At 39.5% G+C, this 71,152-nt stretch overlaps 6 protein-coding genes across 6 annotated transcripts in view; 4 read left to right on the top strand and 2 right to left on the bottom strand.

The window, feature by feature from the left end:
• Positions 1-9,304, bottom strand: part of LOC143851057 (class V chitinase CHIT5-like) — a 9,388-nt gene extending 84 nt beyond the window's left edge. Inside the window, exons 1-3 of the mRNA XM_077360378.1 lie at positions 9,217-9,304; positions 487-1,503; positions 1-120 (exon numbers count right to left, since the gene is read on the bottom strand). The exon at positions 1-120 is cut by the window's left edge and continues 84 nt beyond it. Of these exons, the coding sequence (XP_077216493.1) occupies positions 83-120; positions 487-1,503; positions 9,217-9,253 (1,092 nt within the window). The 5' untranslated portion in view covers positions 9,254-9,304 and the 3' untranslated portion in view covers positions 1-82. The remainder of the gene's footprint in view (positions 121-486; positions 1,504-9,216) is intronic.
• Positions 9,305-11,947: 2,643 nt separating this feature from the next.
• GOS11 (golgi snare 11) lies at positions 11,948-17,293 on the top strand. The gene is made up of 5 exons (XM_077360130.1): positions 11,948-12,068; positions 14,636-14,863; positions 15,025-15,192; positions 16,674-16,787; positions 16,887-17,293. Exons 1-5 carry the CDS (start codon positions 12,030-12,032, stop codon positions 16,998-17,000), a joined length of 663 nt encoding a protein of 220 aa, XP_077216245.1. The 5' UTR covers positions 11,948-12,029; the 3' UTR covers positions 17,001-17,293.
• Positions 17,294-27,581: 10,288 nt separating this feature from the next.
• On the bottom strand, positions 27,582-28,487 carry LOC143849505 (F-box protein SKIP23-like). Its single transcript, XM_077358551.1, has one exon. The coding sequence runs from the start codon at positions 28,485-28,487 to the stop codon at positions 27,582-27,584; it is 906 nt and encodes a 301-aa protein (XP_077214666.1).
• A 4,165-nt stretch (positions 28,488-32,652) lies between these two features.
• LOC143849504 (uncharacterized) lies at positions 32,653-34,056 on the top strand. The gene is made up of 3 exons (XM_077358550.1): positions 32,653-33,011; positions 33,097-33,577; positions 33,814-34,056. Exons 1-3 carry the CDS (start codon positions 32,653-32,655, stop codon positions 34,054-34,056), a joined length of 1,083 nt encoding a protein of 360 aa, XP_077214665.1.
• A 6,230-nt stretch (positions 34,057-40,286) lies between these two features.
• On the top strand, positions 40,287-41,166 carry LOC143851657 (zinc finger protein 3-like). The gene has a single exon (XM_077361137.1). The coding sequence runs from the start codon at positions 40,349-40,351 to the stop codon at positions 41,057-41,059; it is 711 nt and encodes a 236-aa protein (XP_077217252.1). The 5' UTR covers positions 40,287-40,348; the 3' UTR covers positions 41,060-41,166.
• Positions 41,167-44,176: 3,010 nt separating this feature from the next.
• On the top strand, positions 44,177-70,907 carry LOC143849503 (MATH domain and coiled-coil domain-containing protein At3g58370-like). Its single transcript, XM_077358548.1, has 4 exons — positions 44,177-44,374; positions 51,160-51,283; positions 51,401-51,589; positions 70,308-70,907. Exons 1-4 carry the CDS (start codon positions 44,177-44,179, stop codon positions 70,805-70,807), a joined length of 1,011 nt encoding a protein of 336 aa, XP_077214663.1. The 3' UTR covers positions 70,808-70,907.
• Positions 70,908-71,152: the final 245 nt, after the last annotated feature.

Raw genomic sequence — 71,152 nt, 5'->3', positions numbered from 1 at the left:
CAATGCAATATTTATTACAAAATCAGGATACAGGGAGATTCCCAGAGTTCCCAGGCAATGGAAGCTGCCGATAAACGAGAGATTAGTGACTGTTTCCCCAAAGTTCCCAGGCAATCGCAGCTGCCAATAAAAGAAACAAAGCCAAAGTTAGATGGAAATTTTCGACAAGAAAACGTATAGACTCAAAGCAGCAAATAATATAGGAAGGAAAGTTACAATAACAATAAGATGAATAACCAAATTTTGTTTCTCTATTTTCCTTCGTCAGCTAATTATCTATGGAGAGGTTGATGAAAATTGTAGGTGGGAAGAAGAGAAGTTCAAAATAAAGAATGGGATGGTAATATCAAAATAAGAGAGCCTAATTCCCACCCGATAATATGTAAACGAGCTTTGTTCTAGCTTCTCCCTCTTAATTTTTTTTAAATGACCATTTTTCTACCCTGATTTCCCACTCAATTATATGCATCATGTGATTTTTGTTACCTTGTTTAGAGACCGTCCAATTCTTGTCGAATCCAACGGCCCAGAAAAAATACCCACCAATACGCTTATCTCGGGCATACTTCATTTTGTAATAGACGGACATGGGGTCATCGTACCCGATCCACGCAGTCCCAGCATAAGAATACGTAGAAACGGTGTCCTTATCATAATAGACCGTGGCATTATTGGCCAAATTGAAATCCACCACGTCCGAGTAGATCATCACCCCATTGTCACCGGGCCCCACACTAACAGCGGGAGCACCAATCCCGTGGACCCCAGGATCCTCAAGCTGCCACGTCCGTCCGTATAGAGGTAGGCCCATGACAATCTTATGACGTGGCACTCCCAATTTAATCCACGATTGGATCCCATAGCTAGTGCTAATATTGCTGTTCGGGTCGAACAGCGCAGCGTGGGCCCCGGTTTGACTTGGGTCCCACGACCCATGATAGTCATAGCACATGGCGTTCACCCAGCTAAGTTTTTTCCACATGGCTACGCCCGGGTAAGAAAGGTTGCCGGAAAGGAAAAACTCGGCTGAGAAATAGACGGCGGCAGTGAGGAGGAGCTGAGGTTTTCCGGCGAATCGAGCCTCCTTTTTTATGGTAATGTGCCACTCGGCTAAGAGGAGAACAAGGTTGTCCATGTCTTGTTGAGTTGTGGGGAATTCCCAGTCGATATCGAATCCGTCTAAGTTGTATTTTCGTGCGGCGTAGATGGTTGAATTGATAAAGACACGACGCGTGGAGGCGGTTCTGACCATGTTGGAGAAGATGGTGGCGCCGGCGCCGGCTCCGCCGATGGATAGGAGAGCCTTAGCTGGTGGGTTTTTGGCGTGAAGGGTCGTGGTGAAGTTGGGGAGCATGGTTTCGTCGGGCTGAGTAATGGCTAGGGTGTATGTGGTGGGGTCGAGTGTGACAAAGGCGTAGTAGATGTGTGTGAAGTAAGACGTGTCTATGGCGGATGCTGGGAAGATCCATGAACTTGATGAAGGCCAATAACCGGCTTTGATACCTGTTAAAAAGTATAAAAGATTAAATAATGCCATCTTCAAAAGCTAAAGCTGAAGCTTTGGGAGTAACAGGCTGTTTGACATTAGGGGTGCAACATGTTAGTGATTTTGCATTTTCAAAATCAAGTATATTACATGTTTTAGTGTTTTGGAAAATGTTTTATCAAAAGCGTTTGGGAAAAAGAAAATGTTTTCTTGGAAATATTTGCTTTTCAAAAGGATGTAGAAGTGTAGTTGAAAAAGATAGTTCCACATCGGATGAGAGAAAAGAAAGAGAAGGGCTTATAAAGCACTACCTTTTCTAACTCTTGTTGATTGCACATTGGGTTGAACCCGTGGTTGGACCCGCGGGACGGTGCAACGCACCGTTCGCACACGCGCACGCGCACGCGCGCGCGCGGCGTGGGCAATGGGCTATAGGGCGCATAGTGGCGCTTTATTGGCGCTTTTTTAGGCGCACTTTGCACTTCGCACGTACGCAACGTCGCGAGGAGCGATTGGAGCCTTTAATTTTTCCAGATTTGATCTGCACCGTTGGATCAAGATGAAGATGGACCGGTCGGATGGGTGGGTCAAATGGTTCGCAGGCCCATCAAGCCGAATGGTTCAGTTGGGTTGGGCTTCGGTTCGGGCCTAACGGTGGGCCCGTTTCGGTTCGGGCCTAACGGTCGGCCCAACGGGCCCATGACTCCAACGGTCAAAGGGTGTGATCAAATGGGTTGTGTCCCTTTCCCCAACGGTCATGTGCCAAGGGGGTGCGATCCACACCATATATGATTGATCTAACGATGACTGGGTTGGAAAGAGGATTTTACTCAAGCCAACAGTCACATCTAGGATCGATCAGGACCGTTCAATATCAATGGGTGCGATCTAACGGTCAGATTTCAAACATTCTGGAAAGGTGCCATGTAGAGGTGTTTTTCACACTGAAAAGACACCATATGGTCTATAAAAAAAAAATGTGCAAACTTCAGTCATTTCAGAGAGAAATCGAATTGGCAATTCTGACTGACTTTACACTCTCTTCTACACTCCTACAAAAATCCCCAAGTATTTCTACATACTGTTTTTCTTTTATTTACTGTTCTAGATACTGTTTTTCTGCAGAAACAGAATCTAGAGATTTCTCTAAGGCTTGAAATTTCGGAAGGGCATTTCGGGTTTGATTCCGCTAGTGCTACGCGTCATCAAACATTAGTAGGGCTTCCCTACTAGGCTTCATTGTATCTTGGAGGCAATTCGCGGATCCCCTTTGCACACTACTAGTGGGGGCGAATCTTGTCTTAAGGAAAGTGATATCACGCCTTGAAGCAACAAGTTTCTGTTTTCTATCATCAACAGTACCCTCAACAAATTTTCCAACAATCTTAAGACAAGATTTTCTACTGTTGTTTCAATGGCACTTTATTCAGTTCGTCAAATGACCCAAGACTTTGTCAAACTCGAACGTTTCGACAAAGGAAATTTCAAGCGCTGGCAGAAGAAGCTGCACTTCATTTTGACATCACTCAAAGTGGTCCATGTTCTCACAACTCTAAAGCCGTCAGCAAATGAAAATGAAACTTTGGCGGAGGCTCGTGCAAGGATGAAGTGGGAACAGGATGACTACATTTGCAAAGGGCATATCCTTAATGCTATGTCAGATACACTATTTGACATATATCAAGGCATGGGATCAGCAAGTGAAATCTGGAATGCACTTGAAGCCAAATACTTGGCGGAAGATGCCAGTAGCAAGAAATTCACTGTGAGTCAATTTTTAAATTTTAAAATGGTAGATGATAAGTCTGTTATTGATCAATTACATGAAATACAACATGTAATTAATCAAATTCATTTGCAAGGCATCCTTCTTGATGATTCCTTCATTGTCCCGTCAATTATTGACAAACTTCCACCAAATTGGAAAGACTTTAGAAAAAGTCTAAAACACAAGAAAGAGGAAATGTCTATTGAAGACTTGGCTCAATGCCTCAGGATTGAGGAAGAGTCAAGAATCAGAGACAAGAAAGAAAATGAAACTGTATCCTCTAAGATCCATTTGGTGGAAAATGTCAAGAATTCGAACCAACAAAGAAAAGGCAATTGGAAGAGAAACAAACACCCTGAAAAGAATACTAATAAGAATAAGAAAAGAAAGGGTGCTTGTTTCAACTGTGGCAAACCAGGCCATTACAAGAGTGAGTGCCGACTTCTTAAGGATAAGAAGTCGGGTGCACCAACAGACAAAGAAAAGTTTGTCGCCATGATTTCAGAGGCAAATATGCTTGAAGATGGCAATGATTGGTGGATTGACTCTGGTGCGACGATGCATGTCTGTAAAGACAGGAACCTGTTTTCAACTTATGAAACAGTTGAAGATGGAAGCGTGTTATACATGGGAAATTCGTCGACAGCAGAAGTCAAAGGGAAGGGCAAGGTGGAACTTGAGTTCACATCCGGCAAGCGACTCACTCTAACCAGTGTCTACCATGTACCAGAAGTTAGAAAGAACTTAGTGTCTGGAAGCATTCTCAACAAGAATGGCTTCAAACTTGTATTTGAATCTGACAAGTTCATTCTTTCTAAGGGGGGTACTTTTGTTGGGAAGGGATATATGTATGAAGGGATGTTCAAACTTAATATCAATAAAGTGAATGTCTTTGCTTATGTTTTGGATTCTTCTTTATCTTTATGGCATAATCGTTTAGGACATGTAAATACTAGGAAAATGAATGATATGGTTAAGTTAACCTTAATTCCTAAATATGAAAATGACTTAGTAGATAGATGTAAAACATGCATGCAAACCAAGATAATCACTAAGTCATTTCCTAAAGTAGATAGAACTTCTAACTTGTTAGATTTAATTCATAGTGATGTATGTGACATACATAGTGTTCCCACAAAGGGAGGTAAAAAGTACTTTGTTACATTTATTGATGATTATTCTAAGTACTGTTATGTTTATCTACTTAGTCATAAAGATGAGGTTTTAGAAAAATTTAAGATTTATAAAACTGAAGTAGAAAACCAATGTATAACAAGCATTAAATGTCTCAGATCAGATAGAGGTGGTGAATATCACTTTCCTCATTTCTGTGAATCAGTAGGCATAGTCCATGAAACTTCTGCCCCTTATACACCACAACAAAATGGTGTAGCAGAAAGGAAGAATAGGACACTTACTGAAATGATTAATGCTATGCTTGTTAATTCTGGTTTAAATAAAAGTTTTTGGGGTGAAGCCTTACTTACAGCTTGTCACATTTTGAATAGGGTACCAAGTAAGAAATCTAATATAACCCCTTATGAATTGTGGAAGAAAAGGAAACCAAACTTAAGTTACCTTAAAGTTTGGGGTTGTAGATCTATAGTTAAAGTCCCTAAACCTAAGTTAAGAAAATTAGGTGAAAGGGGTATTGAGTGTATCTTTTTGGGATATGCTAGTCACAGTAAGGCCTATAGGTTCTTAGTTATAGAACCCAATGATTTTATAGATGTCAATACCATAATTGAATCTAGAGATGCCTTTTTCTATGAAAATAGGTTCACTTCAATTCCTAAAGAAATTGAACCTACAACTTCTGTAGATCATCATTTAGAATCACAAACAGAAGTTGGTGAACCTAGTGTACAACCTAGTAAAATAAGAAGAAGTTCAAGAGATAGAAGGGATAGGAGTTTTGGCCCTGACTTTGTAACCTACCTGGTAGAAGGGACAAGGGAAAAACTCCAAGGTTCTGTCTTGTTAAACTTAAGCATAGAAAGTGACCCTCAAACCTATGGAGAAGCCATAAAGTCACAAGATGTTGCTTTTTGGAAAGAAGCAATTAATGACGAAATGGATTCTATCATGGGTAATAAAACTTGGATTTTGGTTGATCTACCACCTGGGTCTAAACCTATAGGATGTAAATGGATCTTCAAGAAGAAGATCAATGTAGATGGGACCATAGAAAAGTTTAAGGCAAGGTTAGTTGCCAAAGGGTTTACTCAAAAACCCGGTATTGATTACTTTGATACATATGCACCTGTTGCTAGGATTTCTACCATTAGAGTGTTGATTGCCCTTGCTTCCATATACAAACTTCACATTCACCAGATGGATGTTAAAACCGCATTCTTAAATGGTGAACTTGATGAAGAAGTGTATATGGAACAACCTGAGGGATTTATTCTGCCAGGCCAAGAGCATAAAGTATGTAAGCTTATCAAATCATTGTATGGGCTTAAGCAAGCCCCTAAACAATGGCATGAAAGATTTGATAAAGTCTTAGTGTCAAATGGTTATAAGATACATGAATCAGATAAATGTATATACAGTAAATTTAAGGGCAGCAAAGGTGTTGTTATTTGTTTATATGTTGATGACATGTTAATTTTTGGTACTGATATTGCAAGCATTCAAAGTACTAAATCATATCTTTCTCAAAACTTTGATATGAAAGATATGGGTGAAGCTGATGTGATTTTGGGTATTAGAATCATAAGACAGGACAATGGTCTTATTCTAACACAATCACATTATATTGAGAAAGTTCTTAAAAAGTTTAACCATTTTGAATGTTCACCCATTTCAACACCTTTTGACCCAAATATAAAGTTGTATCTTAATACTGGCAGGACTATCTCTCAACTAGGGTATGCTAGTGTAATTGGTAGTCTTATGTATGCTATGACTTGTACTAGGCCAGACATAGCATATGCTGTAGGTAAACTTAGTAGGTTTACCAGTAATCCTAGTTTTTCTCATTGGAATGCAGTCTATAGAGTTTTAAAATATTTAAAGAAAACTATAGACTATGGTTTATGTTATAGTGGGTATCCAACTGTAATAGAAGGATACTCTGATGCTAGTTGGATAACTGAGCGTATAGACCATTTATCAACCAGTGGGTGGATTTTCACCCTTGGTGGGGGAGCAGTCTCCTGGGCCTCTAAGAAACAGACATGCATAACAACTTCAACTATGGAAGCAGAGTTTATAGCTCTGGCAGCATGCTGTAAAGAGGCGGAATGGCTTCGGAATTTGTTATTGGAAATTCCGTTATGGTCTAAACCAATGCCATCGATTTATGTCCATTGTGATAGTCAGGCCACACTATCAAGGGCATATAATCATGTTTATAATGGTAAGTCCAGACATATAGGACTTAGACATAGTGCTATAAGAGAGTTACTTACTAATGGAGTAGTAACTATTGATTTTGTGAGATCGAGCCAAAACTTGGCCGATCCATTCACTAAAGCTCTTGCAAGAGATCTGGTGTGTAAAACATCATTAGGGATGGGGTTAAAGCCATTAACCAATAGTCACCAATGATGGAACATCAACTCAACACTTGAATAAATATCAAGTCTTGAGTTCAATGAGTCCAAGTACATCATATGGAGTGATTGCAAGCACTATAATCTGTATTATTTGCCATCCCAAGGTAAAGTGCTTGGTACCTGTAATGTTTAAAAGGAGAAGGCTGAGTATTTAAACTCTTAATAGGCTTATAACATAGTGTTGGAGTGTTTTAGTTACAGGGGCACTCTTGATAAGCCTACCTATGTGAGTGTGGAAGTGGTGCCGCTTCCTATGAGACCTGGCTAGTCTCTAGAGCGCTCATGAAACCAAGATATAGACACAAGGCCAGTACATGTGTCGGTTTTAGAAATTGCCCAAAGAGGTGAAATCTTGTGTGTGAGACGTATCCGGTTAACCAAATAGAATAGCTAGTTCAAAGATACGTCTACTATGCAATTCTGGTTAACTTTGATATGTCCTCACTAAGTGAAGGTTCAAATCGAGAGATACCTTCATCTATGCATAAGATTTCCAAGCCTGATGAGAAAATTTTCTTTGATTTTGAAAATGGTGGGGGATTGTTAGTGATTTTGCATTTTCAAAATCAAGTATATTACATGTTTTAGTGTTTTGGAAAATGTTTTATCAAAAGCGTTTGGGAAAAAGAAAATGTTTTCTTGGAAATATTTGCTTTTCAAAAGGATGTAGAAGTGTAGTTGAAAAAGATAGTTCCACATCGGATGAGAGAAAAGAAAGAGAAGGGCTTATAAAGCACTACCTTTTCTAACTCTTGTTGATTGCACATTGGGTTGAACCCGTGGTTGGACCCGCGGGACGGTGCAACGCACCGTTCGCACACGCGCACGCGCACGCGCGCGCGCGGCGTGGGCAATGGGCTATAGGGCGCATAGTGGCGCTTTATTGGCGCTTTTTTAGGCGCACTTTGCACTTCGCACGTACGCAACGTCGCGAGGAGCGATTGGAGCCTTTAATTTTTCCAGATTTGATCTGCACCGTTGGATCAAGATGAAGATGGACCGGTCGGATGGGTGGGTCAAATGGTTCGCAGGCCCATCAAGCCGAATGGTTCAGTTGGGTTGGGCTTCGGTTCGGGCCTAACGGTGGGCCCGTTTCGGTTCGGGCCTAACGGTCGGCCCAACGGGCCCATGACTCCAACGGTCAAAGGGTGTGATCAAATGGGTTGTGTCCCTTTCCCCAACGGTCATGTGCCAAGGGGGTGCGATCCACACCATATATGATTGATCTAACGATGACTGGGTTGGAAAGAGGATTTTACTCAAGCCAACAGTCACATCTAGGATCGATCAGGACCGTTCAATATCAATGGGTGCGATCTAACGGTCAGATTTCAAACATTCTGGAAAGGTGCCATGTAGAGGTGTTTTTCACACTGAAAAGACACCATATGGTCTATAAAAAAAAAATGTGCAAACTTCAGTCATTTCAGAGAGAAATCGAATTGGCAATTCTGACTGACTTTACACTCTCTTCTACACTCCTACAAAAATCCCCAAGTATTTCTACATACTGTTTTTCTTTTATTTACTGTTCTAGATACTGTTTTTCTGCAGAAACAGAATCTAGAGATTTCTCTAAGGCTTGAAATTTCGGAAGGGCATTTCGGGTTTGATTCCGCTAGTGCTACGCGTCATCAAACATTAGTAGGGCTTCCCTACTAGGCTTCATTGTATCTTGGAGGCAATTCGCGGATCCCCTTTGCACACTACTAGTGGGGGCGAATCTTGTCTTAAGGAAAGTGATATCACGCCTTGAAGCAACAAGTTTCTGTTTTCTATCATCAACAGTACCCTCAACAAATTTTCCAACAATGGGTTGGGCTCAACCCGAACTCGTCTGCCTTGGGTTTGGTTGGCATTTCCTAAGGTGGGATTGCCCGATTTAATTTCTGGTTCATTTAGGTTGAAGCCTCGGCAATCAGAACCCGTCCTCTAATTTTATCTTAATTTTCTTTTTTGTTGTATTTTACTGTTTGGGCCTAGGTGAACCCGAACCCAACCCAACACCTGACCCGATTTCGGGTTTATTAGATGGATTGGGTTAGGGTTAGGGTTGAAAGATTTAGAGGTGGGATAAGTTAGGGTTGACCATCCTCAACCCGAGGCTCGGGTCGGGTGAGGGAATACTATCTTGGGTTGGGCTAGGGTTGGTCTAACCTCAACCCAACCTAATCCAACTCAACCCGCACCCCTATTTCACATGGTATCACAGTACTCGATATTAAAAATAAAATCAACATGTAATGGCGAAACCGAAAAAGAGGAGCCACATGTGTCACTTGTAGGCCAACCCCTAAAAAAGGGGCCACAGAGTGAGGGGGAGTGTTAAAGTATAAATGATTAAATAACACCAACTCTAACAGCTTAAACTTATGGAGTAATTGGTTGTTTCACAACACCTGTCGATTTAGAAGAAGCTGGTGAGGGTGAGATCATTGGAGCTGGCTCTGCTGGATATGGACCCGGTGTAGGATAATATTCAGGCTCCTTTGTGGGAGAGGAGGAAACCGGCGCGTAAGACATCGGAGCGGGCATGGGTAAGTTGGAATACGGCGGGTAAGACACCGGAGCCGGCATGGGTGGGGAAGAAACCGGCGTGTAAGGCATCGGAGCCGGCATGGGTGGGGAAGAAACTGGCGGGGGTGAGGAACCCGGCGGAGAAGGATAATATGAATTTGGAATTTCACGCATGGCGATGGTGGAAGAGCAAAAGAGGGCGATTAGAAGAAGTGGAACCATTTTGAGGGAGGCCATAGTTGGGGCCTAGAGCTTTGGATGAGGCCATAGTAGGTTAGTTTAAATAGTAACATAGATGAGGGAAAATTGAGAGGGAATTGGCTTTGGTTTTATCGGATTTCGATGTTTGCATTGGTGTGGTTTTTGGAAGGTTGTGTTTTTATTTCACATAAAGGATTTGGAGACTTCGACAAATTTTAAGTGATTGTTCGGCGTACTTTGTTGTTTTAACTTAAATGTTGTCAATTTTGTCAGTGTTGTCTTTACTCGTATGGACGATTGCCAAGTAATAAGAGTCAAACAAATGGGAGAGAGAAAAGCCACTTCAGCACAGAATATCTCATCTTTCTAAGCCTTATTTCCAAATCCACGACTTCTTTCCTTTTCTATTCTCCGTAGGAGATGGAAAGAGAGTATATTCGCACGTATTACTGTCTTTGCACCATTCACCCAAGAGAAGCACGAACGAAAATCCTGTTGGCAGTGGGACCCGGTAGAAAAAATATATTACAGTCTTAATTAGTGGGAGACTGCCGGGTACTAGACTAGATGGACCCAGCCTAGTATGAGACAAGGCTTAATCTAGTGCATTCCATATGGGGCTTTCGGTTGTATATTGGTTGGGTACCTAACAAGATCTAGGACGTTCTATTGTAAATCATAAATATCAGCAACTACATATATATCCACTACTCATCCTCTTTCTTCCTAGATCAGTCTGACATGGTATTTTTAGTTTCTACAGAAAAATTAGGCATATTGGAAAGATTAGTTTACTTGTTTCTCAATGAATAGAAGAGGGATATGGTACAAAATCACTGGTAAAGAGTTGAGAGAGGGGTTGCTATTATAACCAACACAAATGCACTAGATCACACATTAGAACTCCAGAGTTAAGCGTGCATGCTTGGCTAACCTCCTCGGAAGCCCTCATGTTGCACTGCACTGCTCTCTCCATTAGCTAAATGGTTAAATTATGAGACTAACTTATGGAGAGAAATGAAAAGGGACGGGCTAGCTAATGGTGATGAAGAATGAAATTCCCATCTATAAATTATGAACTATAATCAAACAAGAGGAATATAATTCTTTATATTACTGAACTAGCACAATGTTTAGACGGACCTTTTAACCCTAGTTAATTAAAATCAACTACTTAAGAAAGTAAGAAATACTATTTCTAATATAATAAGTAAAATTTAACTATAAGAAATATAGATTAACGGTTAAAATGAATGTGAATGTGGACAGTTGAGGAAGAGCTCCTCAGATTTCTCGGGCGAGGGACCGAACGCAACGACTCAACGGCCGTTGGGCCAACGTCCGTACGAGGGAGGCTTTGCCGACCGATCTTTTAACAACTAATGTAACTTAAACCTGCAAAAGGTTAGTGAAGTGAGGTCCTTCTAACATTTAACCTAAAATCTATTTTTTCTCGAGCTAAATCCAAACATTCATTTTGATAGATTTTTAGAGTTTTCTCTAGAAGACTAGGGAAAGTTTGTTATGTGCTCCATGATCCTTATTTATAGAAAAAAATTCACAGGAAAACCCATCGAATAAAAATGATCTGAGTAAAGATTTAAAATAAATTTAAATATATTCTGTTTAAATTCACACAAATGAAATGTGTCAATGCAAAGTTAATTATTTTTTTCTGGACTAACTGGATTTAAATGGGAGATTATTTTTCCGCCCTGCCCCCTGTGGGATCACCCCCTTTTAACGTGAATGGAGGGAACTCACTAGAGTTGCACTTGGTCTGAAAAATGATCTCGCAAGGGCATGTTTGGCAACTGTGAGAATATATTCCATGAAATATTAGTGGGGCCAGTTGTGAGCGATAGGCAGAGAGAGAGAGAGAGAGAGAGAGAGAGTTTGAGGGTAGGAGTCCGAAGAGCATGAAACAGCCTCGAGAGAGAAAAAAAGGGAAAAAAAAATCAATTTGAAGTAGGGTATCAAATCCAAGAATTTGATCCAGATCCAAATGACAACGCAAAATGGGCTGCAAATGTGAGAAATCAAAATCAAAATCTTCTCGGCATCCAAACGGCCTAAGAGAAGTTTGAAAACATTTTAATCCTCATGTTAAATCATATAAAAAAGATGATCAACGAACTTATACACACATTATTACTAGAGTTTTGAGGAGGGCCAATTCAAAATTTGCAATCCAATGTAGGGCCACCAAAATGGATGAACCAGATCAATTATCAAAGAGTTTTTACGGCCCAAATGATATGTGGTCTAACTGTCCAAGTGATCTCAATCAATACGCACCCTGCGCATTTTAAGAAGACCCAAACTCAATAAGCAACCTACCAACTTCCGTGCGTAAAAAGTGAAACCTCTTCGTTCCTTCATCACACCGCAACAAACAATCTTTGATTTCTCTCTCTCTTCAGAAATTCTCTTCATTTTTCTACTTTTTTCTCTTTGTAGATCTGAAAGATAAAGAAAAAGGAGAGAAAAATCAATGGATTTACCGAGCTCGTGGGACGCTCTTCGCAAACAGGTAACCCTGCAATCTCATCATCTGTATTTGGATTTGCCGATCCACGATTCGGATCTTTTTGTTTAATCTGTGTATTTCTTCTTCTTTTTCCGATTCATCTATGAACAGTTTGGGCGAAGAAAATATTAAAACAGAAAACCCTAATTCCGATCCCTTCTCTGAACAATTTTCAAAGGAAAACATCTGATTCCATTCATTGTCTTGGGAATTCCTTTGATTTCATCCATTAAGAAAATTGTACTTGATTCTGCTGAGCTGATTTCTAGTCCTAGGTTTTTTTTTTTTTTTTTTTTTAACAAACCTAAGATTAATAGGAGCGCGCTGCCCCGCCCCTAGTTCTTGAATCACTTTGATTTGAATTCTTGTACATACTATTTTTATTCTCTTCTGCTCAAAACTTCATTTCATCCAGATCATTTGATTGTGCCATTCATCGGTTTCGTAGTGCAATCAGTACGAGCTTTCTTCCCTTGGCTTTCCTAAGCTTAGTCCCTACATGCATTAGTATCTGTTTGACTGTTTCAGCGAGGAATTATGTACTACTAATAGGATACCACCGCATAGGTAATGGAATGGGATTTAAGAGGGCATCCTGTACTAATAGTGTTCTTGTGGGCAAAATAGATACATTGAGAAACAACTCTCACTATTTCGTTTAATAACATTCTCCAGAGTTTATAAACCATCCCTTTTCTACCCATATCTTTCCCCTTTCACAGCTCTTTAAATGCTAAAAGACGAGATGTGTTGGTGAAAATATCAAAACAGGGTTGTGCTTATATCATTTCTCCAAAAATATCATGGTCTAGATTTTTATCTGGACTATTTCATGTGTGTGCCAGAATTTTACAGATACATTGATCTTCTGTTTTATCACACCCGCACATAAAAGTTTGTTTTGTAATGATCATGATAAGATGTTTTATGTGGAATCGATGAGTCTGTGTTCTTTAGTTGTGAGTGCCGTTCCATTGCCTGGAGGAGTAGGTGATCCTATAGGATTCAAGAGTTTGATGTTTTGGGAATTATATTCGATGAGTGGGGGGATAGGAAATGGAATTCTAGTTTATATTTGTGGGACGCATAGTGATATTCTGATGCTGGAAAGTAAGAGTTTGATGACTTTACTACAAGCACTTATAGGCATAGTTGGCGTACGAAGCTTAATGCATGTTCAAACTGGTTCTGCTGATAGAGTAGGAAATAAGGCTTTTCAGGATTCAAATTGGTCCTCTGTCTACTAGACAGGCTTTTCAGGATTTAAATTGCTATGACGTAGAGCAATCTTTGCATCAATTGAGTTTTTGAACTCCTCAAGATGAGCAGTAGTTTCCTGTAACAGAATGATCAGAATGTTAAAAAGCCACTTATTATACATGAAACCTATAAACCTGAAGAAGGTTCTATGAGATAAATAATTAAATTCTCGCAGTGTAAATGATCTACATGAAACAGCTTAACATCCACGATCATCCAACAATGTAAATGAGACAAATACACTAAAAACAGGACAAATAATAAAAAAAGTGCCGCGCCATCTGCTGCAATCCTCACAGAAGGAAGAGCTTATTGTTTAAATCTCCAAAAAAGAAGAATGACGAAGAAAAGGAGCAGGGGGAGTGTCGTTTTAGGGAATCAAGAAATCTCTTTCTTGAAGCAGAAGAAATCCTTGTTTCAGCCGAAGCAGCGTGGAGGAGAGATAAGTTCAGTGGGTTAGTCGAGGGTCATTGGAGAAATCGGAGATCTTCAGAAAAATACCAAAGGAGTGCATCGAGAGAAAATTCGTTGGCAAGAAGAGGGAGAGGGGGAGAGAGAACCAGGTAAGGAGATAAGACAAGGAGAGTAGAAGGAAATAAAGGATCGGGGAAGAAGGGGGAGATAAGGTCGGGAGTGAAGGGGTAGTCAGAAGGGGTAATCGAATTGAAACTTGTTTTTTTAGCCCCCCCTCCCCCACCCCTAAACTTATGGTCTGACTTACACTTTAAAATTATTCTGTCCACAGGGACATGCGACGTCCCCTATTATGGGGTAAATGACGGGAGTGACTTCCAACATTCTAAAGGGTGATTTCCCCTACTAACGGCCATAGGAACAGCCACCATTTTTTTGTAGCGTGTAAACAAATGTTTTACCCCATATTTACCCTTACTGGAACAGACCCCTAAAGAAATCAGTCTGTACCTGTAGGTTTTACTTCTCAAGTTTGCCCCCAATGGCAAAGATCCCATAAAAGTGGAAATATACATTACCATGGTTGCTGTCTAGGGATAACCCCTACATTGTTAATTGGTGAATGAAAATAAATAATACACACAGGGGCAGAGCCAAGAATTTACACTTGGAGACGCGGGAGAGGGGGGGTGGTGGTCATGGCCGCCCTCATGTTATATGTGCCTCTGCAACACCATGAGATTTTTGTTCATGACTGTTTTCTTTACTTACCGATCTTAAAGTGGATAATCGATGAATATTGAGGAGTATGATGATTAGCACACCCATAGTTTTTCTTTGTTCTATTGGTAGTTTTCTATCTGGTTATGAACTGAAATCCTTATTTTCACATGCAGGCAATGAATCTTGAAGCACAATTGGATGAGCAAATGAATTCATATCGTAGATTGGTTGCTACCAAAGTTGATGGTTCAGAGAATGAACTTGAATCTGGTATTGATCGACTACTCAAACAACTTCAACAAGTAATTTCACAGATGCAAGCTTGGGTATCATCTGCCGGCTCAGATTTTTTTTCTCATACTTTGACTCGTCATCAAGAGATTTTACAAGATCTTACTCAGGTAATATATTTCTTTCAATCACTATATGAACCTTTAAAATTTAAATTCCTATGCACCATGAGTGCTTCCAAAATATTGTATCTGTCAAAGAGTGACTGAGTGTTTGTCGTTCAAAAAAAAAAAAAAAGAGTAACCCAATGTTTGACATGATTGAAGTGCAGGAGTTTTATCGGCTCCGATCCAGCCTTAGAGCTAAGCAAGAGCATGCATCACTGCTTGAAGATTTTAGGCATTTCGATCGGACAAGAGCAGATTTAGAAGACAATGGTGGTTTTGAAGGACAGGGTCTACTCAGAGAACAAGCAGCTATCAGCCGAAATACAGGACAGGTGACTTCCCTCATTAATTTACTTTTATATTGGGAATTCTGATGATTTAGATTTGATGTTCTATTCGTGAATGTTGTTGAAAAATGGCATGATTGTATGTGGCTTATCAACAAATTTTTTGTAGTTAAACTCTAGATTGGAGAAGCAATCATTAAAAGATTGCTTTCATGTAAATCTTCATGTCATCATCAATCAGCTTCTGTGGTGAAAGGTGTTGACTTAGGTGGGTTTATAATAATTTTAGCTTAATTTTCCTCATGTGACAATTGTTTAAGGGTTTTGATAGCACTTGCTTTGGCCTTCCCACCCACAAAATTAAACAGTCTTTCACAAAATTCCTTTTATTTAAGAATACAAAGCTGAAATCCCTCACACCCGAACTTATGTCTCTCTTCCACAATTAACAATAGTATATACTAGGGCTGAAATCCCTTGCATTCGAACTTATGGTGATTGTCTCTTCCACAGTTAACAATGGTACATACTAGGATCCGATAGTGTCAATGTGACATATTTTAACACTTCCAGCTTTGCTTCAATTTGTAAGTGTATAAATTTGTTGATCTTACCCGAGTCTGCTGGTAGCGAGAGAGGCTGCTAGAATTAGAAATAGGTCATTTCTTTTAATTTCTACAGCATCATTGTTTTGGGACATTTCAAAGTGCAGGTACCATCCTAATAAAAACTAGTAGTTTTTTAATGTTCATTATTTGCTTTCCCTTCTCAACTGTTCATATATCATATATGCCTCTGAAGGATTTCCTAAATTCACCTTAATCATAATTATCAGGAAAAAAATTCGCTTATCATTTAGAGATTTTAGTTTTATCTCTTTCTAATATTGATTCTTCCAGGACTTGCTATAGTCAGTCTCATAATAGTATTTGAGTGTTGAAAGTTGCATTTTATGCCCTTCATCATTTTCCATTTTCATAATATGTTGCTCTTCATTCACCACCCAGAGTGTTTGCTTCCACATATATTTATTATTCTTCGTGTTATAGTGGCATCACTACTGTTCAGTCTGCATATATTTCTATCTGCTTCTTTGGTTTGTGAGGATGAGGATTATTCCAAAATTTCCTACGTCATTCTTAGAACTGCTGAGATTTTTCGCCAATGTGTATTTCTTTTTATGTGTAAAGATGAATTCACTGATCACTCTTCATTATGCCAACAAGAGTACATGTATTTGCTTCATTTTTTCACCCTTTATTTGCTAAACTTCCTGTATCAAGTCCCTTTTCACACCCTTTCTTTTTTCTCAAGTCATATTGTTTATTCCCTATGTATGTATGTCAATGTTGCTTATGGTTTAACTCATAGGGTGATGGATGGTCTATTGTGAGTCTACTATGATCTGTATGAGTATATAAAATAGTTTCACTGACAAGTTTCATTGTGGGTTTTCTTGAAGAAACCATACGCCCATCTTAGCGATTTCTGTCAAAGTTGTCTGACATAGCATTTGTAATTCGCAGATTGATACTGTGATCTCCCAAGCCCAAGCTACTTTAGGGGCTCTTGTTATTCAGCGCTCGACATTCAGTGGTATCGGTTCAAAGCTAACCAATGTTAGCAGCCGGCTTCCTTCGGTATGAAAACTAGTTTCCTGCAATGTTTCTTTAATTCAAATGCTGGATATGTGTGTTTGTCATTGCCAAGTATAAAATACTTTCGATGTAATTGGGCAGGTTAACCAAATTCTGTCGTCAATCAAGAGGAAGAAGTCAATGGACACCATCATCCTTTCGCTTGTTGCATCCGTGTGTACATTTCTAATTCTAATTTACTGGTTGACCAAGTAAGGTATGGTTTAGATGGAACCTTTGTATAATTCTTCTCTGTATTGTAATTTGCGAGTACATAGGCTGGTGTTCCTCATATACTCCTATTGTCAATGAAGTTTTGGAATCAGTGTTATCAATGCCTAACCCTGACAGGAGCTGTATTTTGTTTGTCATGTTTTGCGTCTCCCAACATTATAGCTATTACACTATTTTGACCGTGTAATCATCTCGAAGATTTATTTGTACGTGCTCAGCCATCAAAATTTTCACACTCCTCTCCCCAGGACAGAAATTTATATGTATTTGCAATGCATGTCTCTGAAAATTGTTGGGACATATCTTATCATTTGGTGTCTGAAAATTGTTGGGACATATTCCTCATCGTTCTGGTACCTATTAGCCATAGCTTTGAGGTACCCTCCACTGTTTTGAGCTCTAGCACGTAACCGGTGTGTTATACTCTGTTACTTTAGTTTTTCGCACAGTGAATTCACAAGCTGGAAGAACAATGCACTTTCTGGTGAAGACGGGCAGTCAATGAGTATGGAAACCATTTGTTTTTCACAAATTGCCTTGTCTAGCATATATAATGGTTCAAAACCACAGTTTCAAAAAAGAAACAAAAGGTTCAAAACCAATTTCTGAATATAGCATTAAATCAGACCCTGTAGACTTGTTTCCAAGAGCTATCATTGAAGCCATGGCTTTCCTTGTGTTGCCGTTTGAAATTCCTATCACTCTTTCCAAGTTCTAATGTGTTCCCTTTTCCGTGATGTGAAAGGTTTGGAATAGATCTTTATTTGCATTGTGGCCCAACAAATGGACGGTTTGGATCATCATGGAGGTGGCCGTACTTTCTAAAAATCATGTGTTTGCATGGGCCCTCATCGTATAATTTCTCTGCCTCTTACTTTTTTCAGTTTAGAGGTCCTACTTATTTTGTTCACAGTTAGGGCCTAGAGTCACAAGAGAATTAGTTGGGCTTCATGTCTGGACGATCGACTATGGAAACTATCTTCTTAATTAGGCGTTTAATGGAGAGATTTAGAGAAAATAAAAGGAACCTTCATATGGTTTTTATTGTTTTGGAGAAAGCGTATGATAATGTTCCCAGGAGTGTTATATGGTGGGTCCTTGAAAGGAAAAAAGTGCCTACTAAATATGTTGATGTGATTAAGGATATGTATGATGGAGCCTTAACTAGTGTCAGAACCACGGATGGCACGTCTAGTGAGTTTCCAATTACAATAAGACTGCACTAAGGATCAGCTCTAAGTCCTTATCTTTTTACGTTAGATATGGATGAGCTTACAGAGGGTATCCAAATTCCAAGATGAGGTATTTTCTTAGTCTAGGCTCAATTACCCTCTCCCAAAGCTTCATGGTGTGACTCATCAGCTTAATTCTCTGGTAATTGGTGCAGCTCTAAATATCACATTTATTCTTATAAATAAGTACTAATGTACTCTTCCTCCACTCATTAGGCATATTCTTTGTCTTAAAAATATTATTAAATAATCTAGTTAACCAAACCAAACCTACAGCACCCAAGCATCTCCAAGTCTCAATAAGAATATTGTCAGGCCCCATTAGCCTTACCTAATTTCATATTTTTCATAGCTACTCTTACCTCTGATGTTCGAATTCTACGAACAAACCTCTAGTCTGTAAAATCAAAAGCGTTACCAAGTTCTCCCAAATTCGCTACAGTTTCTCCATTATACAACTTAACGAAGTAACTTCTCCATCTCTCTTTAACCTTGTTTTCTCTTACTAACAATCTTTGATTCTCATCTTTGATGCATTTTATATGACTTAAGTCCCTTCTCTTCCTCTCTCTTATCTTAGCAAGCTTATAGACAATTTATAAAATGCTCTTCCTTCCTTACTCAAGTCCCTGCTCTTCTTTTTCCCTTACTGCTTTCTTAGCTTTTTTTCTAGCCAATTTATACTTCTCAATGTTCTCCTCATTTCTACACTTACACAGACATTTATGATACTCCCTTTTAGACCTAATCGCCTTTTGGACCTCCTCATTCCACCACCACGTGTTTTTAGACCATGGTTTTAAATTTCGGCCGAAATTTCGGATTTCGGTGGGGACCGAAACCGAAATTTGCAGAAATTTCGAATTTCGGCCTTTACCTAATTTCTGCCAAAATTTCGGAATTCAATTTCAGTCCGAAATTTCGAGAAAATGTATTTTAAAAAGAAAAGAAAAGAAGAAGTGTTACAAAATTTCGGAATTTCGGTCGAATTAAATAAGCTCTTTCAATTATTACAAAATTTCGACTGAAATTTTGAAATTTCGTGGGTCCGGAACCAGTATTGAAACTGAAATTTTAAACCATGCTTTAGAGGGCGGCCCAATTCCTCTAGATAGTGAAGTGTGTTACTAGATAGGAAATTGAGTCGAAGTAGTTAGCAAGTTAGAGTCTATGCAAGTTAGCACAAGTTAGAGTGCAAGTAATTGAGGTTGAGTTGAAATTAGAAAGGTTTTTAAATGATTTTATTATAAATAAAAGGATGTGCAAGGTTTGTTTGAACAATATCTAGTTTTTTAAAATAAAAATTTTCTATCTTTTTAGGAGTGTTTTTATCTCTCTCATTGCCGATCTGGCGAATAACCTTCGTGGATTGCGCTTCTGGCAATGTATCCAAAATTGAAATAGAGATGAATTTGGGGAGAGAAGGGACTATAGTGGGTCTCCTCGCACCCTTAAGGATCTCTACTAAAATGTTAAAAAGAAAAAGAAAATAGCAAATAACTCAACCAAAATAGGGCTTCTTTCATCTATTTTGATTTGAAGTTTACATCAAGTACTTAAGTTACATGAAGAACACTAGGTATTTGTTACAATGCTCCAAACAAAATTGAACTTACAAATACTTCAAGTCTTTGGTCAGCATGAGTTGAGAGGGCCACTTCTTCAAGCTGCAGCCAATTTTCCTGTATGGAATCCATGGCCACGTTTTGTATAGGACAAAAGGAAGAGATTCTTAAATAACTTTCCTAAATATTTCGAGGAATGTTATACAATATTCAGTATTATGATGCAGCCTTCCAAATGTCTTTGTAAATAGGGTGAGTGTCCTATTTATAAACCATGGAAAGATTTTCAAAGGGTAAACTGGGAAGTTTCAAGTGTTAGCCCCTAAATCAGATGATTAAATCACAATTATTGTTTATAAAACTTCATCAAAGGTTGCTATTCAATATAGAATTCAAAAGCCCATCCAATTGGGTAAGCACATGCTTACATTTTAAATGATCAAGCCATGAATATTGAGAGGATCTTTGGAAATTCATGCATTTGTATGCAATCGGTTCATTATTATAATCCAACTCGGGTTCGAAAACCCCGTTATTCTATTCCAACTCAGGTTTATCCTCTGTGTTCTACAGTTTTATTATCATCCAACTCGGGGGAATCATGTGTGTTCTATATTTTTATTTCAACCTTCCGCTCCTCAGTTTTTAGTTCAAGTCTCTGTAAAGTCTTGTTTAAGCTTCTTTCATTTTCAAGTTTCGACCCATATTGCAATCTATGCACTCCCAAACATGAACATGGTATGTCAAAAATATGTGCAGTCATATCCATCTCAATCTCAATTAAGAGTTTTATAGGTTATACAAAAAGTTTAAAGTTGGTAAGAAACTTGTCTAGAACAAAGTATTAAATATTAATGAATGAAAAATTGAGAAGCCAGATAAAATGGATGTGATCCATGCAGTTGTGGAACTGGATTACTCATAGGATGTGATCCATGCATGAAAGAACACCTATCACCCTTTAAACAGAGCCCCTTCTGGAAATAAAAGCAAGGGGTTGCTTGTTTACTTGAATTATAAGCAGGAGGAGCATGTGCTGCCACAGGCATTTGCATTGATGCCGGAGCTTGCAAGGGAGGCAATGATGATCCAGCAGAGGCCCGTGGAGTTCCTAACAAGGCATCGAGTGGCTGAAAACAAAATATTGGATTAAAGAAACCAATGAAAATATATATTTGATGAGAACATGAAAAATCGAAATGATAACGAGGAGGGTGAGATAAGAGGGCCACACCGGGTGCCGGAATGAACATTTTGGATTCAAGCAGTTACCATTTAACCAGAAATAGCAATCCCTGGGGTTAACCCTTGCACCTTCGCTATGCCGATATTCACATTCATTTCCCTGAAGAAGAAAAAGCTAACTTAGATACAGTCTTAGTGCTTCTCGTGCCAAAAACAATCAGCAAGTATATCTATAATTGCACAATTCTATGTAACCTCATCAAATCTACATAGCATGCATGGTATGCATTCATATGAGTAAACCAGAAAAAATATAACTGCATGGTACGTATTCATATAATTTGATCCATTTCATGCATGGTATTCATATAATTGCACAATTTCCGTACTAATAAACTTGATCCATTTTAAAAAATGTACCCACATAACATTTTTTTAATTTAGCCATCCGATTCGGCATGCACTCTTGTGGGGATGGCATAACTAAAGATTGCACTAATCAAATTATACCAAATGACCATTGTTGTCTTGCAAATGGACAAAAAAAAGTTATAGACTAGCTTACCTTAGTGAGGCCCTGAAATGAGGAAAAATGGAGAAGGTGGGCGGATGAAGAAAAATGGAGAAGCAGGTCGGCGAGGCGGGACCAGTGGTGGGGAGGGGGTCGGCACTCGGGACAGAAACCAGAGGCGGAGGAGTGGTGGGTCGCTGGGCGAGAGGCGGAGGGTATGGAAGGCTTATCAAGGGCAAAGGAGGCGGGGGATTTGGGTTTTGTAGGGGCGAGGGGTCACTGGGCGAGAGGCGTGGATGAATGGCTTAGTTTTGCAGTGACGGGGGGAGCTGGGTGGCGACAGCGTGGGGATGAAGGGCAGGGAGGAGCTGGGTGGCGGGGAGAAGAAGAGGCTGGGAAGAAGAGGGTTGGGTCAAGGTTAGGGTTAAGGAGGAGAAGGAGGAGGAGGTGGGGAACGATGGTGGTCCCTAGGGGTCACAACCCTAGGGCTCTGATAACATGTGCCCACATTGAATAGTTTTAAAGTGCTGTTTAGTGACTTTCATGTCTTCTGCTACTTTATTTAGGAAGATTAAGACAGAGGAAAAAGAGGAATAGATAGTTAGAGAATGAGTGAGTTAGGGAATGCTCCCCCTCACTTATTATGCATTTATATAAAGAGAGAACAATACAAAATGACTACTATGCCCTTAGGCATCTACATAGACATAAACATACATCTAACAGAGATATTTTTATTTTTTTCTTTCTAATAAAGATTTTCCATTAAAAAAATAAACCAAAAGCAAATACAATGAACAATCCCTCTTTATCCAGTAGAATCAAAGACCTTGATTATTCCAGTGAAAACAAAATAGTAAAAGAATTTGCCACAACCAACATAATAATACTAAACTAGAGGTCCAACAAATACCTTCCTAAACACAACTAGGATCATGACTTAATTGAGCATCTCAGATTTATTCTAATATTAACACTTAAATAAACAAACCCTTGATGTTCTACGCTCACTAGAATCGAGAATCTGCATCCACTCATTGTCCAGAGCTGAATGACTCTGCGCCCATATGGCTAACTCAGTTCCCACATTGATGGGTGGTTTCCAGTCAATAATCTGCAAATTTATAAGAGAAACGAAAACAAAAGGATAACAGTCAGTGTGAAATAAGACATTTCTGATATGTGAATGGATGTCAGATTAATCCAAGAGAAGCATCAAAATCATAAGTGACTAATTTCGTCTTGAAACGAAAAACAAAAGGATAACAGTGAGTGTGAAATAAGACATTTCTGATAGGTGAATGGATGACAGATTAATCCAAGAGAATGCATCAAAATCATAAGCGACTAATTCCATTTTGAAATGAAAACAAAACGATAACAGTCGGTGTGAAATAAGCTATGATTTCGCCGACACTTTGAATTTATTGTAGACACACAGACACGACACCTGTGTCGACACTCCTTTAGACACTTTTAAGTGTACTGCTAGAAGTGTCAATAACTTTATATGTATATACGTCTATGAGTGTGTCGCCATTTCTAGATTTTTAGGGGTTTCCATGTCAGATACCTCGTATCTGTGTTGAAAATTGGCACAAGAATCTGTGTCCACAAATTATGATTATATGTACTTTCTATTTTAGCCGAGTCCCCGTTTCTAAATGTTGGAAGTTTGTCGTCTGACACTTCGTGTCCGTGTCCACAAATCATAGGAAATAAGACATAACTGATAGGTAAATGGATGACAGATTAATCCAAGAGAATGCATCAAAATCATAAGCAACTAATGTTTCATCTGAAACGAAAACAAAAGGATAACAGTAGGTGTGAAATAAGACATTTATGATAGGTAGACGGATGACAGATTAATCCAAGAGAATGCATCAAAATCATAAGCAATTCATTTTTCATCTTCAAACTTTCGAATGAACGTGGCTATAAAAAATATGAAATTAGGTAAGGTTATGGAGCTGACAGTATTCCTATTGAGACTTAGAGATGCTTGGGTGATGTGGGTTTGGTTTGGTTAACTAGATTATTTAATAATATTTTGAAGACTAAGGAGATGCCTGATGAGTGGAGGCAGAGTGCATTAATACCTATTTATAAGAATAAAGGGGATATTCAAAGTTGCACCAATTATCAGGGAATTAAGCTAATGAGTCATACCATGAAACTTTGGGACAGGGTAATTGAGCATTGATTAAGAAAAGAGACTAAGGTGTCAGAGTATCAGTTTGGCTTTATGCCCCGACAATTGACTATGGAAGCTATCTTCTTGATTAGGCGGTTAATGGAGAGATTTAGAGAAAATAAAAATGACCTTTATATGGTTTTCATTGATTTGGAGAAAGCGTATGATAGGATTCCTAGGTGTGTTATGTGGTGGGTCCTTGAAAGGAAAAAAGTGCCAACTAAGTATGTTAGCAGTAACTAGTGTGAGAACTGCGGATGGCACATCAAGTGGATTTCCAATTACAATAGGACATCACCAAGGATTAGCTCTAAGCCCTTATCTTTTTATGCTAGTTGTGGATGAGCTTACGAAGGGTATTCAGGATGAGGTGTCGTGGTATATGTTATTTGCAGATAATATAGTATTAATCGACGAGACCAAAGTAGGAGTTAATGCTAAGTTAGAGTTACAGAGAAGTACTTGGAATCCAAAGGTTTTAGACTAAGTACGACTAAGACAGAATATATGGAGTGCAACTTTAGTAATATAAGGAAGCGGGGCGATGCTGTAGTAAATATGACTGTATAAGAGATACCTAAGAGGGATATGTTTCGCTATCTTGGTTCAATTCTACACAAGGAGAAATTGAAGAGGACGTTAAACATAGAATAAGAGCAGGTTGGTTGAAGTGGAAGCTTGCCTCAGGAGTTCTGTGCGACCGTAAAATTCCTACCAAGTTGAAGGGAAAGTTTTATAAGACAGTTTTGAGGCCAGCCATGTTGTACGGCTCAGAAGGTTGGGCCACCAAGAAGCAGCATGTGCATAAGATGAGTGTAGCGGAAATGCGAATGCTTCGATGGATGTGTGGCCACACAAGGTTAGATAGGATTAAAAACTCAAAACTACCTCTCATATTTCACAAAATTTAAAAATGAATAACAAGATTAAACTATAATATGAAGTTAGATGCTTCCCATACACTATTGTCCAAAAAATATTAAATTATAATATGTCTACCTGTTGAGAAAATCCCGCCAGGCAATCCGATCTGATCGTGCACAAATTAAACGGAAAAGAAAAGTAACACAAGCAATCCACAAGATAAACACCAAGATTTTACGTTGTTCAGCAAAGCCTACTCCACGGGCAAGAAACACGATCTTCCACTATGAGAAAATAATATACAAGGATTACAATGGATTAAACCCAAAACCGCAACCCTTTCCTTGCTTCCCAAACCAAGACCATACAAGAGTAACCGGAGAGAACCCCAAGAGAAATCCCCGAAAAGCAACCCAAGAAACCCACTTCCTCTTTTTTCTTTTCCCTATTTCTCTCTTTCTCTTCCCTTCTCTTTTTCTCTCTCCCTCTCTTATGTTTTCCAGCCCCCACATAAGAGAAAATTCCTCACTTATAGCCTAGGTTCCCTAAAACCTAAAAAAGTAATTTTCTGTTTTTGCCTTCTTGCCTTCCCACCCAAGCAAAAAATAAGGCAACTTTCCCAACACTACCAATAACACTCTCCATATCCTTCCCATACACTCTTGTCTATTGATCTAGTAGTGTCATCACATCCTCTATGGCATGTTCAATCACATTCCCTGACAACTACCCACACAAGCATCTACTAACTCGTAGGGGTGATACTCATTTTATAATATAATATTCATAGTGACAACTCTTTTACCATACATTCTTTGTTTGTCATAGTTAATAATACAATTCATTAAAATTGGTTCTTCAATCGGTAAAATTATAGTTAATAATACAATTCACATAAAAAATTGGTTCTTGTATTAAACATAATGTCCAGCCTGTACATCGAATGGGTAAATGAGCTACTACAAGTTAGGAAGATAACAAAAATGGGAGAAGGAACCAAAGACTTGAAGTTAGATGAAATAATAACTAACTCAACAAACTATCAAATCAATTGATCATTAGCAGTTTGGAATACCACTACCACTACCACTACCACTACATACAACACATGTCATGGATTACCTCAAAGCAGGAGAAACCTTGGCATCTAAAGGTGTCAATTTTGGCTCGGGCTCGGAGGTTTGCTCGAGCTCGGCTCGAATCCTTAACGAGCCGAGCCGAGCCGAGCCGGCTCTCCAGGCTCGTTAAGCTTAACGAGCCGAGCCCAATTTAGGCCAGGCTCGGCTCGGCTCGTTAAGGCTCGTTGAGAATTTAATATATTTAAATATATATATATATATATATATGAGGAATAAGATTGTACGCTCGACCGTACCTAAAGTTAGGTACGGTAGAGTGCCAAATCACATGGGTCCCACATTTTTGGTGAGCATCTAAACCATTCATTTGCAAGGCCCCATCATAGATAGGGTGCATACCAAAAATCAGCTCCATAGGATCATCCTAACCCATCCATTTGTGGAGGCCAAAATGGACAGACGAGGTTTGTCCACAAATCTGCCCATTTTGGCCTCCAGTTTTGGAGGGGTTAGGATGATTCAATGGTGCTGATTTTTGGTATGCACCCTATCTATGATGGGGCCTTGCAAATGAATGGTTTAGATGCCCACCAAAAATGGGGGACCCATGTGATTTGACACTCTACCGTACCTAACTTTAGGTACGGTCGAGCATACAATCCTTTTCCTCTATATATATATATATATATATATATATATATATATATATATATATTATATTAGTTTATGCATTAAAAGGGTTTTCCAGGGAGTGAGGGGGGCAAAATATGTCACTTCATTTTTGGAACCCCATTTGTTACTAGGACCACCCCCCATAGTGTAAAAAAAGTAGTCAAATTACACTAATAGGGCTGTCCAGGGAAGATGAGGGGTGTGAACATAATATAACCCGAGCTCGGTAAGGCTCGCGAGCCTGGCCGAGCCTGACCTAGCCGAGCCGAGCCCGAGCCTGGTTCGAGCCCTAGCCGAGCCGAGCCGAGCCGAGCCCGAGCCTGGCTCGAGCCCGAGCCTGATTCGAGCCCGAGCCGAGCTTTTGAGCTTAACGAGCTGAGCCGAGCCTGGCCAAGCTCGGCTCGGCTCGGCTCGTTTATTCCCATATTGGCATCTCATCAATTCAATTGGTCATTGGCAGTTTGATAAACTGATATATAGAATGCAAATCATGAAAACAAAAACATCTATGCCCTATAAACTATTTTAAACTTTAAAATTCTGTTGGTAGTACAAAATAATAACTAGTTCAACAAGTCGGCAACTCGATTGGTCTTTGGCAATTTGGTACGCCAGCACATAGAATACATACCAAGGATTAACTCAAATTAGAGGACTCGGAACCACTTATTGCATCAATAGTTACAAAATTTGGTGAATCATTGGAATTTTTTTCAAAAGAACTGTAAACTTTTATGCCCTACTTTATAAGTAGTGAATGTTTATACACGTCCATTTTACCTTCACAAATCGTAGGGTTGGGATGATCTTATGGAGCTGATTTTTTATGGACACCCTATTTATGTGAGGGCCAATCAAATGAATGGTTTGGATCACCCAAACAATATGCCCTCCACTGCATTTTAAGCTAGTGTGTAGATAACTCATCTACACGTGTGTAGAAACCGTTCTCGTTCTCTCTCTCTCTCTCTCTATATATATATATATATATTTCAAGAGTGGTAGTGAAAAGTGAATCTACAAATCCATTGTGTGTTTGCTTCTATCATATTAGTACGGCAAACAAAATTTTTGGTAGGTAAGCAAACTTACATATGCATTACGACATCAGCCCAAAAATCAATTTTCTAACAATTGCTACAGCTAGTAAAAGTAATCAAAACTTGTTTACTATTGCAAATAAGCATTTAAGACTTGGGAAAGAATGATAAGGACGAATAAAAAGGAAACCTGAAATAGTTAAAATGAGAATCACTACCTACCACAGATTTCGATGGACCCAGATGGGCTTCCTAATCCAAGTCGGAGAGTTGGGATAATATGGCTTTATACTCTTATCCTCCAAGTTGTATATGCCATTATCAATACTTCTCTTCTTCCCAAGATAGTCGTCGGTAAAGTAAATGCAGTTCCCCTTGCACTGGGGAAAATCACGAGCTGGGAGAGAGAGGGAGCAATTCAAGCCCAAGAACAACACCTGGTCACCTAAACTCTCGACCTCGATCCACTTTCTTGTGTTCTGGTCCAGTTGAAGTACTTTAGAACAAGATGTCCTCGTAGTCCATTCCAAACCTTCCCAATCAAAATCTTTATCCACCAAACTCAATTGACGTCTTTCAAGGTATCTTTCATACTCGGGATGGTACTCATAGTATCTGACAACCTTCAACAGCTCCCCTGATGATTCCACTAAATACATCTTATTATACCTTCCATTTGTATCTGGACTGACTTTTGTAAACTTGGGTAAATCACGGGAAGCAAGGTCACAAGCTACAACAACCCCCCAATTAGAGAGGCAATGGAATTGGCCCTTGTAATATATGACATCTTCGTATGGACCCCACTCATTCTTTAATGTGGTCCATCCCTCATCACCCGATTTATAGAAGGCCAATCGCGAACAATTAGTGACAAGGGTGGCAACAACATAGTCTGGTGTTGAAATAGGATTTGCAGATAAAGCAGTCTTGCACATATATCGGTAGTCCCTTGGTTTTTCAGGTTCACAGCTCATTTGGGGGTGCGTGAATTTATCAAGTGAGGGAAGCTGGATTTGGGTTTTTGATAAGGGATTTGAAAGATGAACGTTGGAATTGTCATCTACGGTGACCACCCATCCCTTGGAAGACCTGCAACACCACCTCCCATGAAACTCTGGCATTTTAATATCATAAAGCCTGTTTGTAGAGAGACTGAAGAATTTACGGGATTCACTACGATCTTTATCAGGGAGCATTAGCAATGGAAGTTGTTGATGAGAGACCGACGAGTGTGGAAGTTCGGACTGCTAGCTCATGTCACTGCTTACATGTATCTTCTTGGTTTTGATTAGATTAGAACCTAAGAAAAGAGAAAAGGTGTTATGAGTCTTATGACTAACAAGTTGAGGAAATATATAAAAAAAATGTAAATATATAATGGATATTTAGAGCCTCATTGAATAGTTTAACAATTATTTGCATAAAACAATCTAAGAATTATTTCCATAAAACCTCATTTGCATATAATCTTATTATTCAAATAAGAGATATAATAGTTGTGTTAAAGTATAAAAGATAAATAACGCCTTTCTCCAACAGCTTAAGCTATTGGAGAAGTTGGTGAGTTAACATGGTATCAGAGCAAAGGTCTCGAGTTCAAACCTCCCGGATAGTAAAAATCCACATGCGAAGGTCGGCCCAAAGTGGGACCACATGTGCCACGTGTTTGCCAACTAGGCCACACGTGAGGGGGAGTGTTAAAGTATAAAAGATAAATAACGCCTTTCTCCAACAGCTTAAGCTATTGGAGAAGTTGGTGAGTTAACAAGTTGTATAGCTATCACCAGATTATGTATTTAATGACTTCCAAAGAGGTCTTTAAGTCCCATTTGCAGATAATCTAACCGTCAAACAAATCAGATATTGTTGGCATCCAAAGAGACTACTTCTGTTAGGTACTTGGGCTTGTGGGTAATAACATCAGTACAAAAAAATGTTGGGGCATCGACAACAATGCATGCGAGATTATAAACTACTATTTATAGTCTTTATCAAATTAAAAAATATAGCATGTTAAATACAATAAGTTCTTGGCAAGATTGGGCGTTTTAGTGAGCTGTATAATCGAATTTGGACTCCAGCAAAAATAGATGTTTATACTCTGCTATGTTTGTTTTGGATTTTGAGAACCAATTGAGTCCAAAACTGATTGTTGGACTCAAATTTACGTTTAGGCCCCTGTTTGTTTTGGATTTTGAGAATCTATAGAACACAGCCAAACTGATTATTAGACCAGAAGAGAAACATAAATTCGAGTCCAATAATCAGTTTTGGGCACAAATTCGGTTCTCATGATACAAAACAAACAATGTCTCAAAATCCAAAACAAACATAGATTAAGAAACGGTTTTGGACTCAAAATCAATTCTCGAAAATCTATAAGGGTGAGAGAGAGAGAGAGAGAGAGAGAGAGAGAGAGAGGTTAGGGTTACCTTTCGATCCCATACAATCAGGGAACGGAGGCCCAGAGGTGATTTCATGAGGGAGAGAAGACGACTACTACGCATCATTTTATGAGTATGGAATCAATACAACTGATGATTTGCTAAGTATGCATCATCGTTTGTTTAAGGGAAAGGAGCGATTTTTGCTAAGTAAAGAAGCGTGAGTGGGCAGGTAAGACGGGTTAGAAGCGTGCGTGCGGTGCGTGGGCATTGGTGAGTCCGCAGGTAAGACGAGTTAGAAGCGTGGCGAGCGTGGAAGTGTGACCGTGTGAGAAGTTTGCGGAACCGAGAGATATACCCCCACACCCTAGTTTTTATAGTAGCAACCTACCTTTTTTTTTTCTTGGGAAAATTACATTTACACCCACTCTACTTTCTGACACATTCAACTTTAACTCTAACTTTCAAAACGTGACAAGTACACACCCTGAGGTTTTTTTAACGTGATGGACCAGACGACAAAGTGAAAATGACCAAAATACCCTTGTCTTCCCCAACAGAAAATTAGCATTTTCATACATGAAAACTGAAATAAGGGTTTGATTAAAACCGTTGTTTATTTATCTACGTAAACCCTCAATTTAGGGGTTTTATTTGTCTTCATTCACATCATTATAATGATTTGCACAAAAACCTTAATATTTTAGGACTTTGTTTTTTGTTTTTATCAATGTTTTTTCTTGAAATGTGAGTTTCATGTAGCTATTAGGGGTGGACATGGTTCCGGTTCGAACCGAGGAACCGAACCGAACCGGCACATATGGTTCGGTTCGGTTCGGTTCCATAGTTATATGGTTCGGTTCCGGTTCTAATAACCTGGAACCGATGGAAATTCGGTTCGGTTCTGGGTTTGGATCCCGGAACCGAGAACCGAACCAAGAACCGACCCACCTTAAAACCCTTAGTCAGACTGGAAAACAAGTTTTTTAATCTCAGCACTTGCCCAAATATTTTTAATCTCACCAAACAAGCCTTAATATTTTAATGGCAGGAAAGAAGATGTGGGAATCCTTTTTGTTTTTAATATTAACTTGAAAGTTTTTGTAAGTGTAAGAAGAAAGTGAAAGGCTTTTAAAAATAGTAAAATATTATGAGAGTAGTTTGTATAACGCCCCCACAAAGTCATATTCATCATTTCATTAGAGACTTTTGTGCTCTGCTTTTCCCATAATGATGATGACAAGCTGGAAACAAAAAATTATTCTATCTCAAGAAAAGAAAACCAAACATTCAAACAACTATTGTGAAGAAATTCCGTTGATTTGATGAAGATCGGGTAAACCCAGAACCGAACCGAACCGAACCGATTATATATGGTTCTGGTTCGGTTCGGTTCCAAACTTATATGGTTCTGGTTCGGTTCCAATTTCAGGGAACCGATTATATATGGTTCGGTTCTGGGTATACCCCAAAACCGAACCGAACCGAACCATGTCCACCCCTAGTAGCTATGGGGTGGGGTTTCATTGTCTGTGGTGGATGCAAAGGCGGCAGTGGCCAAAGGTGGAGACGGCAGCGATGGTCGGAGGTGCGATGGCAGCGGTGGCCGGAGGTGCGATGGCGTAACCCTAATCCCTCTGTAGATATGAGGGTATTTTTGTCCTCAAAATATTAACCATGGTTAGTTTCAATCTTTCCGTTAGGTTAAACTGAGGGACAGTTGACGGAGGTGGTCTAACTGATACAAATTGATACCTTAGTTCTCACATTTTGAAAGTCACGGTTAGAGTTGAATGTGTCAGAAACTAGAGGGGGTGTATATGTAATTTTTTAAGGAAAACAACTAACTAATTCGATTTATTCGATAATTCTTCTTTCTATTGCCAATTGTAGCATCCCCCCCAACTATATTTTTAAACCGTTAATTAAGAGACTTTTTTAATTATGGGTTTGCAAAACACTCATCTGTGGGATCAACTTATCACACATAGATTGCTTTGGCGTGAATACTCTCTAGAAAGAGTAGGTACTAGGAAATCAAATCTTTTGGAAAAACAGCCTTTTGGCAGCCCTTGGATTATTAGGAAATGAGCGATCTTTAGATATCCTTTTCTCCAATACATTCCCAATGTGCAAGGCATCATATCCCCTCGATCAAGCCTTGTAATTGATGTAATTTTATATTCTTCCCTCATTGGGACACACTTGTATCTATATATTGTCAAAGGACACTTGCATCAATAAAGATATATAGAAGAAATCCCGATTCATTTTTTGTCATGGTATCAAAGCAACCAAGCTCTTAACTTCATCAATATTTTCTTCTTTATCTTGGCCTGCAGTCCAGTGCATTTATTTTCTTTACAATCTGGTCTGTTCATCCAGTACACACAAAAGCCCTTACTTTCTTCTGTGTCATTGCAACCCAATCCAGTGCAGATCAATTCTGCAACCCAACCCGGTGCAAACCAATTCTGCAACCCACTCCGATGCATCCCCTTTCCATTCCTTACTACTGCAACCTTGTTCGGTGTAGTTTTTTTAATATTTGTGGCAACCCAGTCCGGTTCAACCATATCTTGCTATTGCAATTCAAAAAAAATAAAATAAAAATGCAGCCCAATTTCTGTTTCCTTTTGGTTGATGCAATTGCCGATCCGCTGCTGTCACTCCAAGAGATCCATATACACCTTTCTTGAGGGTCATTCCACTGTCCCCTTCGGCGATCACCTCCGTCGCTTCTTTTTCAGCGATCAAGAGGATGGCTCAAGAGACTAATCAAATGACTACAACTGAAATGGATAAGACCGATGATTCTCTTGGCCCTTTCTATTTACATCATTCAGATAATCCAAGGGCTGCCAAAAGGCTGAATTTCCAGAAGATATGATTTCCTAATAGTATGGTCTTGTCATGGCTACTGAACTCATTGTCTAAAGAAATTGCCACAAGTGTTATTTACACTGATTCTGCCCATGAAGTATGGCAACACCTTAAGCAACACCTTAAGGAGCGATTCTCCCAGGTCAATGCTCCAACAATATATCAAATTCAACGGGAAATCTCATCCCTTACCCAAGAACAACTCTCGGTAGCAAGCTACTTTACCAAATTAAAAGGACACTGGGATGAGATCTCCATTCATAAGACACCACCAACTTGTTCTTGTGGTGCCATGAAGAAATTGATAGATTATCAACAAGAAGATAAAGTAATGCATTTCTTGATGGGGCTTAATGATTCTTATTCTGCTATTCGAGGGCAAATCCTTCTTATGGATCCTTTGCCTTGATCAATTAGGCCTTTTCCCTTATACTCCAAGAGGAACGACAACGTGAAGTTACAGCATTTGTGAAGTTACAGCATTTGTTCCCCAATTCATAGAAGCTGCAGCCTTACTCGTAAAGGGAAAATTAAATAACAAAGCCATTAAATATTATGATCATGATCACCGGGATAGAGGGAAGAAAGCTCAAGGATCCAGAGGCGACCAACCCAAGTGTGATCATTGTGGCTGGGTCGGGCACACCATTGAAAAATGTTACAAGATTTATGGGCATCCACCAGGTCATCGACTTCACAAGGAAAGTAATATGCTACCCTCTTCCAGTCAAGAGGTGATTGCTTCTAATGACAAGCAGAATAAGCATCCTTTCACTATTGAAAAATGTCGCCAACTTTTGGATATGCTTCATGCTCGTCAACCCATGGCTTACCTGGAAGGAACTTCACAACCAGGAACAAATCTTTCAGGTACCTCTCTTAGCTTGGCCTCATTTAATAATTCTGCACCATGGATACTTGATACAGGAGCCACTGACCATATGGTTAGCTCTATTTCACTTTTTTCCTCAATCACTTCCATCGGAACCACCCCTGTTAAACTCTGTAATGGGATCTTACATCAGTTTCATATATTGGGACCATGTTATTGTCACCGTCGCTTGTATTAAAAGATGTGCTTTGTGTTCCATCTTTTAATTTCAACCTTATATCTGTTAGTAAGCTTACCCAATGTTCCAAATGTTCCATAACTTTCTTCTCTGATTCTTGTGTTATTCAGGACCAGTCCTTGAGGACGATGATTGGAGCGGGTAAGGAGATGAACGGCCTTTACCATTTCTACCTCCCAAAGCAGACGAAATCTTATTCTGCAGCTCTTGTTTCACCCTTTGTTTTATGGCACAAGAGGATGGGATATCTTTCTAATAATCACTTAAATTTCTTAGCTAAATATGTTTCAGATATTTCTATTTCGCATCCTACACATTGTGATGTTTGTTCTTGCCAAGCAAACTCGACTTAGTTTTCCTTTGAGTACTATTTCTACTGTCCCAATTCGTCGCTTCCCTCATTGGCAGGACCTACAGTAAGCACTAATCACCCAATCTCTCAGTTCCTTTCTTATGATAAACTCTCCCCATCTCACCAAGCCTTCTCTATAGCTATCTCTTCCATTATAGAACCAAAGTCCTTTCGGCAAGCTATTAAAGATCCGAAATAGTTTGAGGCCATGGCTCTTGAAATTCAAGCCTTAGAAGCTAACGACACTTGGACACTCACCTCCTTGCTGCCTAACAAGGAACCCATTGGATGCAAATGGGTGTACAAGGTTAAATACAATTCAGATGGTTCTATTGAACGTTACAAGGCTCGCTTGGTGGCAAAAGGAAACAATCAAAAGGAAGGATTGGATTACCATGAAATATTTGCACCGGTTGCAAAACTTGTCACCGTTCGATGCTTATTAGCTACTGCGGCGATTAATAATTGGCATCTTCACCAGTTAGATGTTAACAATACATTTTTGCGTGGGGCCCTGATGAGGAAGTATACATGGAGATTCCTCATGGGTTTGCCCGAAAGGGAGAGACTCGGGTCTGTCGTCTTAAAATCTTTATATGGGTTGAAGAAAGCCTCTCAACAATGGTTTGCAAAGTTTTCAGAAGCCCTTCTCGCTGCTAGTTACAAGCAGGCAACGGCCGACTACTCCTTGTTCACTCGATTCGTTTGGACTTCCTTCAGTGCAGTACTTGTATATGTAGACGACATCATTCTTGCGGGAAATGATTTCAGTTCCATTGTGGCTCTCAAAAACTTCCTTCATACCTGCTTCAAGATCAAGGACCTTGGTCGACTTAAATTCTTCTTAGGTATTGAAGTTGCTCGCTCTCGCCAAGGAATTTATCTCTCACAACGGAAATATGCTTTGGAAATCCTGGATGAAGCCGGTCTGCTTCGATCACGTCCCACAACATTTTCCATGGAGCAAAATCTCACACTCACCAAAGATGGGGGCACGTTACTTTGAGACCCATCTCGCTATCATCGTCTTATAGGCCGTCTCATTTATCTCACAATTACACGGCCAGATAACGTGTATTCTGTCCAAATTCTTAGCCAATTCATGAAAAAGCCGCGCCAACCATACCTTGACGCTACCCATCGAGTTCTCCGTTATCTGAAGCAAATACCCGGACAGGGCATCTTTCTGTCATCCTCTTGCTCCCTTCAACTTACTGCCTTTTGCGATTTAGATTGGGGTCATTGCACAGAGTCTCGACGCTCCATTACGAGCTATTGTGTTATGTTGGAAATCTAAGAAGCAATCTAATGTTTGACGCTCATCTGCTGAAGCCAAATATCGAGCCATGGCAAGTACTTGCTGTAAGATTACATGACTAATCCATTTATTGCAAGATCTTCGAATTCATCACCCACAACCAGTTGTTCTGCTTTGTGATAATAAAGCAGCCTTACACATAGTAGCCAATCCTGTTTTTCATGAACAGACGAAACATATTGAAATTGACTGTTATTCATGAGAAATGGAGAGATAATCTTAAACGATTTACTTTCTTTTAAGGAGAAGGAATAAGATGTCTAATTAATTGGAGACGTACGTTTTTGGAAAGCTGAAGAGACAGACATTTTAGGGGTGGAAAGTCCAAAAGTCTTGCAATGGATTTTGTAAATACATAAATCGTTTGGAAAGTTGAAGAGACAGACGTTTTAGGGGTGGAAAGTCCAAAAATCTTGCTTTATACGGGATGGAGAGGGGCTAACACGTGGAACCACCACGGCTTAGAGGATTCTGCTTTACGTATATATAACTTATTGTGCCAATAGTCTTGCATACAAATGGTTTTGAAGTTGGATATGATTATTTGCAAATAACGTTTATAATAGTTTTAGAACTGGTATAGTTAATGGCTTCCAAATATACCTAAAGATTAAAGTAAAGCAATCTTATCTGCAAATAAGGAGCAATTTTGGTGGCATCCAAAGAGGCCATAAATGTGAGTTTAACTGCCTAAACGACTTTGCTCGAGATTTCGACAATGATGAAGGGGCTAGAGTATATGCCTAAGCAAAGTTGAAATGTAGCTTTCAACCTGGAGTTAGTGAGAAGTTGAAGACAGTTCCCTAGAGAAGGAATTAATAAAACTACCAATAAGGTAGTGCCTTATTATACTTCAATCCTATTAAAACACATAATGGCCCGTTACTAGATGTGTGCTCCATTGTACCAAGTCAGTGGATTGGATCACCGGAATTGCTTTGCTTCTCTCCTGATCCAGTTCTAGTTAGCACCTTTTGAAAAATCATAATAAGATCCTGTTTGTTTTTAACACTATTTTATGGGTCAGAGATATTAGTCAAATTCAGTCCAACAATCGGTTGGGGACTCCACAATCGGTTGTCAAAATCTAAAACAAACAGGGCCTAAATTAATTTTAAAAGGAGCTTGTGGACAGATAAACTATGATGATAGGCACCATGCACCGAACACCTCTTGTTACTTCATATATGCTCACGATCCTTAAGTCACTCGAGCTAACATTGGTTAAAGGAGAGCTTACAAATGCACAAAGAGAGGCAAACAATGGCCCCAAAACTAAGATTCTCTAGAAGAACCCGATTTGGCCATCCAATCGGCTAAATCATTAGTACTTCTAGGAATAAGCGAAGAAGACAGAAATCCGTCCAAAAACAGTGTTCTAATGTCATCAATGAATTTGACTAATATCTCTGACCCATAAAATAGTGTTAAAAAAAGTCACTTTCCACCTCCAACTAGTTAAGGAACATGATCAACACAGTCCTTTACCGGATAAAAGAGGACTTTGGTCCACAAGAAGCGAACTCTCTCATTCTAATGGAACTTGTCTCCCACATTTCTTTGGCCTTATTTGCTACACGTGAAGGCCATCAATTGGCCAAAAGTGTCGGAGACAATGACCTGTCTAGCTCCCACCCTTGGCAGTGTGGTTCATTCCAAAGTATTGCATTGCTTTATTTGTTAGATACAGAGATGGATGTTCCTTTTTGACTTGAAGATCCATTGTTCTGAAAGAGAATTGGAGTAGAGATAAGGGACGAGAAGGATTATATCTGATGAATTGATGGGGGTAGAGTGTCTCACTCATGTCCTTAACACTCATTTATTTTTGTGCCTTTAGTGGACCTTAGTTTGGAGTAATAATTAAAGGAAATACTTATCTCAATGGCTTACTTGGGAGGGTGTGACCATAAAACTTGTACAGAGTAGGATAGCACTCTGGGAGCAACAACAGGGTGGGATAGGAGGGATCCTCCACGTCAGCTCCCCCACCTACTTGTCGGCCATCTGTCGTTCCCTCTCACCTAACGACAAGTGGCATCCCATGTTTACACATGGAATGCACTCATTTGCTCTCTTCGGTTGTGGCCGATTAGGTCCATTATGTATATGTATCGATCAAACACACATATGTACACATATACAAATGTAGGGTTGCCAATGGATCTACTTCGGATCAGATTCACCTATGTATTGGTCACTTTCTTAGTATGGGTTGTGATCCATTTCAATTCGGTCCTTCCATCGGAGTGTCGTAGCTCTTACTTAGCTAGGAGAATGAAGCGTGAAGAAGCACGAAGAAACTCGTGAAAGAAGAAACTTCATCGAAATGAAAAGTGGGAAAATAAAATTTTGTTTGTTAGTTTGAATAGGAATTTTAAATACAAGAAAATACCCCTAATGAATATACATAAAGGAATGAAACATAGACGGCCATGATTAGCAGCCAGGGTCTTTTTAATGATAAATTGGTCTCCAAGTGGTGAAAGAGGGGTAGGGCACTGGGAGAAGGGGGAGAGATTTGAGATGGGACCCTAAGCCTGGGTCACTATCTGAAATAATTTCAGACCTTAGGATATATATCCAGTAAATACCGGTTGTTCAGATCTGGCTGTTGTGTCCAGATCATGTCTATTAACATTTGAATCCTTTGGATCAATCGGGCCCAGTAGATCAACGGCTCCCAAATCACCATAGGCACCACCAGGTGTATGGTGGGACCCATGAGAAAAAAAATTAAAAAGGGACAACCCGCACGAGGCTACTTAGAGAAGGTCAGTGTTCTAATATGGAATCATACTCAGCTACAACTCAGCAACCCTTTATTAGCTGAGATTCGAACGCATGAAATCTTTGGGCCAAAAGTGGAAAAACAGAAGAAAATGGTATTTTTGTGGGACATTGAAGGAAGAAGATTTAGTGACTAGTAGGCACGTGACTTGGTCCTTATCTTATAATAATAACAAGGCCCTCTTTGGATTGTAAGACTTTTTAAGAAAATATTTGGAAAGGAAAAGCTTTTCCAAAATCTCCTATTACTCGTGAAAAAGATAAATTGAATTTAAGATTTAGTTAACGGGATCTTCAATTTAGCATGATATCTCTGTAAAAAAAACATAACCATGACATTTACCCGCGCTAAATTATGGATAGGAAAATATTTCTGAAAAACAATTTGTGCCATAAATATTTTTCTGGCAAGTAGAATTATTGTATGGGTTTCTATTTACCTTAGTTGGGGAAGCTCTAGGCTAAGTAATGGTAAATGCCAAAAGGACTTGTTTATAGAGGATTGGGTATTAGAGGAGTTTGGCCTATCACTCATCTTCATCTTCAATTTGCTGATAGGCATACCTTCAAGTTTTAAGTCGACTTACACCATCCATCGAAAGAATGGAAAAGAAATTAGTTGGATGGAAGAAATCTTTCCTGTATATCTTTTGGGGAGTCCTATTACTCTTATCAAAGTTGCTTTGTCCAACCTTCCAGTGTACTTCATAGACAATGTTCGCTGTGAAATGAGAGATTTAGACAAAGAGGAATGCACAAACTCCTAGTTGCCAGAGTGGGAAGCGAATACGAGGAGCGATGTGGGAAGCGAAGGGTTTGGAAGAGAGAAAACTCAGGAAGCGAAAAATTCTAAAGAAAGTAAAGAGAAAACATGTGAGAAGTTTCATTGAAAAGCAACGTGAAGCATATAATAAGCCTCATCGGAAGCAAATAAGAAGTGTATAGAAAGAGTATGATTATAATAGGTTAGGGAGGAAGGGTTAATGCAGGTAAGGGTTACCATTAGTAGAGAAGAGTTTGCGACATATTAGAATTACAAGTTTTAGGGATTTATAGTTTTGCATGTTTTATTCATGCAGATTTAATGTTAACTTTTTGGAAAAAGGCCCACATAAGCTTCATTTGAAACTTACGATGAGTTTTTAAATTTTAAATACCCGCATTTAAAATTCACGCTCCTCCGGCATTTTCGAAGAAGGGAAAACACTCTTTTAGGAAAAGAACTTAGCTTCCGTAAGTGTAATAAGAGAAAACGCGTATGGAAAGTATTTGTGAAGCGCGCTTTCCCTAAATTTGGGAAGCGAGTTTCCGGGGAAGCGAACTTCCTATCCAATTAGGAAGTTTCCGGTAACTATGCACAAACTTTTGAGGGTAGATGTTCCTATTTGCATCCTTAGCCATAAAAAATCAGTGTAAATGCAATGAGTTGAGCTACACAACATCAATCATTTTGGGAATAATCCGTAAACAATATTCTCATAGGAATTGAAAGATTATCATGATAGATAGACTTCGTGATAATTAAGTGCACTTCCTTCTTCTAATGCTCTCATACTTGATGACGTAATGTTGATGGTTACTCTCTTGATAATCCCCAAAAAGCTCGCGCAGTAGGAGTTTTTAAGGATTCCAAATGTAAAATCATCTTTTCTTTGTCTAGTCTTATTGGTTTAGCGAATTCAAATGATGTCGAGGAGGTCCCCGCTCTCCATTTGGGTATGAGTATCTTGTGAGATAAGATATTTGACACTCTTGAAGTGGAAGAAGACTCCTCTCTTTGGGATTCCTTGTACACTAGGCCCACCCTGCCCATCTACGTGAATTTATAATCTTTTTCTCTTTTTAATGCGTGTTATGCTATTAAAAAAAAGAACTTGACTCAAAAAGTAAGGAAGAGATAAGACACGGCCTGTGAGTTTTCCTTGGACACTTTTTCCTTGGGATCTTCTTTTCCTTCATCTAGAAGTCTTTTTTGAGTTTACTACTATAAGCACGCGTAACTGTAAAACAGGACATTCCTTCCATTCTTAGGACATAACATTTATTATGTAATCAATAAATAAATCTCCCTTTGACAATCAAATTTTCTCTGTAATCAATAAATAAATCTCCAGCAGCTTTCACAATCAAACTTTTATACAACAACAACAAGCCCAAAAGGGAATTCCTACCCATCTCTTCTCCTATGGAACCACTTAGCAAAGACCCATGTCTCTCCAATCCAGAGGAGAATTTAGAAGGAGAGCAACTACAAACTGATCTTTTATTAGATCTGAGCCTTTCTAACAAGGATTCCAATCGCGGTTCGAAACTAGAACTCAATTTAATTGATTGCTTGAACGCGGGTTCCTCTCAGCCTTCGCCTGCAGTCCAGGATAAGGAGGAGGAGCCCCCTCGAGTTTTTTCTTGCAACTATTGCAAGAGGAAATTCTACAGTTCTCAGGCACTCGGTGGCCACCAGAACGCGCACAAGCGCGAGCGTAGCCTCGCCAAAAGAGGGCAACGGGATTTTGGACACAACCATCCAAACCAGTTTTTGAGTTCACTGCCTCTTCATGGTTCTTTCAGTAGATCTCTTGGAATTCAGGCTCACTCCATGATCCATAAGCCGTATTTATCGCCGGATTATGGTCTTCCGTACGGTTATAACGGGTGGTCTCGACCACCGATAGATCAATACCCGGCAATTGGCCGATTGGCGATGGAGAATTATCACATCGGTTCGGCATCGGCGAGAGGAAATGCTGCGAGGTTCGATGCTGGTAGCAGTGTTCGGACGTTGGGGTTGCCGTTGATGGATTCCAGCGAGACAGTTGATGGGTATTCGAGGGCAGTTAGTGGTTTAGAAGCTCGTCCAGATGAGTTGCAAAAACTAGATTTGTCTCTTAAACTCTGAGTTAAGTTTTCTCTCTCTTTGATCTTTTATGGGTAAGAATACTGTAAACTGATGGTATAACTCTTGTTTTGCTAGTCTTGAATCTTTACTTTGGCTGTATTCTTGATTCTGTGAGGGGTTTTGTCTCTGTTGAATTGGTTTTTTTTTCCCTTATATATATAGTGTACACAATGAATCATGGAGTTAGATCATAGAACTTCACACTAGAGGTTTCCCTAAATGTAGAGGTAACATGGGTGAGTCGGCAAGAGGGCTGTTTCTAGTTTTTCCTTTTACATAATAGCAACAGGCAAATCAAAGTATCTAACCCGTACGGGTGTGGCTCTGTCTTAAAGTCATGGGTATGTTCCGCATTGATGCGAGTTCAAATCCCCCGCGCTTACCCGATGCACGTGATTTATGGGTGATCGCCCGCATCCGTAGGGAGTAGTCCCGCCCTAAAAATTTGGGTGATGATGCCCTATGTCATAAAAAAAATGTTAGTATCTCTTTATTTTATTAGGTGTTGAAGTGCTATTATAATTCTCAAAGTGGCATGGGTACTTGGGCCGTGGCTCAACCCGATCTTGGCTCCGGTTAGGTTGGGAAAACTCAACCTCAATTGATTTTGGGTTGAGTTATGGTTGAGGCATTGGGCAAAGATCCAATCCCGACCCGCCTCCAAATTTCATCGTGATTTTATTGCGATTTTCGAAACTAAGGGTTATGTTTTTTGTTTTTATATTTTTCTATTTATCTCCTTCCCAACTCGGGGTATTTTTCTATTTATGTCCCTGCTAACTAGGCCCACCCTTCTTGGATTTGGAAAATTAGGTAGACAGGTTGGATTAGCGTAGGTTTATAGTGGGGTTGGGCTAGGGTTGAGGTCTGATACCATCCATCCATTTAATTGCATCGAAAGAATCTCCCTCAGACCATTAGCCTGTCTAGAACACTAATTTCTGTAATCCTGATGCCCTGAAACGCTGCTCTAAACTCTGTTTCAACTCATTGTAATTTGTGACCCTAGAAGGCCCATGTAGTGACTATTCGGCAGCCATTTAAAGAAGTATCTAGTAAAGTTGGGGTTAGGGGTTGAGTCTCCAGCTCAATTGGGTAAGGCTTTTTTCTTTTCAACCTTGAGGTCGCAGATTCAATCTTAGCTTACCAACCAAGAAAAGTAAAGTTGGGGTCCCATTATCAGAACAAGGGAGAATGCTTTCAAGTTCTCTAGCATTTATTAAGATATCGTCGTAATCTCAAAAAGACTTGCATTCATAAATAAAATACCATAATATTTTGTGAAGCGTGGGAGACTTGGAGTAGGACTCTCTATACTTTCTATACAAGGTTTCTTTGGATGTTTTTTTAAACTTTGAACTCTTCCTTTCACTGTATGAGAAATTTTCGGTAGCTTTTAATATTATTTCCTTTGTTGGGTATTGCATGTTCTAGTGCATACAAAAAAGATTTGAACCGTCCTCATTCGATTTGAAGTACATAATCTACTAAAAAGAGTCAGTGTTAGTGCGTTATCCCTCCAGACATGGCATAAAATCCCAGTACGATACGTAGGAGGTAAGAAATTAAATTTCGTAAGCAAGACAATAATGTCTAAAGCAAAATTCAGGGATACTCATTAAACATGAGGATAGACACAGAACTAAAATCGACCCTCAGTTTTCAAATTGGAAAATGATATAGTGACTGAGAGTAAGACCAACGGGAGAGCCCGACAATGAGAACGTGCCATGTGTGAAAAAAAAAAAAAAAATCTACTTTTTGTAGATTCTCCTAAACCTAAGAGCCTGATTACGTCACTTGTGATGATCTGGGGAGATCTCAGTCCTACTATGTTCGGTATCACTATGGAAGTGGCTAGCATTATCAAATTTCATTGTTGTTTTTAAGCTTAAGAATTAAGACCCTATGCATGTGTTGGACTGAGTGGAGGTGGTGACCGGTCTACCAAGTTAGGAGTGCAACTTGGGTCAGGTTAGGTTGAACTTTAGCCAAATAATGAATTGGAATCAACCGAATTCGACCCTGTTTTATGGTAAAAGCTTAACCCGAATTCCCAAAAAAAACTGACTCAAGTTGCACCTAGAAGTGCAGCTTCTTGTCAACACTTGGATATGGATCTCTTATTAAGGAACACTTTGTTGAGGGTAAAATTGGTCTATCGTCTATGATTTCGACACGTGGTAGAGTATGATCTAACGGCCTAAAATAGGTCACTCATCGCTTTCCTTCCATAACTAATCCCATGATTCATTTGAGCCACGTCAGCTAAGGTCGTTACAGATCGGATCCCACGATCACTTGACAGCGACAAATGGCTTTAGCTGGTAAATATGCCGAAGATGATCTAGACAACAAGGGCCGAATAAAAGGGTGCCACGTAGGTAATACACCGCAATAAAGATGTATGATCCCCTCTAGTATAAAAGAGGACTCTCCCGCTCATTTGAGAGGAAGAGAAAGCAAACAAAAGAGAGAACATTGTTCTGGTGAGAGAACTTCATTTTTTCCGATCTGTCTCCGATCTGAAATCCGGTCACTAGAAGATATGTACTCTAATTATTTTTCTCCTTGTTATTACCCATTCATTTGCTTTGAACCTCAAATATATTCTTTAGATTCTTGCTCAATCAACAAAGAGAATTTCGTGCTTATGATCTTAGTTATTTCATAGATTTCTGTAATAATTCTCCATTAATCGTCAGATCTAGAGGCAGGAATTTGACGATAACACACTTCTTTTGGCCAAAAATGGATAAAGATATGGAATGTCATCTCCAACAATATCGTATATGTCATATAGCTAAAAGCAGGATCCAAAACACCGGTATCTATACTCATGTTCTCATTTCTCAAGCTCCTTGGGAGGTTGTGAGTTTAGAATTTGTTTTGGACTTTCCATGCACACCAAGGAAAAAGATTCCATCATGGTAGTTGTTGATCGTTTTTCTAAAATGTCACATTTTGTGGCATGTGAGAAAACCTATAATGCATCTAAAGTAGTCACACGATCTCTACTTCCGAGAGATTGTGAAGTTGCATGGTATACAAAAAACTTTCACATTGGATAGGGATCAAAAGTTTGTTGATCATTTTTAGAGAACATTATGGGCAAAGATGGGGACTAAACTCCAATTCAGTTCTTTCCACCATCCTCAAACCGATTGCCAAATGGAGGTGATTAATCAAACTCATGGCAACCTCATTCGTAGCTATGTAGGTGGCAATAAGAAACAATGGGATCTTGTTCTTGTTGAAGCTGAATTTACATATAATCTCTCTACTAGCTACACCATTGGTGCTAGTCCTTTTGAGGTAGTATATGGTTCTAACCCTCAAGGTCTTCTTGATTTCATATTCCTATTACTACTAAGTTGAGTAGTGATGCGGAGGCAAGAGCAAAGGAAATTAAGAAAATTCATGAAAGAGTCAAATCCGTTATTGAGAAAAACACTCAAAACTATAAGGCATGGGTGGATAAGCATAGGAGAAAGGCTAATATCAATGAAGGAAATCCTGTATGGGTTCATCTACACAAGGAGCATTTTCCACTGGAGAAGTCTGGCAAACTTTAAGATCGTGCGGATGGTACTTTTTGAGTGCTTAAGAAAATTGGAGATAATGCATTCAAGATCTAGTTACCCAGTGATTACGGCATTCCATCTACCTTCAATGTTTTTGTTCTTATCCCGTATCATGAAAATGACCCAGCGAATTCAAGGACGAGTTGACCCAGCCAATTACGGCATTTCAGGTACATTCCTGCAATAAAGCAATAGCTAGATTTTTTAACGTGATTTTTGGACTACTAAATCAAATAATATTGAAAAGTTGTAAACTATGAAATTATAGATTTTTTTGGTGCTCTTTCCAACTAGTATAAGAACTCGTAAATTTGACAAGTGGTTGGAGATGTTAGAATATGTGGGATCCCACGGTTGGATTGGGTTAAGATCTCACCATTGGATCATCTTGGAGGTAGATTGGGTAAGTTGGCAAAATGAAGCAACTTGATAAATTAACCAAGTGGATTAGAAGAGGCAAGCAAGAGAGATTAGGAAAGTAGATTTGATTAGGTTAGATTAGAATATTCTAGTGTTATCTCTTTCCATAGTTGTCTCGATTTATTTCTATGTTTATCATGTAAGTGCTCTTTATAAGCACCATCAATTGTCTTTGTAATTTATCCAAGATATTCAAGCATAATAGAAATTCTCTAAAATTCTTCATGGTATCAGAGCAATTCGGTCCTAAGGTGCCTTGACCGCGAAGTTTGCAACACAGTGTTCCGACGGACGGCCGATCTAGCCGTCTGCCGGGCCTCCTACAATCTCCCACGCCGGACCCATCCGCAAACGCTGCAAACACTTCCCTTTCATTCTTTTTTTTCTTCTTACTGCTTCCTTCAACATGTTTGGTTTATATTCATCTGTCTCCTATAGTAGTTGTCCTTGGAATCATCCCATTCCATGAGATAGTCTCTCACTGCATGGCATGGAACAAGTAACGTCCATGATTGAAGGACCCTCAAGCAGGCTGCAAATTCGTGCCCACAATCACCCTGAATTGGAGCTGTTCTGCAAAACCTTCCCCCAAGATTGATATAGAACCCCTTTTTATCCTTATTTTAATTGAATCCTTTTCTTGCAAAATCTTCCATATGTGAAATCCCCAAATTTGATATGTTCACACTCAATTTCTCGACTTTTTCAAAGTTTTGTGTTGTTGTTGTCATTATAGTAGTCGTTTGCTGTCGCTTCTTCTTTTTTTCTTTTCCATCCCTTTTCCTTGTCCTATTTCAGTTGAGGTACCTTTTTGAGGTGCGTGCCTGAAATTGATTTATCTACTCAGTTGAGGGGCCTTGATTATTTGAGGTTCGTGCCTGAGAGTCAAATTCCAAGAGGATCAGTACTTGCTGACCCATTATTTCTTGCCCATCGTGGCCCTTTCTCGCCCACGGCATTGGTCCATTGTGACCCAATTCTTGCCCATTCCAGCATCGGTCCATTGCGACCCATTTCTTGCCAATTCTGGCATTGGTCCATAGTGACCCAATTCTTGCCCATTCCGGCATTTGATCCATAGTGACCCATATTTACTCACCCATCAAGGCTTGAGTATTATCTAGCCCTATCGAGGCTATGATCTATTGGCTTTTAAGCCCTCTTCGTGACAACAAGTGAAGCGACATCTTCTTCGGTAACCATCGTCTATGATCATTGGCAACAACATCAGTCTTCATCCAAGGATTTCGTCATCGATTTCTGGAAGTGTGCATCAAATCAGTTGATTTTGATTACATTTGTAATTTGGGGAATTCTATTGTATTGGGAATTTTTTCATTATTTTCAAACGTATATCGATTTTCAATCCATATACGTTTGAGGGGGCATGTTAGAATATGTGGGATCCCACGGTTGGATTGGGTTAAGATCTCACCGTTGGATCATCTTGGAGGTAGATTGGGTAAGTTGGCTAAATGAAGCAACTTGATAAATTAACCAAGTGGATTAGAAGAGGCAAGCAAGAGAGATTAGGAAAGTAGATTTGATTAGGTTAGATTAGAATATTCTAGTGTTATCTCTTTCCATAGTTGTCTTGATTTATTTCTATGTTTATCATGTAAGTGCTCTTTATAAGCACCATCAATTGTCTTTGTAATTTATCCAAGATATTCAAGAAAAATAGAAATTCTCTAAAATTCTTCAGGAGAGTTATGGCAGTTTTTGTAGAATGCACACGTTCCTAAGCTAGTTATGTATCTATAAGTTCCTAAGAAATTTATGTGTAAGTTAGTCCCTAAGCTAGTTGTTGGAGGAGCTTGGACATTTTTCTCAAAGAGTACCTCAATTTATGTGTATGTTAGTCCCTAAGCTTGGCATCCATCTCTAAAAAGGAGTTTTGTTGAAGTAGAAAATATTTTCTAATTATTTGGCAAGAATTTTACTTCTTGTTCTTTCTACCCAACCCAAAGGATTGAGTTTGTCGATCCGAGTGGTATAAGCCAAAATTGTTATGTGCTTGATTTGTATGCTTATTTTATTTATTCATTATTTTGCATTTTATTGAATTCTAAGAAAAGAAAATGGTAAAAATATATTCCATTATGATTACTCTATTTTTTCTAATATAAAATGAGAAAATGTCCGGTTGAGAAGAATTCCTTCTCACGGTCACAACAAATAATCGTTATCCCGATCTACTCTTTCTCGTTGCTGTCTGAATCAATTCACCTCTTGGCCGGATACTCTTTAGATCGGGTCTCCATGATCGGTGCCTTACCTAAAAGTCATCATTCATGTTTATCAGCTGTGCAGGTAGTTGCTGGATAGACAACCCCTTGATGTCTGCTCTCCCTATCAATTCCTCCAACTGCTTCTTTGTGAATTTGATCTTCACCTCTGTAGACCAACACTATTCTTCTCCCCTAATAGAGTCTCGTCTTCCTTCTCCAGTTTATTCACAGATTCCATTGACCCCCAATCGTTGCCAGCCCAAATATTGAAGATTGATGTCTTAGACAATTTCCCATTCCCTCTCTTCTAGTCTTTCAGTTTTTTTCTTGTGTTATATTTGTTGAGGGAGGATGGGGAGATTTCGGTCCTACACATCATGATTTTTGGATTGGTTTTTTCGGCCCACGAGTTAGGGTTTTGATATTTGCACGACTGCCTTTTGACTTTTTTTAATTGGGAAATGTTACCAACACAACCATATTTTGATATTTGCACTAACCTAGCTGGTATTTTGATATTTGCAATAACCTAGCTGTCTTTTCTTCTATTTGTGTCTCTCACTAAACTTAACGACCCAGCTAAAGGATATACTGTGAATGATACTTGTATAATCGAAGTTGAAGTTACGCTATCTTGGTTGAAATGCTAGGTCTAAAACTTAGGGGCCGTTTGGATATGCGGATTTTAGAATTCAGGTTTTTAGTTTGAAAACAGTGTGAAAGAAGGTTCATGATCAAGTTGTTATATGCTGTCCTGACATCGTTTCTTGGATTTTAAGTGAGAAATTCATGTTTTAAAAATCTCTCATGTATCTTAAGATTTCAACAACCTGGAAATATATGAGGATCTGCTACTGTCTTGCTGACGAGAAGAAGGACGAGAAGTCAAAAACGATGGCTGGTCCGCTTCTTCTCTTGTCTCTTAGCTACAATTTTAAAGAAATCCCGGAATCTAAAATTCGCTTATCCAAACGGCCCCTTAATGACTTTAACGTCAAGTTGGTGGACCAAGGCGTTGATTATCAGTGGTACTCACTTTGACCGGAGATAAGGAAACCAAGAAACCCAGGACCATCGAGGTCAAGCTTACTTGAAATACTGCTGCTTTTTTCCAGTTCTATTTTCGCTAGAGCAGCTTCATTTAAAGTCATTACATCCCCTCCTGGCTATTCTTATGCTGACTAGGGAATTTCGCAGAAAGGCATTTCACGGCTGCATGAGAAAGCAGTCACCTAAGATGAATAAATTGTATGCGACAAAATCCGCTAAAAAGTGAGCCTCTCATGTGAAAATCAGCGACGAAATGCCTTTCCACCAAATTCCCTAGCGAATCCCAAAGAACGATGATATTTTAACCGAATCTGAGTATGGAACCACCAAGAGCCTTTTAATTAGCACGTTGGCAACTACTTGCCCGAGTATGGAGTCTTTTGTTTTTGCTTTTCTTAAAAGATCTTAGTAATATCCATAAGTTTCTGTAATATATATACACAAAAGACACGGTGAATAAAGATCTTCTTTTGTTGCATTGCTCGATTGCTCACATGGTATCAGAGCTTGTTCAAGACTTTCAACTGCTTGATATTAAAATGTCCACGTTTAAGGGCAACCCGAAAAAAAGAGGGGGCCACATGTGAGGGGGTGTTGAAGTAACTGTAAATGATTAAATAACAACTCCAACAGCTTGAGCTTTTGGAGTAATTGGTACTTTCGCGGGGGAGATGTCCCTCGTGGCATTCAATGGTTGACGGTGTCAACATATCTTTGGATTGTTTTCTCGGCACTCAAGAACGCTTGGTCATCAAAGAGACAGGTTTTGACTCATTTTCTAATTATTCATTAGAGTTGCCCTTCGGTTTCAAATGTGTAGGGGTGTCAATGGATCCAAACAGTCCGATGGACCAACCGAATCCTCAGTTTAACAAATAGGACCTAGACACACTACTAGGATCCATAGACATATTTGGGCTGCCGATAATAGGATCCAAAAAAAAATTACTAATCAGATCCAGACAACTAATAAAAGCCGGGGGCGATGGGGGGGGGAGTCTGAAATCCTATATTATTATATTATTTTAAGAAAGTAGCGTTCAATTTTCATAACATTAAGTATTATGTCAAGGGTATTTTAGCATTGTCAGTATTATAAGGGTATTAAGGGCATTGCCTATTTTCAACCGATTTCTATTTTCAGCATTTTGTCATTCATCTGTCTCAAGTCTTGAGTCAGCCTCTTCTTTTCCTTCTCTAACAATTGACTTTAAGTCTCCAATCCAATGTCGTCGTCGTTGCACCTTGTTCTCGCCCTCTTTTGAGAATTTTAACTATGTACAACGTAAGTAGGGCCTACTAGGACACTGTCCGATTTGAAATGGATCGTGACTAAGACAAAAGAAGTATGATTCAAAGAACACTCCGAATCCGGTCCGACCGATAAGGGATTTGAATGGATCGTGATTGAGACTAGGGCTGGCAATTTCACCCGTGAAACCGGGGATCCGCCCTGTCCCGCCCCGAACGAGGCGGGGATGGAGATGGACCCGCCCCGCCCCGCCCTGCGTATTGTTTTAGTGTTTTTTAAATTAACAGTAAATTTTTTTTTTATGCTAGTCATATTGCCACTACCATATTTTGATAAGTGCACAAATACGGCTTGTCTCTTTTTTTTAGGGGTGTTAAAAAGTTTTTTTGAGGTGAAGATTTTCGTGCGAGGCGGGGATGGGGATTAGTTATTCCTCGCGGGACGGGGACTCCCCGACATCCCCGAAGCGGGGACGGGGAATGCAACATCCGCCCCGCCCCGTTGCCAGCCCTAACTGAGACATTGGTGGATCCGATGAACACTCTGAATCCGATCCGACCGATAAGGGATTTGAATGGATCGTGATTGAGACATAGGTGGATCCGATCCTAAGGGGATCCGTTGATACCCCTACAAATGTGAGCACCTTTTTTTATTATTATTTAATTAAATTTTATCCGCTTAATAATATTTATCTTGGTCTAAGATGGTCCCTACACCCTCGCGTGCATCTTCCCCATGGTCCTTCCACCTGCAAAATAAGCATTAGGCTATTTTATCACGTCTCACTATGCATACCACGCGGCTAAAGGGTCAAACTAACAAGTAACCCAATTTCCCTCCACGTGTTAAATTACCTAGTACCCACGGAACAATTTCCCGATAATATAATTAGCATTCTTGGCCGAGGCCATGCATGGGTGAAAAATAATGGGACCCACCCCATTAAAAGCTGAGGTGTAAAATGGTGGCTCTCCCATATGCATGCCTTGGGTGGATATCGTGGGACCCGTCCCATCATAACACGCTGTGACATGATGACTAGAAATAAATCTCACGTTTGGAGGGATGGAGTATGGAGGAAAAGTTGATAGAAAACGGGATTTTACTTGCGTGTCAACTCTTTCCTTAATATTGAATGGGTTATTTTTTACTGTGAGGGGGATTATGAAATTGGGTTTGCAGTTGGAAGAGTTTACTCCCTTCAATTGGATTTTGAAACGATGTGAATTTGTTTTTAATTATGTTATTTGGGTTCCCAAGTTAGCGGGGTGTACGAGCTTTGGTTGGATTTTGTAACGTAATGAATTTTTTTGATAGATGTGGAGAATTATGTGATATTGGATTCCCAAGATGGCAGAGTTTACGTGAATTTGGTTCATTAATTTGGGTAGCTCTAGGTATTTTTTCCCCTCAGAAATAACAAATGTTTCGTTGTTCCAATGCATATATGGGGAAGACAAGCTAAGATTTCCCGGTTTTACTTTTTTAATGTGAAGGGCTATGTGAGTTATTTTTCTTTTATTTAAAGCCAGTTTATAATATTGTTCCTTAGCTCTTTAGGTTTTGATTCTGAGCTCTGTGAAGGTGATGGAAGTTTTAAGTGGGAAAGTAAGGTGGACGATCAAGAACTTCTCTACATTGAAGAATGATGACCACTACTCGGACAGTTTTCTTCTCGGTGACTGTAAATGGTAAACAGATCTTCCTCTCCTATTCTTTCTTTTACTTGTTTCGCAATCGATTTGTTGAAAATAATTGATTTCTTAAAATTTTTGTTGAGCTATTTTGTCTAATTTGCTAGGTTTGCTTAATCAGCTTTGCATACTTTGGGATAGGCACTTGCAGATTTCTAATGGAAAATATCAGGAAGATTCATTGTCCGTATACTTAGCTGTTGCTGATTTGATTAGCTTGCCGAATGGGTGGAGACGAGAAGTGAAGTATAGCTTGGCTGTGATTGATCAACTTAACAACATGTCTGCCGTAAAAAGTACTTACTCTCTCTTTCTTTCTGCATATATCTAGAGATAGTTTGGGTGTGTAATTAGAGCGTGGGAACTTCTACCCAAATGGCACACAGAATTGATCCGTTAGATTAAGATTTTATATTCAATCTGAGTTGGTTACTTAACTGACTTTATGTTTGAAGTATAAATGGTACAGCTTAACCTTTTGGAGTAGTTGTTTGTTTTACTTCTCATGGTATAGAGCTAAGGTCCTGGTTTCACAAGTCACGACTCCTTGATTGTGAAACAACCCATACCCCCAGAACCTTAATCCGTTCGATTTGGTGTTAATTAATCATTTTTATACGACTTCAACACTCACCTCACTTGTTGCCGCTCTTTTCTTTTTTTTTGGCTATACACGTAGCACATGTGGCTCTTCTTTTGGGTTGGCCCTGTAGACGTGGACCTTTTAATATCAAGGAGTTGTGAGTTTTCTCCAAACCAAAATCCTGCAAACCCATTAAACTAAATCTCCTACCCCCAAATCAAAATGAAGAAGGAAAGATAGTCATTGAAGTTGAAGACCAGGAAGTCGAAGAAGCTGAAATAAAATGGGAAAATTGTCTTGTGGGATATTTCTTGGGAAGAAGACCTTACTATCTAGCGCTGAGGGATCATTTAGCGCGGAAATGGAGTTTGAAAGGAGATTTGCTGCTTTTTGCTATGAGTAATGATTTTTTCCTCTTTAAATTCTCCAACCAGGAAGACTGCTCTCAAGTTCTTGAAGCTTCGTCTCATTCCTATGGAGGAAGGCCTCTGATTCTCTGGAAATGGGCAAAGGACATGCTAATAGAAAAAGAAAACCTGAAATCCATCCCTATCTGGATCAGGCTGCCAGGCCTTCATCTTAAATTCTGGACTCCCAGAATTTTAAGCAAAATCGCCAGCGGCATAGGAACTCCCCTCTTCATGGATAGCCAAACAGCAGACGAATCTAGGCTAAGTTTTTCAAGAATGTGCGTCGAGGTTGAAGCTGGAGCTCCTTTACCTGATTCCATTCCCATCAAAACTTCTTTTGATCTCACCTCTCAGCCAATCGAGTATGACTGGAAACCCCAATCCTGTTTCCTGTGCAAAACTTTTAGCCACACCCCTTCATCCTGCCCCCAACAAGTTCCCAATTTAAAGAAGGCCGTTGTAGAGAAAAAAAAATGGAGGCCCATACAAAAAATCACCCAAAATCAAGCCTCTCCCTCCAAAAATTCTGATTCAATGAATAACCCTAATCCCACCCAGAGTGTCAATCCTGAAAAAGCCATTGTTCTTCAAGAGATGACCACCCACAACCTGTTCTCTGCTTTACAATTAGAAGAGGATGAAGGTGATGAAGAATTAGAATCGGAAGAGGACGAAGAAAATGAAATTATGCTTCCTGACGAAGGGGAAGTAAATGAACTAGTGATTAGTGAGGATGAAGGAGAGAAATCTGGCAAAGGAGAAATGGAAAATTCATAAGAGGATTCTGTTTTGAAAGATTCTCAAAGATTTAAAAATTTGCGAAAAAACTGGTCCCCAGGCCTAATCACAAATCAAAAAAACTCTTCCAAGGATCACAGCTTGCAATCTGAAAGCTCTGACTTGAAGGATTCTGTCTCTGCATCTCAGAATGCCGCCATTGCATCAACCATTCCCAATGATCAAGATAGGATGTTGGAATGTTAGGGGGCTCTGCTCGAAGAGAAGAAGAGGAGACATCAAAAGTCTTTTGCATGAAGAAAGGCTCTCCTTCATTTGCCTTCTAGAAACCAAAGCCACAGAAGACATGTTCGAAGAATACTCAAATGAAATTGCAGAGGGATGGTCCAGGTATGCCAACTATCACCACACTGATAGAGGCCGTATCTGGATTCTGTGGAATCCATCTCAAATTAATTTCATAGTTCATAATGACTCCCTTCAGCATATCCATGGGGACATTGTTTACTTTCATTCGGATATCAGAATCTCTGTTACCATGGTTTATGCTAAAAATGCTGGAAGCGACAGAAGAATCCTCTGGGATGACCTGAGAGTTGTAGCCTCTTCAATAAACAAGCCCTGGGTGGTAGCAGGTGACTTTAATATTGTTCGATTCTGCGAAGAAAGATATGGTGGGTCTGGTCCGATACAAGGCGACATCAAAGATTCCAACTCTTGTATCTTTGATTGCTATCTTTCGGATCTCAAGGCCCTGGGGCACACCTTCTCCTGGACAATCAAATCTGCCCCGGAAAATCTGAAACTTAGGAAGCTGGATCGTGCTTTGGTTAATGAAGAATGGCTATGCAGTTACCCCCTCTCTTTGGCAAATTTTAAAAATCCTGGGTTATCTGATCATTGCCCCATTATCATTCAAACTCTCGAACCAAACTCCCATGACCGAAAACCATTCAAGTTTCATGATATGTGGCTGGAAGATCTGTCCTTGTACGAAGTGGTGGAGAAAGCTTGGGCCTCCAAGTTCAAAGGAAATCTGTTATTCAGGGTTACCAGAAAGCTGAAAGAAGTTAAACGGTGCATCAAGATTTGGAATGCAAATTGTAGACACCCCATTTTGCTCTACCTTAATCGATAAAGAAATTAGGGTTTGTTTTCCGTCGGTTTTCCAATGTCTTTCTTTCCCGCATCCGTTTGTTACATTTCTAAATATTTTTGGTCGTTTCCGTCGTGTTTCGTATTTTCCCGCTAAATGTTGAGAAGGATTATTCAGAAAAATCTAAACCAGAGAGAATTGGGACCCGTTTGGTGGGCCCGCATTGGGTGCTTCGATTAAATTTGGATCGAGAAAGTTGGACCCATTTGGTGGGGCCGCATGATGCATTTTGATTAAATTCGGACTCGTTTGGTGGGCCCGCATTGAACATTTGTTTAAAATCGAATCAACCGAGGGCCCACATTGTGGGGCCCGCGTTGTGGGGCCTCAGTGGGGCCTCTTGTGAGGCCTCTTATGAAGAGCAATGATGGTAGCTCTCCACTAAGACAACATGATGGGCCCTCCACTAAGAGCAATAATGATGGACTCTCCACTAAGAAACATGATGGGCCCTCCACTAAGAGCAATAATGATGGACTCTCCACTAAGCAACATGATGGGCCCTCCACTAAGAGCAATAATGATGGACTCTCCACTAAGAAACATGATGGGCCCTCCACTAAGAGCAATAATGATGGACTCTCCACTAAGAAACATGATGGGCCCTCCACTAAGAGCAATAATGATGGACTCTCCACTAAGAAACATGATGGGCCCTCCACTAAGAACAATAATGATGGATTCTCCACTAAGAGGGACAACATGATGAGCTCTCCACCAACATATCTCTCTCTCTCTCTTTCTCTCCCTATATATATCTCCCTTCCCATCCATAAGAGAGAGGAGAAAAAAAAAAAGAAATTTATCTTCCATTATCTCTTTCTCTTCCATTATCTCTTCCAACCACTCCCTCCATCATTTTCTCTAAGATATTCTTCTTCCATTAATCTTTTCAAATCACTCCCCAATCCCTCCCTCTAAGAGAAAGCGAAAGACGGCGGATCGGATCGGCGGCGGCAAGATCTTCACTACAGGTAGGTGCATTGTTCTCGAAATATTTCCGTATTTTTCCGAATTATTCTGATTTTTTCCGCAAATTGTGTTTTAAAAATGGAAAACTCTTCAAAAAACATCTTTTGATGAAGAAAAATTAAATTATATACCAAACAGATTCTAAAATTAATGAAATTTCGTGGGAAAATAATATGTTACTGATTCATTTTACCATGAATTTTTAAAGATTTTTGGAGTTTATTTGGTATATTATTTAATATTTTCTTTGAAACTTATCAGATTTTAGGAGAATTGTTACTAACATCAGATCATCATTAAAATTCATAAAATTTTTACAGTAGTCTTATCTTCCATATTACTTGTTACTGTAAAATTTTCGTGTGATTTGGATCTGTTTTAATATGGGATGTAGTGTTAATTTATAATCTGGTCTGGAAATTGTAAAATCCGAAATTGGTAGTAAATAATTTCTAAAATTCATGAAAATCTCACTGCATGCTATTTTGATTCATATAGTATTTCTGTAGAAATTTCATAGAATTTAGAGTTATATTTCTACTAGTTTATGTGTTAATTGTGCAATCTGGACATTTAATGGTTTAATCAAGATTAAATGTGAATTTAATGTAAAAATATGCAAAACTCATCCTGTAAGCTACATACATTTTCATCTTGCTGCTGTAGAAATTTCAAATCATTTCGAATTTATTTGCAACAATTTCACTTGTAAAACCGCTCATATGCTTAAAATTGATAAAATCCATGGAAAATTCGAAATTAATTGAAAATCATATAAAAATTCCTAAAGAACTTTAAAATTCTGTCACATGTTCACTCCTTAATCCATTGAAACAGAAATTTTAGGATCTTTAGATTTTCCTGGAAAAATGGCCCGTGCATCCATAATCGTATCCCAATTGCAACTTGATCTTTGACAATTTGAATATTTAAGTTATAGCATGTTGTTGGCTCCGAGGTTAGTGTCCACGGAAATCCTGAGATTCTGCCAGGCAATAAGATGCTATAACCTAAGTATTAAATTGCACAAGGAAAGAGCGCACGATTCCCTCCTTTGGATGCCATTCAAGGCCGAAATTGGTGAACCCTAGAACCATTGGTAATCCTTAAATGTCTAGAAACTGAAAATCTTCGAAATCTGAAACTCATTAACCTCGAGAACTTAAATCGATTTATCTTGTGTCTTTCGGAACCATTGGATTATGGTTTCCAATCTAAGAACCATTAGAGCCCAATTTAGGAACACTGGTGTCGTGCCGTGTCCTAGGTTTTAGGGAGTCCTAGAGTTAGGAGTCCAGCCTCATCACGGACGCTTGCTATGAATAGCAACCGTACCATAGGTCTAGTTACACTAGTCACCCGATCTTTTCCTAGGACAAGCCTAGTAAACTAGGATGTAGGCAAAACCTGCATTAGTCTAAGGGACAACTTGCATTCAGACAAGAATCATATAGCATCTTAGATGAAATCCTAAGATAATAAAATCCTCAACTTGAATTAAATAATTCCTCTTAAAACTGTTGAAACAGTCAAATCCGTCTAAGTCGGTGTCCTAGTTGAGTTAGGCATATGTAGCTTAGCTTAGGTGCACCGAACTACGTCGACTCTGATCCCAGTGAGGCTTGGGTACGTAGGCAGCTTGGATGTCTGACGGCATACCACCCGCGAGTCGGCACCACAACAAATTGTGGTGTTTTGTATATTAATTTTCTTGTAAATACTTAATCAAATCAGTTAGGGTTTTCCATGAAATTAGAATTCTAGGAGAACTTTCACTTAGAATGAATCCAGACAAATTAATAAATCAAGATACACATCTAGGATTCACATTGAAATTAGATTCTAGGATGCATGTCACTTAGTTCGCACAATAACATAGAGTTGAATGAGCCATTTAAAATAAATTTAAAAGAGTTAGCTTTTGGAATCGAAGACCGATTATCGGGCAGGAATGGTGCATGTGGTGGATAACTCCCCATACCTTCCATTCTCGTAACCAGGTAGCGAGTCTAGATTTCTGGTTAATTACGGGTCCTAGATCCCACATCTAGGTGGCGACTCTGTCAGTCTCTTTCGTGTGGAATTCGGATTGCCTTAGTGATCCCAAGTTTACAGGAAAGACAAATTCAAATCAATAATTAAAATGCACACGCCAATCGCGTGGGAACGAGAGACCAAGAGAGAGCGCGCGGCGGCTCGCGCCCCACGCCCCTCTCGCGGGATCATGTCCCACAGTCTGGCGACTCTGCTGGGGACCACCTAACTTCATTAAAATTTCAAAAGATAATTCATTTGAATTTAATTTAACCGGCTCATAAAAACTCTATACTTGTTAGATTAGTTTGTCTCGTTTTATTTTCTCATCATATTTTACTCGAACTTAATTTAACAAAACCTGAAGGCATCATAGATTGCGCGAACTTATTGCACACACTTACATCACTTGCATCTAAACCCTTGCATTTCACATGCACACACGTCCTATTTTAGGAACCCGGAGTGTTATCTAGCATGGTTGACTGGGATTTCATCACCTGGTGCCTCTGTGATAGAGAAGCATTCCACCCTTAGCCTAGTACCTTTATGGTGCGTAAACGGATCTCTTGTTCACGTACTGATACGCCGGACACTGGTACAGTATATCGAACATGGATTCGCGCTAAGGGGACTCTTGGCCTTACCCCTAGATTAACCCACACATGCATGCAGTATACGAACACATGTGCACCACATGTGTGAGCCTAGTTTAGGATATCTTACCCATTTGTGTCTAGATTAGGCCGTAGTCCATCTTCCAATGGCTACGATCGGTCCTAGGTACACAAACAAAGTCATGAGTCGAGATCCTCTCTCCACTCCGCTAGATTAGGATTAGGGTTGATGCCTTCAGGTAACACTGTTAAAATGTGCGAAGACTAAAAACTTTTCCTTTGGGGTTAGGATATAAATCCCATCATTTCCAAAGATCTCATAGGATTAGTCATTCATGATCTATCCGTTGAAAGCAATCTTATACTATCTCATCTAATCTCTTGATCGTGCGTCTTTCATTCTTCTGTCATACGATTCGATCGTATCTTCATGCCATCCCCTAACTGGCAGGAGCAGAATCTCACAATCTTTCGATTATGCAATCTCATGATCTGATCATGCCTGGTCCAGATGATCCAATCTTGCTTGTACCCTTGGTCTTTTCTTACTCTAAGGGCAACCTTTTTCAAGAATATTTTGCTAAGTCCTTCAGAGTTCACTATCATAATCCTTGAACTAGGGGCGTTCCCCTATGCGAATCAGTAATCATGGTCAGTACAATTGTTGAGTCCGGTCTTACATTTCAAGGTCAATGCCTAGTCCAGGCAAGATATCTTCTGCTTCTCTTTTTTATTTAGAGTTGTGAATCCTAAGAATGTTCAGGATAGGTCATCAGATGTAATAGCCATTTCTTTAAATAAAAATTTCAGTTCCAAAAGTTCATTGGTGTCTGTTTCTTAAGTGTGCTTCTGATCTTAAAGTAAGACTCCCTCATCAAATGAGGACAAAATTGACGAAACTCCACTTGAGTCACAACGATTACTTGAACAAGAGGAGGAGCGCCAATCTCAGCCTTTCAAAGATGAAATTAAAGTGGTAAACACTGGCACTGAAACCTTGATCCAGTAAATGCCGATTGAAAATACATTACCCTCTGAAGAGTGTGAAGAATTGGTAAACCCATTTTGAGGATAAAAAGATGGTCCGGTAAGTGTTACCATTAATGCCAAGAGAAAGACCCAGATAGAAGGTTCAAGAAAGAATGAAGTGAATATCATATGCTATGCAAGGGGCATGGAGTGGAAACAACTTTCATATTTCCAATCAATGACCTTGGTTCTCAAATTCATAACATGAAGCCATCAAATTCGAGATAAGAAGTTCAAGAGCAAGCATTGAAAAGTGATCATCAGATATCAAGAGTTACAAATCCATAGATGGAGGATGTCGAAGAACAAGTTTCGCTCTATGAAAGTCGAAGGCACGTATTAGAATCTTGAAAGAAGAAGATTTATTATCTCTTACCTGGAAATGCCGTCAAACTCCGTAAAAAAAAAGAAAAAGAAAATAAAAAAATAAATAATCAGTACCAGAGGGACTCTAGTAAACTAGATCGACTCCCAATCTGAACATCGGAAGGCCTCCTTTGGCCGAATAAATCCCAAAATCAGAACCCAACGTCAAAAGAATACTGGTTTGCAAACCCTTCGAGCCTAAATGAAATTTTCTTGAAAACCCATCAAACTAGGGGCATTCACCCCGAACTACACGAGACCTGATCCCTACACTGGGGTACGTAGGCAGCTCGGTTAAACTGAGTTCGGTCAATTCAAAAAAGAAAAGCAATTCAATCAATCCAAAAAAAAAAAAGAAATTCAATCCTTTCAGAAAAAAAAAAAGGGGACAAGTTCCTAAAGAAGAGAAGTCAATTATTCTAGAAAGAAGAAAAAAAAGAAAAATCAATAAACTTTCGAACAATTTATCTTCAAACTAGGGGCATTCGCCCTGAACTATACACGACTTGATTCCTACCTTGGGATATGTAGGCAACCTATTCACAGGTTCGGTCGAAATCTTTGTTGAACCTTAAGCCATTCTTTGAAAAGCCCTATCCTACCTATAAAGTCCTTCCGGTGTTCAGAACTAATGATCTAGGTCCCGAAAAAAAAAAAATGATGATGAATAAAAAAAATGGAGTTTGAAGATCTGCTAGACTGAAAACCTGAAAGGGCGGTTTAGGCAAAATTTAAGATCATTCCCCTGTTAAGTTGAAAACCCGAAAGGGCGGCTTAGGCAAAAGCTAAGGGGATAGCCTGCTGAATCGAAAACCTAGAAAGACGGTTCAGGCAAAAGTTAAGGCTACCACGGTCCGCCAAGTTAAAAACCCTGAAGAGGTGACTTGGTCATGGTAAGAGAATCATTGTAAGAAGGCTACAGCCAGTATCAAGACTGAAGATCAACTGAAGTTCAAGCAAATTTATAAGAAGGTTACAGCCGGTATCAGGACTGAAGATCAATTGAAGTTCAAATAAATTCAAGTGACATCCTCAAAACTGGGGGCATTGGAGCTAAGCAATCCTAGGAGTTGTAATTAAATCATTGAGGCATTACTGTTTTAAGGAAAAAGTCCAGTGTTTACCAATTGAAAAAAATATTCCTTGAAAGGATAGACTTACCAAATAAAACGTTAACTAAGTCAGAAGCATTACTGTGTCTGTCAGTGTAGTTAATCAATCGTTGTTATTCTATGTTCACTCCTTTAGAGCTCCTCAATCCTTTGAGTAGTGCCTTTTATCTAAGTTTTCTATTTAAAAAGAGTCAATCGTCATCCATATGTCCAAATGATGCAACTGTCTCGGTGAAGGAGGCCCGGCTTCGTCAGCTCCCTGCGATTGTACCTGAAAGAGCTTGAGAATCCAGTCAAACAGCTTCATTTCAAAGATGATCAACTCAGAAGAGTTCAGAAGTAGAAACATCAGAAAGCCCAGCTTCCGTAAAAAGATCATACCCCAGGAAGGCATCTTAAGCTTGGAAGAGCCTCAGATGCAATGATGGTCGAGCCAATTTCTCAGAAAGATGAACCGTTAAAATTCAGAATTTCCTTCCAGTTAGTTAAATACTTTCCTGGTCAAGAAATGTTTATCTAAACACCTATCAAGAGGCAAGTCCCACCTTTCCATGATTATATCCAAGAGAGCCGTTGTTCTAGATTACCAATTTCAAGTGTCTTGTTCAAGGTTTCAGTCATCCAAATCCCCAAAGACAAGACCAGCAGTCTCTTTGAGAAAAATCTTGTTGAAGTTTCATAAAAGTGTTTCTAATCCATTCTTGTTAGTAATGGTTCTTCGGTTTGCCGTTTCATCATTCGTCAAAGTCCTAGTTTCCGATATCTTTGTCAGGCACGATCTATAACATCCTCGATTTCATTAAGTTCAAAAAAATCAAAAATTCATCAAATCCAATCCTATGTCAAATTCAAGTTCATGAAAAATCTCTAAATTCTTCGTTATTGAATTCATCAATCAAAGCTATCTTGTTTCTTTGAGCCTGTTTGTGAACGGTGCCTCTTTTCTCGAGTCCATTTGTAAATGGTCTCGTCTTCTCCTTGAATCCGTTTGTGAACGGTGTCTCATTTTTCTGAGTCCATTTACGGTCTCATGTCCTCCTTGAGCCCGTTTGTGGACGGTGCCTTATTTCTGAAAAATCAAAAATTCATCAAATCCAATCCTATGTCAAATTCAAGTTCATGAAAAAACTCTAAATTCTTCGTTGTTGAATTCATCAATCAAAGCTATCTTGTTTCTTTGAGCCTGTTTGTGAACGGTGCCTCTTTTCTCGAGTCCATTTGTAAATGGTCTCGTCTTCTCCTTGAACCCGTTTGTGAACGGTGTCTCATTTTTCTGAGTCCATTTACGGTCTCATGTCCTCCTTGAGCCCGTTTGTGGACGGTGCCTTATTTCTGAAAAATAAAAAAATTCATCAAATCCAATCCTATGTCAAATTCAAGTTCATGAAAAAACTCTAAATTCTTCGTTGTTGAGTTCATCAATCAAAGCTATCTTGTTTCTTTGAGCCCGTTTGTGAACGGTGCCTCATTTCTCGAGTCCATTTGTAAATGGTCCCGTCTTCTCCTTAAGCCCGTTTGTGAACGGTACTTCATTTTCTGAGTCTATTTGTGAATGGTCTCATGTCCTCCTTGAGCCCGTTTGTGGACGCTGCCTTATTTCTGAAAAATCAAAAATTCATCAAATCCAATCCTACGTCAAATTCAAGTTTATGAAAAATCTCTAAATTCTTCGTGGTTGAAGCTATCTTGTTTCTTTGAGCCCATTTGTGAACGGTGCCTCATTTCTCGAGTCCATTTATGAATGGTCTCATGTTCTCCTAGAGCCCGTTTGTGAACGGTGCCTCGTTTCTCGAGTCCATTTGTGAATGGTCTCGTCTTCTCCTTAAGCCCGTTTGTGAACGGTACCTCATTTTCTGAGTCTATTTGTGAATGGTCTCATGTTTTCCTTGAGCCCGTTTGTGAACGGTGCCTCGTTTCTCGAATCCATTTGTGAATGGTCTCGTCTTCTCCTTGAGCCCGTTGGTGAACGGTACCTCATTTTCTGAGCCCATTTGTGAATGGTCTTTTTATTCTCCTTGAGCCCGTTTGTGAACGGTACCTCATTTTCTGAGTCTATTTGTGAATGGTCTCATGTTTTCCTTGAGCCCGTTTGTGAACGGTGCCTCGTTTCTCGAATCCATTTGTGAATGGTCTCGTCTTCTCCTTGAGCCCGTTGGTGAACGGTACTTCATTTTCTGAGCCCATTTGTGAATGGTCTTTTATTCTCCTTGAGCCCGTTTGTGAATGGTACCTCATTTTCTGAGTCCATTTGTGAATGGTCTCATGTTCTCCTTGAGCCCGTTTGTGAACGGTGCCTCGTTTCTCGAGTCCATTTGTGAATGGTCATGTGTTCTCTTTAAGCCCGTTTGTAAACGGTACCTCATTTTCGAGTCCATTTGTGAATGGTCTCGTCTTCTCCTTGAGCCCGTTTGTGAACGGTACCTCATTTTCTGAATCCATTTGTGAATGGTCTCTTATCCTCCTTGAGCCCGCTTGTGAAAGATGTCTCATTTTCTTTTTTTTTTAAAAAAAAAAAAAAAAAAAAAAAAAAAAACCGCTTGAGAACGATCTTTGTTCTTTCTGTTCGGAATCCATTCGAAAGTGGTATCTCATTCTCTCGTTGCCCGTTTGTGAACGGCACCGCATCAGGATTTCTTATTATGTTCTAATTCTAGGATTTCATTTAGGGCCTTGCATTAGGTAGTAAATGTTTGCGTCTAAGTTCCGTTTGTGTAGAGTCTTTTGTCGATTAAAGCTACGCAAAATGGCTCTGTCATTTTGACTTTGGTATTCGATGACTACGTCATCTCTACCAAAGAGGGGCATCTGTAGACACCCCATTTTGCTCTACCTTAATCGATAAAGAAATTAGGGTTTGTTTTCCGTCGGTTTTCCAATGTCTTTCTTTCCCGCATCCGTTTGTTACATTTCTAAATATTTTTGGTCGTTTCCGTCGTGTTTCGTATTTTCCCGCTAAATGTTGAGAAGGATTATTCAGAAAAATCTAAACCAGAGAGAATTGGGACCCGTTTGGTGGGCCCGCATTGGGTGCTTCGATTAAATTTGGATCGAGAAAGTTGGACCCATTTGGTGGGGCCGCATGATGCATTTTGATTAAATTCGGACTCGTTTGGTGGGCCCGCATTGAACATTTGTTTAAAATCGAATCAACCGAGGGCCCACATTGTGGGGCCCGCGTTGTGGGGCCTCAGTGGGGCCTCTTGTGAGGCCTCTTATGAAGAGCAATGATGGTAGCTCTCCACTAAGACAACATGATGGGCCCTCCACTAAGAGCAATAATGATGGACTCTCCACTAAGAAACATGATGGGCCCTCCACTAAGAGCAATAATGATGGACTCTCCACTAAGCAACATGATGGGCCCTCCACTAAGAGCAATAATGATGGACTCTCCACTAAGAAACATGATGGGCCCTCCACTAAGAGCAATAATGATGGACTCTCCACTAAGAAACATGATGGGCCCTCCACTAAGAGCAATAATGATGGACTCTCCACTAAGAAACATGATGGGCCCTCCACTAAGAACAATAATGATGGATTCTCCACTAAGAGGGACAACATGATGAGCTCTCCACCAACATATCTCTCTCTCTCTCTTTCTCTCCCTATATATATCTCCCTTCCCATCCATAAGAGAGAGGAGAAAAAAAAAAAGAAATTTATCTTCCATTATCTCTTTCTCTTCCATTATCTCTTCCAACCACTCCCTCCATCATTTTCTCTAAGATATTCTTCTTCCATTAATCTTTTCAAATCACTCCCCAATCCCTCCCTCTAAGAGAAAGCGAAAGACGGCGGATCGGATCGGCGGCGGCAAGATCTTCACTACAGGTAGGTGCATTGTTCTCGAAATATTTCCGTATTTTTCCGAATTATTCTGATTTTTTCCGCAAATTGTGTTTTAAAAATGGAAAACTCTTCAAAAAACATCTTTTGATGAAGAAAAATTAAATTATATACCAAACAGATTCTAAAATTAATGAAATTTCGTGGGAAAATAATATGTTACTGATTCATTTTACCATGAATTTTTAAAGATTTTTGGAGTTTATTTGGTATATTATTTAATATTTTCTTTGAAACTTATCAGATTTTAGGAGAATTGTTACTAACATCAGATCATCATTAAAATTCATAAAATTTTTACAGTAGTCTTATCTTCCATATTACTTGTTACTGTAAAATTTTCGTGTGATTTGGATCTGTTTTAATATGGGATGTAGTGTTAATTTATAATCTGGTCTGGAAATTGTAAAATCCGAAATTGGTAGTAAATAATTTCTAAAATTCATGAAAATCTCACTGCATGCTATTTTGATTCATATAGTATTTCTGTAGAAATTTCATAGAATTTAGAGTTATATTTCTACTAGTTTATGTGTTAATTGTGCAATCTGGACATTTAATGGTTTAATCAAGATTAAATGTGAATTTAATGTAAAAATATGCAAAACTCATCCTGTAAGCTACATACATTTTCATCTTGCTGCTGTAGAAATTTCAAATCATTTCGAATTTATTTGCAACAATTTCACTTGTAAAACCGCTCATATGCTTAAAATTGATAAAATCCATGGAAAATTCGAAATTAATTGAAAATCATATAAAAATTCCTAAAGAACTTTAAAATTCTGTCACATGTTCACTCCTTAATCCATTGAAACAGAAATTTTAGGATCTTTAGATTTTCCTGGAAAAATGGCCCGTGCATCCATAATCGTATCCCAATTGCAACTTGATCTTTGACAATTTGAATATTTAAGTTATAGCATGTTGTTGGCTCCGAGGTTAGTGTCCACGGAAATCCTGAGATTCTGCCAGGCAATAAGATGCTATAACCTAAGTATTAAATTGCACAAGGAAAGAGCGCACGATTCCCTCCTTTGGATGCCATTCAAGGCCGAAATTGGTGAACCCTAGAACCATTGGTAATCCTTAAATGTCTAGAAACTGAAAATCTTCGAAATCTGAAACTCATTAACCTCGAGAACTTAAATCGATTTATCTTGTGTCTTTCGGAACCATTGGATTATGGTTTCCAATCTAAGAACCATTAGAGCCCAATTTAGGAACACTGGTGTCGTGCCGTGTCCTAGGTTTTAGGGAGTCCTAGAGTTAGGAGTCCAGCCTCATCACGGACGCTTGCTATGAATAGCAACCGTACCATAGGTCTAGTTACACTAGTCACCCGATCTTTTCCTAGGACAAGCCTAGTAAACTAGGATGTAGGCAAAACCTGCATTAGTCTAAGGGACAACTTGCATTCAGACAAGAATCATATAGCATCTTAGATGAAATCCTAAGATAATAAAATCCTCAACTTGAATTAAATAATTCCTCTTAAAACTGTTGAAACAGTCAAATCCGTCTAAGTCGGTGTCCTAGTTGAGTTAGGCATATGTAGCTTAGCTTAGGTGCACCGAACTACGTCGACTCTGATCCCAGTGAGGCTTGGGTACGTAGGCAGCTTGGATGTCTGACGGCATACCACCCGCGAGTCGGCACCACAACAAATTGTGGTGTTTTGTATATTAATTTTCTTGTAAATACTTAATCAAATCAGTTAGGGTTTTCCATGAAATTAGAATTCTAGGAGAACTTTCACTTAGAATGAATCCAGACAAATTAATAAATCAAGATACACATCTAGGATTCACATTGAAATTAGATTCTAGGATGCATGTCACTTAGTTCGCACAATAACATAGAGTTGAATGAGCCATTTAAAATAAATTTAAAAGAGTTAGCTTTTGGAATCGAAGACCGATTATCGGGCAGGAATGGTGCATGTGGTGGATAACTCCCCATACCTTCCATTCTCGTAACCAGGTAGCGAGTCTAGATTTCTGGTTAATTACGGGTCCTAGATCCCACATCTAGGTGGCGACTCTGTCAGTCTCTTTCGTGTGGAATTCAGATTGCCTTAGTGATCCCAAGTTTACAGGAAAGACAAATTCAAATCAATAATTAAAATGCACACGCCAATCGCGTGGGAACGAGAGACCAAGAGAGAGCGCGCGGCGGCTCGCGCCCCACGCCCCTCTCGCGGGATCATGTCCCACACAAATGTCTTTGGCCGGGTTGATATTCAACTTCCTCTAGCAAAAAATAATCCTAACAGCATCCAATCCAAGCTAATAGAAGACCCCAAAAATCCAGAGTTAAGAGCTGAAGAGAAAAAAGCTACTGAAAACTACTTTCAGATAGCAAAGTACGAGGAATCTCTTTACAGGCAGAAGGCCAGAATATCCTGGCTAAACCTTGGTGACACAAACTCTTCCTTTTTCCACTCAGCCATGAAGTCCAGAAGAAATTGCAATGGCATCCATGCTCTAGCCTACTCTGAAGGTTTCATATCCACTGATCCAGAATCCATTAAAGACACTCTGGTTCAGTATTACGATGCTCTTCTCAACAAGCAGAGAGTGCTATTGGAGCCTATCACCCCTGATCCTAAAAGGTTCCTCACTTCTGATCAAGCTTCTTCCCTTTCAAGGCAAGTTTCTCGTGAAGAAATAGCAGAGACCATTCGATGCACTGATGGTAGTAAGGCCCCCGGGCCGGATGGGTTTAATGGAAAGTTTTTCAAAGCTTTCTGGTACCTGATAGGGGATGATATATCTGATGCTACCTCCTACTTTTTCCACGCTGGGAAAATGCCATTTGGTCTGAACTCTACTTATATCTCCCTAATTCCAAAATCCCATGAAGCGTCCTCCCCGGATATGTACCGCCCGATATCCCTCTGCAACTATCTGTACAAAATCATCACCAATATTTTAGCTTCGAGACTAAAGGAGGTAATGGACAATATAGTCAGTCCTCATCAATCAGCTTTCATAAAAAACAGAGCCATTCAGGACAACATTCTTCTTGCTCAAGATCTGGTTCACAACTTTCATCTGAAATCTAAAGCTCCTGTCATGTGTCTCAAAATGGATATTAAAAAAGCTTTTGATAATGTTAACCATCAAGCTCTTATACAATTCATGAGGAAGATTGGTTTCAACCAAATTTGGTGCGGGTGGATCGAACAATGCATCCAGACAGCTTCCTTTTTGGTTCTAGTGAATGGTTCACCCTGTGGGTACTTCACCTCCTCAAATGGTATAAGGCAAGGGGATCCTTTGTCCCCTCTTTTATTCTGTATATGTATGGAAATACTTTCAGTCATTATCGAAGAAGCTGCTACCCAGAACTTGATCAAGTCTCCCTTTTCTAAAGGTAACCTTTCCATCACTCACCTGTTATTTGCAGATGATGTTCTCTTGTTTGCAGATGCTTCTGCTAGTTCGGCGAAGGGAATTAAGGATTGTTTCAATCGTTTCAAGCAGTGCTCTGGTTTGGAAGTAAATTTAAACAAAAGTGAGGTTTTTTTCTCTGAAGGAGATATCAGCAGTAGGGGGGCCATCAAAGACTCTCTCAACATACCTCAAGGCCATCTTCCCATCAAATATTTAGGCCTTCCTCTCATCACTTCAAGGCTCACTGCAGCTGATTGTGCTCCCCTCATTAGCAAGATCCATAAGAGAATTGCTGCTTGGTCCAACAAACTCCTATCTAGAGCTGGAAGAGTCGAGCTCACTAAATCCATTCTAAACTCTTTTCACCTTTTTTGGGCAGCATCTTTTCACCTTCCTGCTGGTATTCTGGAGAAGATTGAAATTTTTTTCAGAAATTTCATATGGGCTGGTCCTTCCCTTCAGAAATCATATCACCCAATTGCTTGGGACACAATCTGCTCCCCAAAGGCTGAAGGAGGATTGGGGTTACGCAAGTTAAAGAACCTAAATCAAGCTGCCAATATGAAGCAGATATGGAGCTTAATCAAGAAGAAGAATTCCCTCTGGGTTTCTTGGTTCCATCATATGTAAAGAAGAGGAATTTCTGTACAATTAACTATCCCAGCAAAATGTCTTGGGGAGCTCGGATAGTTTTTAATTGCAGAGAGGCAGCAAAGAAGTCCATCTGTTATATCATTGGCGAAGGACAGGGTATCGATTTCTGGACTCAGCCCTGGCACCCAGATGGACCTATCTTAGATCAGTACCCTGAAGGAATAGAGCTAAACGCTATTCATCCTCGGACTTCAGTTCATCAAATTCTCCACAAAGGAACCTGGGATCCTATCATGTTGCATAGGCTCCCCTCCATCAACCGGATCCTCGAGAAAGCCCTGATTATTCCAAATATTGAAGATGAACCCATTTGGAAAGATACCTCTGATGGTTCTTTCTCTTTGAAAAGTGCCTGGAATGGCATTAGAGAGCACCAAACTAAATTAGTTTGGACCTCTTCCATCTGGTTCAAGGGGCACATCCCCAAAATGAGTTTTATATCTTGGTTAGCCCTCCATCAAAAACTCAGCACTCGTGATAGGCTATCCTTCCTTGGCCCAGCTAGAGCAACCAGATACCCATTGTGTTCTGCTGAACCTGAAAGTATTGATCATTTGTTCTTCAACTGTTCTTTCTCGGCCTGGATATGGAGAAATGTGCTGAGGCAATTCAATCACAGAAGAAACCCAAAAAGAAAGCTCCTGGTTGAAGAGGAATGGATGAGAACCACTCACCCTGGTTCAAATCAACTCTCAACTGCTATCCGAGTAGCTTTTACTTCCTCAATTTATCATATTTGGCTAGAGAGAAATAACAGGATATATGGAGGTGCCAGTATGCATAAGCAAGTGATTCTCAATAATATCCAGCATATCATCAGAAGCAGGTGCATTTTCCTTGGGCTTGATAGCCATAATAGTTGCAGAGATTTGGCCTTCTCGAAGGCTTTTGATCTTCCCCTGTTCAACACTAAAAAGCCCGTCAGGAGCTGTAGGTGGGAGCGTCCACCGCCATGGTGTATCAAACTCAACTGTGATGCTTCTTTGGCGAATTCCTTAGCCTCCATTGGTGGACTTCTTCGTAACTCAGAAAGCTCTGTTCTAGCCTTATTCTCAAAGGATATGGATTTAATGGCAATCCAGGAATTGGAGCTTGAGGCCATCTTTCATGGTGTCTCATTGGCCTCCTCCTCCTTCGACATCAAGCATCTTTGGATTGAATCCGACTCACTCTTGGCGGTAAATGTTATCAAAGGCATATTCCCTTGTCCGTGGAGAAGGAGGCAAGCTCTAGCTCATCTTCAAAATACCCTCTCTAGATTTGAATCATGGAGGGTGTCCCACATTTGGAGAGAAGCAAACCGTCCAGCAGATTTCCTTTCAAAAGCTGACTGCCCTTTAAAGGGTTCCTGTTTGCTGGGGTTGTCCCTTCCTCATCCTCTCATTGACTATGTTAAAGAGGATGATGAAGGAACTCTCTACTTTAGACTGTAATTTCGTCGCCTTCCTGTTATCTGGTTTTGGGGTCTGCCTAACCCCGATTACTAATCAAAAAAAAAAAAACAACCAATTACTCCCACCCTTAAGCAGTTAGAGTTGGTGTTATTTAATCATTGAAAACCAGATTCTGTTTCGAAAATAAAATTAAGAAGGAAATGAACTTGATTTGACTTTTTTCTATTTATTGCTTTTAAGGGGATTTGAGCTCCATCCATTTGTCTTTTAGTGGGCGTGGCTAAAATGGTTGATGCATGTTTCTTTGTCAAAATGGAATGCGGTTTTCCTGGGAGTGCTCTCTTAATCATTTATACGACTTCAACACTCCCCCTAATGTGTGACTCGGGCATACACGTTGCACATGTGTCCATTGTACACGTGTCGCCTCTTTGGGTTGGCCTTACAAGTGGAAATTTTATATCACCCCACCTGTGGCCCCTATTTTTTTGACTTGGCACATATACGTTGCACATGTGGCCCCTCTTTGGGTTAGCCTTACAAGTGGGTTTTTAATATCAATGTTGAAGTCTTATAAATGATTAAATAATGCCAAATCCAACGGCTTAAGCTTTTGGAGTAATTTTGATTGTTTCACACTTTGTGTATCGTGAACAGTCGTGAATTGTTTCTGATGATTCCATCTTCTTCCCTTTAATGTAGATGCTGATCACAAATTCACTGCAAAGGAGAGTGGTTGGGGTTACCATTCGTTCTTGCCTCTCACTGAATTTTACGACCCAGCTAGAGGATATGTTGTGAATGATAGTTGCATAGTCGAAGCTGAATTTACCGTCCCTGCCGCTGTAACAAAGAACCAAGTAGCATCCTTGATGTCAATCCGCACAGATGTGAAGGAATATCCCAACTCATACGCCTTACTAGTTGAAATGCCTGGTCTAAATAGTACTGACATTAACATTCAGTTAGTGGACAACCACAAGGAGTTGCTTATCACTGCCGACCAAAAGAAGGAGAAAGAGGAAGGAGTTAAGTACGTGAAAGCTGAGAGGTTTAGTAAATTTTCCCGGAAATTCGAGATTTCAGAGGATATGAATACTGATGTGATCTCTGCAATTTATAAGGATGGGTTGCTCACCGTGACAATCGATAAGTTGGAAACCAAGAAAGCTACCAAGACCATCGATGTGACACTCGCTTGAAATGCTGCTTTTTCCTGATTGGATTCCTGTTTCCATGCATGAAATTTTATTGTTATCTAAACAGAAACTCAGATTTAATATTTGGTAGAACAGTTTTCTATTCGGTACTTATGTTACGGTAATTCGCTCTTGCAGTCATAATTATATTTCCTGACATTCCTGTCAGCTATTTTTTTACGGCAGTGAAAAATTCACCTCCATCTAGGATAAATTTACCCCTTGTTGTGCCGGTACAACACTAGCATGAGGGGGGCCTCTTGGAACCATTGAGAAATGACTTACGTCATCTACAATTAGGCGTTGCCACTTTTGCATGACTAGGTGCTGTTGGGTATATCATATAAC

Source organism: Tasmannia lanceolata, unplaced genomic scaffold (genome assembly GCF_043159265.1).
Source record: "Tasmannia lanceolata isolate RefF3 unplaced genomic scaffold, GAP_Taslan_0.1 ptg000018l, whole genome shotgun sequence".
In the NCBI taxonomy this organism is placed as follows: Eukaryota; Viridiplantae; Streptophyta; class Magnoliopsida; order Canellales; family Winteraceae; genus Tasmannia; species Tasmannia lanceolata.
Note: the sequence above shows the minus strand (reverse complement) of the source record. Positions and strands in the feature narration are given on the sequence as shown.

Bases quoted from the DNA above. Each gene is read 5' to 3' on its own strand.
- GOS11 (XM_077360130.1), top strand. From the start codon at position 12,030: ATGGATTTACCGAGCTCGTGGGACGCTCTTCGCAAACAG. The intron at 12,069-14,635 runs GTAACCCTGCAA...TTTCACATGCAG, and splicing joins GGGACGCTCTTCGCAAACAG to GCAATGAATCTTGAAGCACA. The intron at 16,788-16,886 runs GTATGAAAACTA...GTAATTGGGCAG, and splicing joins TTAGCAGCCGGCTTCCTTCG to GTTAACCAAATTCTGTCGTC.
- LOC143849505 (XM_077358551.1), bottom strand. From the start codon at position 28,487: ATGCCAGAGTTTCATGGGAGGTGGTGTTGCAGGTCTTCCAAGGGATGG.
- LOC143849504 (XM_077358550.1), top strand. From the start codon at position 32,653: ATGGTCTTGTCATGGCTACTGAACTCATTGTCTAAAGAAATTGCCACA. The intron at 33,012-33,096 runs GCAAATCCTTCT...GTGAAGTTACAG, and splicing joins TCTTATTCTGCTATTCGAGG to CATTTGTGAAGTTACAGCAT. The intron at 33,578-33,813 runs GTTAGCTCTATT...TGTGTTATTCAG, and splicing joins CAGGAGCCACTGACCATATG to GACCAGTCCTTGAGGACGAT.
- LOC143851657 (XM_077361137.1), top strand. From the start codon at position 40,349: ATGGAACCACTTAGCAAAGACCCATGTCTCTCCAATCCAGAGGAGAAT.
- LOC143849503 (XM_077358548.1), top strand. From the start codon at position 44,177: ATGGGGACTAAACTCCAATTCAGTTCTTTCCACCATCCTCAAACCGAT. The intron at 51,284-51,400 runs GTAAATGGTAAA...CTAATTTGCTAG, and splicing joins CAGTTTTCTTCTCGGTGACT to GTTTGCTTAATCAGCTTTGC. The intron at 51,590-70,307 runs GTACTTACTCTC...CCTTTAATGTAG, and splicing joins CAACATGTCTGCCGTAAAAA to ATGCTGATCACAAATTCACT.